This window comes from Bufo gargarizans, chromosome 2, assembly GCF_014858855.1.
Source record: "Bufo gargarizans isolate SCDJY-AF-19 chromosome 2, ASM1485885v1, whole genome shotgun sequence".
Lineage (NCBI taxonomy): Eukaryota > Metazoa > Chordata > Amphibia > Anura > Bufonidae > Bufo > Bufo gargarizans.
In genome coordinates, this window is record NC_058081.1 from 209,534,021 (window position 1) to 209,606,109 (window position 72,089).

The 72,089-nt window shown below is 44.6% G+C and overlaps 1 protein-coding gene across 1 annotated transcript; it reads right to left on the reverse strand.

Moving 5' to 3' along the window:
* Nucleotides 1-219: 219 nt before the first annotated feature.
* LOC122929751 lies at nt 220-30,544 on the reverse strand. Its single transcript, XM_044283423.1, has 4 exons — nt 30,478-30,544; nt 17,623-17,785; nt 9,249-9,780; nt 220-903 (listed from the first exon to the last, which is right to left on the reverse strand). The coding sequence occupies exons 3-4, from the start codon at nt 9,730-9,732 to the stop codon at nt 539-541; spliced, it is 849 nt and encodes a 282-aa protein (XP_044139358.1). The 5' UTR covers nt 9,733-9,780; nt 17,623-17,785; nt 30,478-30,544; the 3' UTR covers nt 220-538.
* Between the last annotated feature and the right edge of the window lie 41,545 nt (nt 30,545-72,089).

Genomic DNA, 72,089 nt, shown 5'->3' on the forward strand with positions numbered 1-72,089 from the left:
CCCACGGTCGGAGTCCGTGCATTGCGGATCGCAATTTGCGGTCCACAGCACGGGCACGAAGCCCTTACATTCGTAGGCAAGAGGCCTTAAAGGGGCGGACTGCTGTGAAGGTCAAAGTTAAGGGGATGGGCTGCTGTGTGTGTCGTTAAAAGAAAGACAGTATCCCCCATAACAGTGAACTCCACAGTCCCCCACCCCTTAACACTGCCCCCCCCCACAGTGCCCCGCCACTTTAAATGAAATATGAAACATAAATAGATGAAACATACCCGTGCGAAGCCGGGTCCTTCTGCTAGTGTATAATAAAAGGATGTATTTGTGAGCTCGGTTTGCATGTGGAATGGATTTTTTGGCCTCCTATGGTTTTTCTGAATACATGGCCGTTGCTTTTATTAAGCTTTTAGCTTATGGCTCTGCTCTTGCAATTGCAGGGTACACAATGTGACGCGTTGTAAAAGGAGCCCGAGAAGCATCCTGAAAACCATGTGTCATACTTTAGTCTTACACCCACTTTTTTCGAGCCTGCTCTTCACTCCAGTTACAGTTTGCTTTTTGGCACATCGGCCTGGAGACCATTAATGAAATTGTTCAGGATATCGGTGTACTCCTGTGTGTGCCTTCGGAGATGCCCTGCGTGTACCGATTTCTCCCATTTCTTGCCCTGCACCTCGATTCCTTTCTCCTTCCAGTACTGCAGGAGCTTATCCACTGTAATATGATCACTCAGTGGGTCATTTATACAGTAGAAGAACAAGGCAGGACAGGTGACTGGGTTTTCCCAAAAGGCTTCAATTCCTTTCTCATAGTAATCTGCAGTATGGGATTTTAGGAGTGAGAAGTAAAGTAGCGTTACACGCACGATCAAGGACTGGAAAAGAGGAACACTGACCATGCGTGCCACACCTGCAAGAACACAAGAGGATAGGTAAGTTTTACACATTACTGATAATATACAAAAACTGTACGCTCAAAGAACAAGATCTCAAAAGCAACACAAGCAGATGGTGGCCACAGCTGTGTGTTTCTTTAGGGTATGTTCAAATGGCATGACAAATATTTTGTGCCTGAATCCACTTTCCATTGTTTTCAATGGGAAATCAGTGCCATACTTTATACAATACGGCTAAATCTGCAGGTGGATCCAAGGAATGCAAAACTGCAGTCAGGCTCAAATTTCCTCTGCAGGCCCTGTGCCGAATACATGTCAGATTATTCGAGCTTGTATTTTTACCGTCTAAACATACTGCAATAATTGAATTCTATTTTGGCCAAATCATGGAAGACAACAAGTAATAATGTTCACACTGAGTTTTTTTTTGTGTGGATTTTCATGCAGATTCCGCTTGTAAAATGCACACAGAAAATGCATGCGATCCACCTCCTGCTGAGTTCAATGGGAAAACCACATGGTAATGCACATGTTTTTTTGTTTTTTTTTCAAGCTCGCCGTTTAACCTCTTCCGGACACAGGCGTACCGGTACGCCCTGATGTCCCGGTTCTTAAGGACACAGGGCGTACTGGTACGTCCAGTGTATTTCCAATCACTGATTTCTGATCGGAACAAAGCACCTTGGCTAAATGCGCGGGAGGGTCCAGTGACCCCCCCCCCCCCGTGTCAGCAGTCGCCGCAAACCGCAGGTCAATTCAGACCTGCGGTTTGCGGCTTTTACTTGGTGCGGCGTCATTGGGTTCCCACCATGCGGCTGTAGGGGGAACCCGATGGCATGGAAGGCATCGGTGCTGCCTTCCTGTGACGAGCCGGTGAGATCCAGCCTCCTGGATCTCACAGGCCGGAAGCTGTATGAGTAATACTCACTGTATTACTCATACAGCCAATGCATTCCGATACAGAAGTATTGGAATGCATTGTAAAAGGGATTAGACCCCCAAAAGTTAAAGTCCCAAAGTGGAAAAAAAAAAAAAATGTTTAAAAAATGAAGTCCTACCCCCCCCCCCAAAAAATAAGTAAAAATAAACAAAAACTGCATTTTCCCCAAATAAAGTTAAAAAGAAATTGGTAAAAAAAAAAAAAAAGTAGACATTAGGTATCGCTGCCTCCATATCGACCAGCTCTATAAACATATCACATGAACACCGTAAAAAAAAAAAAAATGTGCTAAATAAAATTTTTGGGGTCATCTTACATCACAAAAAGTACAACAGCAAGCGATCAAAAAGGCGTATGCCCACCAAAATAGTAACAATCTAACCGTTACTTCATCCTGCAAAAAATGAGCCCCTACCTGAGACAATCGCCCCAAAAAAAAAAAAAAAAAAAACTATGGCTCAGAATATGGAGACACTAAACATATTTTTTTTGTTTTAAAAAACCTGTTATTGTGTAAAACTTACATTAAAAAAAAGAAAGTATACATATTAGGTATTGCCGCGTCCGTATCGACCGCCTCTATAAAAATATCACATGACCTAACCCCTCAGGTGAACACCGTAAAAAATAAAAACTGTGCTAAATATGTCACCTTACATCACAAAAAGTGTAATAGCAAGCGATCAAAAAGTCATATGCACCCCAAAATAGTGCCAAACTGTCATCTCATCCCGCAAAAATCATACCCTACCCAAGATAATTGCCCAAAAACTGAAAAAACTATGGCTCTCAGACTATGGAAACACTAAAACATGATTTCTTTTTTTTTTCAAACATGAAATCATTGTGTAAAACTTACATAAATAAAAAATAAATAATGTATACATATTAGGTATCGCCGCATCCGTGACAACCTGGTCTATAAAAATACCACATGATCTAACCCGTCAGATGAATGTTGTAAGTAATAAAAACTGTGCCAAAACAGCCATTTCTTGTTACCTTGCCTCACAAAAAGTGTAATATAGAGCAACCAAAAATCATATGTACCCAAAAATAGTACCAACAAAACTGCCACCCTATCCCGTAGTTTCTAAAATGGGGTCACTTTTTCTGAGTTTCTACTCTAGGGGGGCTTCAAATGGAACATGGTGTCAAAAAAACAGTCCAGCAAAATCTGCCTTCCAAAAACCATATGGCATTCCTTTCCTTCTGCGCCCTGCTGTGTGCCCGTACAGCGGTTTACGACCACATATGGGGTGTTTCTGTAAACTACAGAATCAGAGCCATAAATATTGAGTTTGGTTTGGCCGTTAACCCTTGCTTTGTAACTGGAAAAAATTTGTTAAAATAGAAAATCTGCCAAAAAAGTGAAATTTTGAAATGGTATCTCTATTTTCCATTAATTCTTGTGCAACACCTAAAGGGTTAAAGTTTGTAAAATCAGTTTTGAATACCTTAAAGGGTGTAGTTTCTAGAATGGGGTCATTTTTGGGTGGTTTCTATTATGTAAGCCTCACAAAGTAACTTCAGATCTGAACTGGTTTTTGAAAATGTCTGAAAAATTTCAAGATTTGCTTCTAAACTTCTAAACCTTGTAACATCCCCAAAAAATAAAATGTCATTCCCAAAATGATCCAAACATGAAGTAGACATATGGGGAATGTAAAGTAATAACTATTTTTGTAGGTATTTCTATGTATTATAGAAGTAGAGAAATTGAAACTTGGAAATTAGCAAATTTTTCAAACTTTTTGGCAAATTTGGTATTTTTTTATAAATAAAAATTAATTTTTTGGACTCCATTTTGCCAGTGTCATGAAGTACAATATGTGATGAAAAAAATCTCAATGGCCTGGATAAGTCAAAGTGTTTTAAAGTTATCACCACATAAAGTGACACTGGTCAGATTTGCAAAAAAAAAAAAAAAAAGAAAGACACTACCAGGAAAAAATAAGTGGCATGTTCATTCTTTGTGCGTGTTCTGCGTTGAATCCACTTCCAAACTTTCTATTGAAATAGGTAGGATAAAAAGAAAAGTGGAATTTTAAAGCGTATTCCGCATCTTTTTCTTTAGTGAACAAAATAAACTCAGTGTGAACATACCCTAAGCAATCAAGACCCAAGTGGTACAGCTTTTTATGGACTGTAAGACGCACTTTTTAGCAAGAAAAAAAAAATCTTATAGTCCACTCGCCATCTGGGCCATTTGCCCCCTTCCTGACCAGGCCTAATTTTGCAAAACTGACATATCTCACTTTATGTGGTAATAACTTTGGAACGCCTTTACTTATCCAAGTCATTCAGAGATTGTTTTCTCGTGACACATTGTACTTCATGATAGTCATAAATTTGAGTCAATATATTTCACCTTTATTTATGAAAAAATCCTAAATTTACCAAAAAAATTCGCAATTTTCTAAATTTCAATTTCTCTGCTTTGAAAACAGAAAGTGATACCTCAAAATATTTATTACTGAACATTCCCCATATGTCTACTTTATGTTGGCATCATTTTGGAAATGTCATTTTATTTTTTTAGGACGTTAGAAGGCTTAGAAGTTTAGAAGCAATTCTTAAAATTTTTAAGAAAATTGTCAAAACCCACTTTTTAAGGACCAGTTCAGGTCTGAAGTCACTTTGTGGGGCCTACATAGTGGATACCCCCATAAATGACCCCATTGGAGAAACTACACCCCTCAAGTTACTTAAAACCGATTTTACAAACTTTGTTAATCCATAAGAATTAAAGGAAAATGGAGATCACATTTTTTTATTTCACTTTTTTGGCAGATTTTCCATTTTAATCCAATTTTTTCTTTAAAACATTGATGGTTAACAGCCAAACAAAGCTCTATATTTATTACCTAGATTCTGCGGTTTACAGAAACACCCCACATGTGGTCATAAACTGCTGTATGGGCACACGGCAGGGCGCATAAAAAAAGGAACTCCACGTGTTTTTTAGATGCCATGTCCCATTTGAAGCCCCCTGATGCACCCTTACAGTAGAAACTCCCAAGAAGTGATTCTATTTTGGAAACTAGGGGATAAGGTGCCAGTTTAATTGCTACTATTTTTGGGTACATATGATGTGTTGATCATTCATTATAACACTTTATGGGGCAACGTGACCAAAAAAATGGGTTATTTTAGCACAGTTTCTATTTATTTATTTTTACAGCGTTCACCTGAAGGGTTCAGTCAAGTGACATTTTTATAGAGCAGATTGTTACGGACGTGGCGATACCTAATATGCATACTTTTTCTTATTTATTAAAGTTTTATGGGATGAGGTGACGGTTTTATTGGTACCATTTAGTGGGACATATGCATTTTTGATCACTTGGTGTTGCACTTTTTGTGATGTAAGGTGACAAAAATTGCTTGTTTTGACACTTTTTTTTTTTTTTTTACGGTGTTCACCCGAGGGGTTAGGTCATGTGATATTTTTATAGAGCTGGTTTTTACGGACGCGGCAACACCTAATATGTATACTTTTTTTTTATTTGTTTCACTTTAACACAATAATAGCATTTTTGAAACCAAAAAAAATGATGTTTTAGTGTCTCCATGTTCTAAGAGCTATATTTATTTTTATTTTTTGAGAGATTTTCTTATGTAGGGGCTCATTTTTTGCAGGATGAGGTGACGGTTTTATTGGTACCATTTTGTGGGACATATGCGTTTTTGATCACTTGGAGTTGCACTTTTTGTGATGTAAGGTAACAAAAATTGCTCGTTTTGACACTGTTTTTTTTTTTTTTTTTTTTTTTTTTTTTGTTACGGTGTTCACCCGAGGGGTTAGATCATGTGATATTTTTATAGAGCTGGTTTTTACGGACGCGGCAATACCAAATATGTCTATTTTATTTTTTCTATTTTTAACACTTTTTTTTTTTATTCCTTACTTGGGGAATTTTTATTTTTTTTATTTTACACTTTTCGTCCCCCATAAGGTCATACAAGACCTCTGGGGGACATTTACTTCACTTTTTCATTTATTTATTTTTTCACTGTTGATTTCTCCTGTAACTGGGGCTGACATAGTAGCCCCAGTTACAGGAGAAATGCACCCCCCCAGAGAGGCTGTACAGCGCAATACAGCGCTATACAGCCTCAGTGCAGGGCTGATCGAGGTTACTGAAAGACCTCACACAGCTCCTGCACTATCCGATCCCGGCGATCACATGACCGCCGGGCCGGAACAGGAAGCGCTGTGTATGCAGCGATCTAGAAGGCAGGGACACCTGGGCACTGTCCCTGCCTTCTCTTAGGGTTGCCCTGCTGTCACTGACAGCGGGCAACCCGATCAGCAGCTGCACGATTAGCGTGCAGCTGCAGTTTCTGAACGGACGTTTTAAAACGTCCATTCAGAAATAGAGATCCACCTCCCGGACGTTTATATCCTATGGGCGGACAGGAGGTGGTTAAATGATGCAGCAGAGTGCTCATACAGCGCTTTGCCTGATCAGTCAGAGGTGTGTGTCTGCAAGCGTCTCTCCCTGCCCAACACTGATCCAGTGCAGGCAGAACAGGAAGCTGAACCATCAATTCCACACATGGAGAGGAAGGTCCTAAGCTGTTATAAAAGGAGATGAAAACTCAGATAAATTGCAGCTAAATGACCTTAGATGGCGGAGCCAAATCAGGAAGAAGAGAAAGTAGTGGTGAAAAGTAGCATTTACGTAAGGGTTGTGTCTAAACTTGTGTCACAGGGTCATGTGGGGTGCGGCTTGTAGCCAGGTGCATCTTATAGTCCAAAAATATGGTAAACTAAAAACAGGGACATTTATCAAGAATGGCATTCCCATGCGCCGGTCTTCATCTCTGTGCGCTGGAGTGATAGGAGCCTAATTTATTAAAAGGTGGATGCCTCACAATAAATTAGGCGCATCTCTGGCAATCCATGTACCAGAAACCGAAGTCTACACCAGCTAAAGGCTGGCATAGACTTCAGCTATAACGTAAGCCAGTTTCTGGCGCAAGTTATAGAAAACTCGGAGAGCTGTGCAACGCTCCACACCATTTTCTCACCACTTTGGAAAAGTGGCAAGAAGCTAAAACAGTTGCAAATTATAACACACATATGGTGTGCCCCATAATTTGCAACTTATGCCAAAATAATGATGTAAATAGGTTGATAAATGTCCCTCACTGTATTTTTAGATGATAGGCTTGGACTGATGGGAACTTGTTCCAATGGTCAGAAAAGATCAACATTACTGATGGTAGAAAACACATAAAGTCGCCAGCACATAAGTGCGGATGAAAGCACATAAGATCCACACAAATTTACTGTTTTACAAGTGGATTAGATGTGGTTTTGCTACAGACCTCACCCTTCATTGGAAAAGGGTGTAATCCGCAGCTATAATAGAAATGCTGCAGGTTTGGAAATCCGCACGGCAGGTCAATTTCTGCACAGAAAAAAAATCTGCAAAGTGTGCACGAGATTTGTGTAATCTCATACAATTACTGGTACTGTAATACGCTGCAGTTTTTCTCCAAGGGAATCTGCGCAGAAAAACCACATGTATTCTGCAATGTGTGCAGGTAGTCTTAGTGAAGATTTTACGCATTTCCAGGTACTAGTCAAGGGGCACTTTATCAAGACCTTTGTTACTTACGTGGTGGCATGAGAGGCACTCGCCTGTTTAGGCAGGTCCAACACAAACTGAAATCTACGCCTGCTCTGAGCTTTCTGTGTACCTCTTAGGCCTAGTTCACACGAACGTTTTTTTTGCGGGTGTACGGGCCGTTTTTTTGTGTTCCGTATACGGTCCGTATACGGAACCATTCATTTCAATGGTTCCGCAAAAAAAACGGAATGTGTTCCATATGCCTTCCGTTTTTCCGTTCCGTTGAAAGATAGAGCTTGTCCTATATTTGGCCGTAAATCACGGGTCGTGGCTCCATTCAAGCCAATGGGTCCGCAAAAAAAACGGAACACATACGGAAATGCATCCGTATGTCTTCCGTTTCCGTTCCGTTTTTTCTGAATCATCTATTGAAAATGTTATGCCCAGCCCAATTTTTTCTATGTAATTACTGTATACTGTATATGCCATACGGAAAAACGGAACGGAAAAACGGAAAGGAAACGGAAACACAACGGAACTTAAAAACGGAACAACTGATCCGTGAAAAACGGACCGCAAAAAACAATAAAAGCCATACGGTCGTGTGAACTAGGCCTTAATTAGGGTTCGTTCACACAACCGTATGTCTTTCAGTGTTTTGCGGGCCGTTTTTCCATAGTTTTTTTTTTTTTCAGTAGTGTTTCTGGTTCCATTCCGTTTTTCCGTATGGCATATACAGTAATTATATAGAAAAAATTGGGCTGGGCATAACATTTTCAATAGATAGTTCCGCAAAAACAGAACGGATACGCGGTATATTCCGTTACGGTCCCAATGACTTGAATAGAGCCATGGAACGTGATTTGCGGGCAATAATAAGACATGTTCTATCTTTCAATGGAACGGAAAAACAGAAATATGGAAACATAATGCGTACGGAGTACATTCCACCTTTTTTTTGCGGAACCCTTGAAATGAATGATACCGTATACGGAACGCAAAAAACTTTCGTGTGAACAAGCCCTGTGTATCCACTGCCACCACAAACTAAATCATGACAGGTGGGAGAAATGTCAGCCTTGATAGATTCTCACCCTTGCCTTGTAAATGCACAAAATCTTCACCAAAATATGCCGTACTGAACGCAAGGGTTATTCAGTCTTATTTCTAAATGTCTTAGGTCACGTAGGCCCTGTCCCCTCCTGACTTTTATTTATTAATTTTTTTAAAGGGAATCTGTCACTAGCAATTTATCAAATTTTTTTTTTCATGAATCCATGTTTTATAAAGTACCTTTTTTCCATATGTCTTGTTCTTTTTATTGTGAGTCTTGTCATTTCTTTCAAAAAAACGATTCTTATTATATGCAAATGAAGCTGTAAGGAGCCCAGGGGGAGACCGTGGTTGAGCACTTAGCCGCGCCTCTGGGAGGCGATTTAGCTGAACTTGGAGGAGTTCTTAATTTTCATTTGCATATCATAAGAATCGTTTTTTTGAAGAAATGACGAGACTCACAATCAAAAGAACAAGACATATGGAAAAAAGGTACTTTATAAAACACGGATACGTGAAAAAAAATGTTTTTGCTAAATTGCTAGTGACAGATTCCCTTTAAGCATGGCATAAAACATTTTGGCACCATTATTTTGACATGGAGGCTTAATAAATCTTCTCCCAACGTCAGCAAACAATCATCTGGATCTTCTTTTCCCATTTTACACAGCACACTGACAGCCATATTGAAGAAGAAAATCAAAGTAGTATTGTGATAAAAGCACCCATTTTTGCACAGAAACACTAGTTACAAACAGATTCACTTAATTTTAGGCTTATTCACCTGTTGCCATTCTTTCCAGGCTGCCAACCACAAGGCTATCAAACACTTGACCATGAATCCGGTCCAGCATTTGCCGCTTCTCCTTGGAAGAGCCCACCAACATCTGTGCAAATGTGTAGCCTCCTATGGACATTGCATGAAGGTAAAGTTTACGGGAGCAAAGATCCTTCTCGGCCATCAGGAGATCTAGCAGACGTCCTGCATGTTCCAGACCTATCTTGGGCCACAAAAAGTGTGATAGTGAGCTCTCTGCCACTAACACATCAAAGCCCAGTTTAAAGTACAGCTGGATATATTTTTCAAAGGATTGAGCATTTGAGCCCAGCCAAGGAAGGAACAGTAACAGTGGACGAGGAGATTGAAAGTTTTCAGATGCTGCTGGGTTGGAGTACAAGGAGACAGAGTTGGAATACTTTTTCACATGTTGAGGCGATGAGGTGGCCACAGCTTGTTTCTGAAGGACAGATCCAGAGGTTTCTTTCATAGTAAGGTCACCAGGTAACGTGCTTGCTTGATATTGGAGAAAACGACCCTGTAAAAAAAAAAGTACAACTGCCAACATTAAGAGTTGTCAAGCCTTGTGGACTTTTTGGGCATGTAACCGAGTAGTGATGTGCTTCTTGGGGACATGTCACTGCTGAGGCCATTCATTGGCTGCAGTTTAAAAATATATATATGAACATCTGTCCAGAAAGTTACAGGACAGGGACCCAAGGGGAAGTGAGGAACAGGTGAGTATGATTTCTTTTCAATAGGTACAACAAGCTTGAAAGTTAAAGAGGACCTGTCACCACTCCTGACATGTCTGGTTTAATAGCTTCATGCATCGCCATGTAATAAAAATTCTGGAGCCTCTATTCTTATGGCTTTATGTTGTGCCATTCCTTTATTATTTCTACTAGAAGTTATGCAGCAAGTCTCACTCTATCCAGTCAGACTGTGCAGGTACACCCCCAACTGGTTACCTCCCCTCTGTACCCTTACTGCAGACTGCTGGCAATGAATTCATAACTTCTAGTAGAAATAATAAAGGATTTTTCTACAGTCATATAGATAGCTATGAAAGCAGGACCTATTCCTCAGTACACAAGCCCTTTCACCTGTCCAGCTGTGTGTGTAAATCAGACACAATATAGAATTAGGGACGGCCACACAGTCAGCTTTCCTGAGGCAGTTTTCAAAGCCAAAATCAGGAGTGAATCATGAAAGGAGAGAAAGTATAGAGGACAGATAGGACTTCTCCGTTTTGAATTCTCTCCTAGTCATGGCTTCTAAACCTGACCGTGTGCCCATCCCCTTAGGCCGGATTCAGACCAGAGTAGTATTTTACATAACGTACAGCACACAGACCTACTACTGTCAATGGTTCAAATCATTGTTTTCAGCACAGACCACTGGTCTCGCAACATGCACTATTGAAAGTCGCACCATGCAACTGAGTACAGTAAAACAGATAGGAACTGACTATCATGGATCTCAATGATGCAGTCAGTTCAAGTCAGGGGAGCTGCGGTCGGTCCGGGAGATGTGGCCACCACACGGCCTGTGTTTCCCAGATTGAGCACGGAATCAGCACTTACTGTATAACCAAGTTATGTATGTATCAGAGGTAACATGGTGGCTTAGCACTGGGGTCCAGGATTCAAATCTGTCCCAGGACCATTCCTGTGGTTTTCCTCCAAGTATTATCGTTAAAGGGGATGTGTCACTTCAGCAAATGGCATTTATCATGTAGAGAAAGTTAACCCCTTCACGACTGCTATACGGCTATTTACGTTGCCGATCGGGACTTTAAAGATATCGCCCGCTCCTGAGCAGAGTCAATGCCATAGCCGCCAGGTGCCTGCTGCTAATACCGATCACGGAAATGTAAATCCTCAGATGCATCTAAATGTTGAAAACCCAGAAGTGCGCGCTTCCAGGTGTGCTCCGGCTCCCCCTGGCGGGGATCGGGTGAGCCAGAGTGTGTTAGCAGCAGCTCCTGTCCTCCCGTGTGACAGGAGGCTGCTGCTTAGTAATGTCTATGGAGCCCAGCCTGTAGCAGGGCTTCATAGAAATACTGTAAAATCCTCACAAAATCATCATAGACTTCAATGCTAATGCGTTGGAGTCTATGAGAAAAGCAATCCAATAATTGCTTGTTATAGCTTCCTAATTAACCCCCTAACGATCAGCGCCATATATGTATGGCGCAACCGGATGTGATTTAACGCCCAGCGCCGTACATGTAAGGTGCACTGATCCTGCACCAGCCCGATCAGGGCAGGGGCCCAGCAGTCACTGATAGCCGGACCCCTGCGGTATGCGCCAGCATCGGTGAAATCGCTGATGCAGCGCATTAACCCTTGCACTGCCGCGGTCAGCGCTGACCCCGCGGCACGTGCGGGCTTCAGACTTGTGCGGGGTGTCCATCATGTCCCCGCGCTTCTTTGACGGGGACCCAATGGCAGCCCGATGCCTTCCTTAGGCATTGTGGCTGCCTTCCGAGAGAGCCTGTGAGATCCAGCCCCCTGTAGGCCGCTTTTACACGGGCGAAAATTCCATGCGGGTGCAATGCGCGAGATGAACTCATTGCACCCGCACTGAATCCGGACCCATTCATTTCAGTGGGGCTGTTCAGATGAGCGATGATTTTCACGCATCACTTGTGCGTTGTGGGAAAAATCGCAGCATGTTCTATATTCTGTGTTTGCAACGCAGGCCACATAGAAATGAATGGGGATGCATGAAAATCGCAAGCATCCACAAGCAAGTGTGGATGCGGTGCGATTTTCACACATGGTTGCTAGGAGATGATAGGGATGAGCAAGTCAATTTACTGTATTATTTTCCCTTATAACATGGTTATTTTGCATTTTTAATACAGAATGCTTACTAAAATGTGGATTGAGGGGTTAAAAAAAAAGAATAATAATTTAACTTGCCTCATTCGCTTGTTCGCGCAACCGGTATCTTTATTTTTTTTTCTTCTTTCAGGACCTTCCAAAGGACGTTTGATTAAATCATCAAAAGGTCCTTTAGCAGGTCCTGAAAGAAGAAAAAATAAGATACCGGTTTAACGAACAAGCAGGATGAGGTGAGTTAATATTTATTTATTTTTTTAACCCCTCATGCCACATTGTAGTAAGCATTCTGTATTAAGAATGCTATTATTTTCCCTTATAACCACGTTATAAGGGAAAATAATAAAATCTACAGAACACCTAACCCAAACCCGAACTTCAGTGAAGAAGTCCGGGTTCGGGTCTGGGTACCACAATCAGTTTTTTCTCACACGCGTACAAAACGCATTGCACTCGCGCGGACAAAAATGATCATCGCAATTAAAACTGACTGAAAGAAGAAAATAAGTTTAAAAAAAAAGTTTTACAGAAATATTCAAAGTTTCAAGAAAAAAAATAAAGCATCCTTTTCACCAAAATAAAAGATATATAATTTTTTAAATAGGTAAAAAAAGAAAAGTAGACATATTAGGTATCACCGCGTCCGTATCGACCAGCTCTATAAAAATATCACATGACCTAATCCCTTAGGTAAACACCGTCAAAAAAATAAAATTAAAACTGTGCTACATCACTAAAAGTGCAACACCAAGCGATCAAAAAGGCGTATGCCCCCAAAATAGTACCAATCTAACAGTCACCTCATCCCGCAGAAAATTAGCCCCTACCTAAGACAATCGCCCAAAAAAACTTTAGCTCTCAGACTATGGAGACAATAAAACATGATTTTAATATTTTTGTTGTTTCAAAAATGCATTTATTGTGTTAAATGTAAAAAAAAATAAAAATATTTGACATATTAGGTATCGCCACATCCGTAACAACCTGCTCCATACAAATACCACATGACCTAACCCCTCAGGTGAACACTGTAAAAAAAAAAAACTGTGTCAAAAAGCCATTTTTTGGTCACCTTACATCACAAAGTGTAATAGCAAGAGATCAAAAAGTCATATGCACCCCAAAATACTGCCAATCAAACAGTCATCTCATCCCACAAAAATGAAATTACCTAAGACAATCGACAAAAAAAACATGATTTTTTGGGGTTTAAAAAATTATATAATTGTGTAAAACTTACATAAATAAAAAAAATTATACATATTATTAGGTATCGCCGCGTCCGTAAGAACCTGCTGTATAAAAATATCACATGACCTAACCCCTCATGTGAACACTGTAAAAAATAAAAATAGGCTTTATTTGTCACCTTAAATCAAAAAACGTGTAATACCAAGCAATCAAAAAGTCATATACACCCTAAAATAGTACCAATCAAATCGTCATCACATACCGCAAAAAATTAGCCAAATTAGCCCCTACATAAGACAAAACAAAACACAAAAACTAAAAAAACGATGGCTTTAAGAATATGGAGATACTAAAAAAATTATTTTTTTCAAAAATGCTTTATTATGTAAAACTGAAACAAACAGCCAAAAAAGTAGTCATATTTGATATTGTAGCGTCCGTAACAACCTGCTCTATAAAAATAGCACATTAGCTAACCTGTCAGATGAACAATGTAAATAACAAAAAAATAAAAACGATGCCAAAACATGTAAAGCAACCAAAAATCGTATGCACCCTAAAATAGTACCAACAAAACTGCCACCTTATCCCGTAGTTTTCAAAATGGGGTCACTATTTTGGAGTTTCTACCCTAGGGGTGCATCAGGGGGTCTTCAAATATGATATGGCAACTTAAAATTATCCCAGTGAAATCTGCCTTCCAAAAATCATATGGCGTTCCTTTCCTTCTGCGCCATGCCATGTGCCCGTACAGCAATTTACGACCACATATTTTCTGTAAACTACACAATCAGGGCAAGAAATATTGAGTTTTGTTTGGCTGTTAACCCTTGCTTTGTTAGCGGGGAAAAATTGATTAAAATGGAAAATCTGCCAAAAAAAGTGAAATTCTCAAATTTCATCTTCATTTTCCATTAATTCTTGTGGAACACCTAAAGGGTTCACAAAGTTTGTAAAATTGGTTTTGAATACTTTCAGGGGTGTAGTTTCTAAAATGGGGCCATTTTTTGGGTGATTTCTATTATGCAAGCCTCAAAGTGACTTCAGACCTGAACTGGTCCTTGAAAAGTGGGATTTGGAAATTTTCTGAAGAATTTCAAGATTTGCTTCTAAACTTCTAAGCCTTCTAACGTCCCCAAAAAATAAAATAGCATTCACAAAATTATCCACACATGAAGTAGACATATGAAGAATGTAAATTAATAACTATTTTTGGAGTTATTACTATTATAAAATAGAGAAATTAAAATTTGTAAATTGTTTAATTTTTTTTTGTAAATTTGGAATTTTTTTATAAATAAAAATGGCATTTTTTGACTCAGTTTTACCACTGTCATGAAGTACAATATGTGACGAGAAAACAATCTCAGAATTGCCTGGTTAAGTAAAAGTGTTTTAAAGTTATTGCCACATAAAGTGACATGTCAGATTTGCTAAAAACGGCCTGGTCCTGGTGAAAAATGGCTTGGTCCTGAAATGGTTAAATAAAAAGTGATCAAAAAGTCGTACACACCACAAAATGGTATCACTGAAAAGTACAGATCGCCCTGTAAAAAATGAGTCTTCACACAAATACAAAAAAGTTACAGGGATCAGATTATGGAGACTGAAAAAAATAATTTGTTTCTTAAGGGCCATAAAGATTGAGTTTTGCTTGGCTGTTAGCCCTTGCTTTGTAACAGGAAAAAAATTATTAAAATGGAAAATCTGCCAAAAAAGTGAAATTTTGAAATTGTATCTCTATTTTCCAAAAATTCTTGTGGAACACCTAAAGGGTTAACAAAGTTTGGCCGAATGCACACGCCCGTGTTTCACGGCCGTGAGCGGTCCGTGGTAACACTGCCTGGATTCCGACTGCGAGCAGGAACGCACGGCTTCACTGGTTGCTATGACGCCGTGCGCTTCATGCCGCCGCTGTACTACAGTAATACACTCATACGAAAAAGTGTACGAGTGTATTACTGTAGTACAGCAGCGGCATGAAGCCCACGGCGTCATAGCAACAAGTGACGCAGTGCGCTCCTGCTCGCAGCCGGAATCCAGGCAGTGCTACCACGGACAGCTCACGGTCGTGTGCATTCGGCCTTTGTAAAATCAGTTTTGAATACCTTGAGGGGTGTAGTTTATAGAATGGGGTCATTTTTGGGTGGCTTCTATTATGTAAGCCTCGCAAAAAGACTTCAGACCTGAACTGGTCCCTAAAAATTGCTTCTAAACTTCTAAGGCTACTTTCACACTAGCGTTCGATCGGATCCGTTCTGAACGGATCCGATCATAATAATGCAGACGGAGGCTCCGTTCAGAACGGATCCGTCTGCATTATTTTTAGCATATAACAGCTAAGTGTGAAAATAGCCTCGTACGGATCCGTCCAGACTTTCAATGTAAAGTCAATGGGGGACGGATCCGCCTGAAGATTGAGCCATATTGTGGCATCTTCAAACGGATCCGTCCCCATTGACTTACATTGTAAGTCTGGACGGATCCGCACGGCCAGGCGGACACCCGAACGCTGCAAGCAGCGTTCAGCTGTCCGCCTGTCCGTGCGGAGGCGAGCGGAGCGGAGGCTGAACGCCGCCAGACTGATGCAGTCTGAGCGGATCCGCTCCATTCAGACTGCATCAGGGCTGGACGGCTGCGTTCGGGTCCGCTTGTGAGCCCCTTCAAACGGAGCTCACGAGCGGACCGACGAACGCTAGTGTGAAAGTAGCCTAAGCCTTGTAACATCCCCAAAAAATAAAATATCATTCCCAAAATGATCCAAACATGAAGTAGACATATGGGGAATGTAAAGTAATAACTATTTTTGGAGGTATTACTATGTATTATAGAAGTAGAGAAATTGAAACTTGGAAATTTGCAATTTTTTAAAATGTTTGGGTAAATTTGGTATTTTTTTATAAATAAAAATGAATTTTTTTTTACTTCATTTTACCAGTGTCTACACTATGTGACGAAAAAACAATCTCAGAATGGCCTGGATAAGTCAAAGCGTTTTAAAGTTATCAGCACTTAAAGTGACACTGGTCAGATTTGCAAAAAATGGCCAAGTCCTTAAGGTGAAATAGGGCTGAGTCCTTAAGGGATTAAAGTCCTGTTGATTTTTCTGGAATTAATGGACTGAATATTCCCCCCCTTATCTGACTTCCCTCTATTTTTGCAGGGAAGACAAAAACCGCACCAGGAGAACTTATTTGTCTTTTGCTTATCTATTGATTTGCATTTGGCACTATGTACCAGGGGTTGCCGTAGGTTAGGGGCTTTTTTTTTAAATAACCAGAGGGTCTTCAGGGAGAACTTCCCCTAGAACGGGATCATTTTTCAGAATACCACAATTTTTGCGGATCGCATATATTTATTTTTTGCTGCATTAGTATTGAACTGGGTAATAAAACTGAATCTATAGTCTATGGTCCTATCTTTTTTCGCACCACTCTTTTCCTTCCACTTCCCTTGATCTTTTTTATACACCTAGCTTTGTCCGCATATTCCTTCTCCAAAAACCCTTCTAATATTGGTATTCTGTTCTTGAAACACTTTTTCATCGGTACAGTTCCGATAGATTCTCTTGAACTGCCCTTTAGGGATATTTCTAAGCCAGGGGTTATGATGGCAAGCATTTCCATCGGTGACTTTAAAAAAAGTATTCGTTTTTAGCCTGCCCTCCTCCACAAAAATAGTCAGGTCAAGAAAATCTACTGTACTGGCACTAATAGTACTGGTAAAGTGAAGGTTCCATTCATTGATATTTAGTTTGGCAAAAAAAACTCCAGACCTTGCCTCTCTCCTCTCAAGACTAATAGGCAGTCATCGATATATCTGCGACAGGTACCGTACTTCCTTTTCTACCTTTACAATATTTGACTGGCATTTCCCAGACAAGACCATATACTCAGACTGCTCTTTGTAAGGCTTCAGAACTTCATGCAGACGTTGAGTATTGGCATTTATTTTCTTCAACTTCTCTTTCCGTCTCTCAGACCACAGTCATCCATCAATTTCTCCCATTCTCTCAGATCCTCCTCCTCCTCCTCCTCAGAGTTAAGTGGCAGCTGCCATCTCAAACCTTCAGGAATTTTCCTTTCAGCAAGGTATCTTTCGAGGGACCCTGAGTGGTGACACAAGGAAAGGTTGTGCCTTTTAATGGTATTTAAGATTGGTTTCTGATGCTAAGATGTTAGCTCCTGACGAAGCGTGACAGCTAAACCCGGGTCGGGCGATACCGAAGTGTGCATACCATTGTTTTATACGGTTTATCAGAGATACTGTTGTACAATAAATCTTTGCACGTGACGGTGGCAGTCTGGGCTTCACCATTGTTGCAACCTTTAATTACCCACAGGAGTGTTGGAGAGAGGAGGGATCCTCGGGTATACCCCTTGCAGATACTTCCCCGTTCCTTTTGTAGCCTGTACCAAGAAGGGAGGAGGTGTATCAAGCAGCGCGGTTTTCCACTTTCTTGATTTACTTGCTTCTGGGATCTTACCACATCGCACTGAAAACCTGCAGAGCAAGATTACAGATATGTATACTAGTGACTTTTTTACTGTGAGCTGCTGGATGGCAGGGTCATTGTAACCCCTGGCAATGAGCAGTGTATAATGTGAAGGAAAAACGAATAAAGCCAGCAAAGGAGACAATATGGACAATCACAATACATTAGTGCCTTGTAGTAACTTTAACTACATGCTAAATGTCATTTGCTGAAGTGAGAGACCTCTTTAACTCCCCCAAAACACTCTAAAGCAGGGATGGCCAACCTGCGGCTCTCCAGCTGTTGCAAAACTACAACTCCTAGCATGCCCAGACAGCTATCCGCCTACAGCAGGACATGCTGGGAATTGTAGTTTTACAAGAGCTGGAGAGCCGCAGGTTGGCCAGCCCTGCTCCTAACCTCTTAAGAACAAATGACATACCGGTACGTCATGATGTCCTGGTACTTAAGGACAAATGACGTACCGGTACGTCATCTATGGTTCCGATCACTGCCGCCGGGTGGGCGGTGATCGGAACCCGATGCCTTCTCAAATCATTGAGCAGGCACCTAGGCTAAATGCGCCGGGGGGGGGGGGTCCTGTGACCCCCCCATGTAGGCGATCGCAGAAAACCGCAGGTCAATTCAGAATAGCGGTTTTCTGCATTTCCGGGTTATTCGGGTATCTGAAGACCCGATAACCCGGAACAGGATGGTGATGGTGGTGTGATTTCACCCCACCAATCACCATCCAGTGATCCTGAGTGGTGATGGTGACATCACCACTCAGGATCGCCTCTGATTGGTCTGTGGGCGGTCCGGCGGCAGATTCCGCCATTGCTGCCAGCGCCCCGATCTGTGCCCCCAGGACCCAATCTGTCCCCCCAGCACCCCCCATCAGGTACATAGGGACAGCATAGGGAAAGTTTGGGTTAGGCAGGGGAAAAAAAAGGGAAAATTAGGCCTAGTTCACACAAACTTTTTTTTTTGCGGGTGTACGGGCCGTTTTTTTGTGTTCCGTATACGGTCCGTATACGGAACCATTCATTTCAATGGTTCCGCAAAAAAAACGGAATGTGTTCCGTATGCATTCCGTTTCCGTATTTCCGTTTTTCCGTTCCGTTGAAAGATAGAGCTTGTCCTATATTTGGCCGTAAATCACGGGTCGTGGCTCCATTCAAGTCAATGGGTCCGCAAAAAAAACGGAACACATACGGAAATGCATCCGTATGTCTTCCGTTTACGTTCCGTTTTTTCTGAACCATCTATTGAAAATGTTATGCCCAGCCCAATATTTTCAATGTAATTACTGTATACTGTATATGCCATACGGAAAAACGGAACAGAAACGGAAACACAACGGAACTCAAAAACGGAACAACGGATCCGTGAAAAACGGACCGCAAAAAACTATAAAAGCCATACGTTCGTGTGAACTAGGCCTTAGTTTGTGAAGTTTTATTGCATCACCCTAAGGCCTCTTTCACACTACAGTATGTTGAATTCAGTGTTTTGCGTTCCGTTTTTCGCGGATCCGTTGTTCCGTTTTTTGCTTCCGTTGTGGTTCCGTTTCCGTTCCGTTTTTCCGTATGGCAAATACAGTATACAGTAATTTCATATAAAAAATTGGGCTGGGCATAACATTTTCAATAGATGCTTCCGCAAAAAACGGAACGGATACGGAAGACATACGGATGCATTTCCGTATGTGTTCCGTTTTTTTTGCGGACCCATTGACTTGAATGGAGCCACGGACTGTGATTTGCGGCCAAATATAGGACATGTTCTATCTTTTCAACGGAACGGAAAAACGGAAATACGGAAAAGGAATGCATACGGAACACATTCCGTTTTTTTGCGGAACCATTGAAATGAATGGTTCCGTATACGGGAAGCAAAAAACGGACCGTATACGGAACGCAAAATACTGTAGTGTGAAAGAGGCCTAAGTTAGGGTGTCTGGGGTCCACAGCACAGCTGTGTGACCCTAGACCCCCCAGGGGTGCTGCCGCCTACCCCCCCCTCACTTTTTTGGGGTGTAGGATTTTTTATTTTTTTTGTGTACGCTGACTGGCCGGCACTCCTAGCGTCCGGCCACTGTTAGCGCATCGCACACCCCACCGCTGATCAACTTCGGACGGTTGATCAGCGTTTTTGTTTTTCCACATTTTTGGGCCTTTTTTTTAGTTTTTTTTCCTTTCTGTTAGTTTTAGGGTTACATCCGCGAACACCAGTGCCCCCACACACACGCACACAAAATAAAGATTTCCACACACGCAGACACACACTCCCCTATGGCCCGCCGGACGTTTTCGGCCGAAGAGGCATACGCCCAGCTTGCCTCTGACTCCGAGAGTCCCAATGAGGACGAGTATGACCCCACATTCCTGTTATCATCCGCGTCCTCCTCATCATCCAGCGATGATGATGATGAGCCCCCAAGGTGGCGGAGACGCCGCCAAGCGGAGCAAGGGCACCACCATGTTAGGGACCCTGTGGCCCACATTAGTACGAGCAGCTCTGGGGCTCGTACTGGTTTCCCGGCCCACCAGTTAAATCCACCGGAGCACCCTGCTGGTGAACTTGTCTGGTGTAGCCCAGAGCGATACAAGCCCGTGATTCCCGATTGGCCAATCAGGAATCCAGATTTCCACAGTGGGCTACACTGAATATGACTTTTTTTGTCTTTTTCAGTGACCCACTGGTAAATCTAATGGTGGAGCAGACGAATCTGTACGCCCAACAGTTAGTCACTCAACACCCAGGCTCCTTTTTGGCCAGGCCCGGTGGCTGGACGCCGGTCAGTGCAGCCGAAATGAGGACATTTTGGGGCCTCGTGCTGCATATGGGCCTGGTCCAGAAACCCAGTTTCAGGCTGTACTGGAGTGGGGACGTCCTATACCAGACCCCACTTTACAGTACGGCCATGACACGCTCCCGGTTTGAGGCCATCCGCAAATGTCTGCATTATTCCGATAATGCAGCATGTTCCCCTCGAGGTGATCTTGCCCATGACAGTCTGTATAAGATACGGCCGGTCATCGATCACTTTGGGGTCAAATTCATGGAGGCCTATGTACCTGGAAGGGAGGTCGCGGTTGATGAGTCTCTCATTGCGTTCAAGGGGAGACTCATTTTCCGCCAGTATGTGCTCTCCAAGCGGGCGAGGTATGGTGTGAAGCTATCCAAAATTTGTGAGAGTACCACAGGGTACACTTACAAATTTCGTATATACGAGGGGCGAGATTCCCGGATTTAACCCCCAGAATGTCCCCCCCCTCTGGGTGTTACCGGGAAACTTGTGTGGGACCTTATGTACCCACTGCTGGATAAGGGTTACCACCTGTACGTGGATAACTTTTATACCAGTATCCCCTTGTTCCAGTCCCTTGCCGCCAGATCCACGTTCGCTTGTGGGACCGTGCGGAAAAATCAACGCGGCCTCCCTGGCCACCCCCTCCAGGTACCTATCCCCAGGGGTGAGACCCATGCCCGTACCACTGGAAACCTGTTGCTGATCAGGTATAAGGACAAGAGGGATGTCCTTATGCTGTCCACAATTCACTGTAACGGCATCACCCCTGTCCCTGTGCGAGGTACCGTGGCAACGGTCCTCAAGCCCGATTGTATTGTCGCCTACAATCGGTATATAGGAAGAGTTGATCTCTCTGATCAAGTCCTCAAGCCATATAACGCCATGCGCAAAACCCGGGCATGGTACAAAAAAGTTGTGGTCTACTTGGTACAGGTTGTCATGTACAACTCTTTTGTACTATCCCGAAGCACTGGCAGCACAGGGACATTCCTCCAGTTCTATGAGGCAGTCCTCAGGCCCTGATCTTTTCAGACTGGGAAAGAGCAGGCCGGAGTACCTCGGGAACTGTAGGCGCCCGGATCGTCCCTGGCCAACACTTTCCAGGTGTGGTCCCCCATACTGGAAAGAAGGGACGAACCCAAAAAAGGTGCAGAGTGTGTCACAGGAGGGGGATACGGAAGGACATCACAACTCAATGTGACACGTGCCCCGATCATCCGGGCCTCTGCGTTATTGGTTGCTTCAGGGAGTATCACACTTCCATGGAGTACTAAATTTATATCCCAATTTAGAACTGACATCGGATAAAAAAACTGGTTCTCAGACTTGAGACACCCAAAAAAAAAAAAATTTTTTTATTAAAAGTAGACATATTAGGTATTGCCACGTCGGTAATAATCTCCTCTATAAAAATACCCCATGACCCAACCCCCCAGATTAACACGGTAAAAAAAAAAAAAAAAAAAAAAAAAAGATTTTTGGGGTCACCAAACATAACAAAAAGTTTAATAGCAAGTCATATAGCCCCCAAAATAGTGCCAATAAAACCGTCCGCTCGTCCCGCAAAAAATGAGCCCCCACATAAGATAATCGGATAAAAAAAAATTAAAAAATGACACTTAGACTTTAGAGATACAAAAAATGTTTTTTTGTATCAAAAAGGATAATATAGTCAAAAACCTAAATAATTGTAAACAAAAAGTAGCCTTATTAGGTATCGCCGCGTCCGTAAGACTCTCCTCTATAAAAATATCCCATGACCTAACCCCCCAGATTAACACGGTTAAAAAAAATTAAAAAAAATAAACGGTGCCAAAAACGCAATTTTTGGCACTTTTCCATTTCAATCCGTTTTTTCCAGTAACAAAACAAGGGTTAACAACCAAACAAAAGTTAATATTTATTACCCTGATACTGCAGTTTACAGAAATGCCACATTTGTGGTCGAAAACTGCTGTATTAGTAAAAGGGAGGCCGCAAAAGGAAAGGACCGACAATTTCTGGAAGGCCAATTTTGATGGCCTTTTTTATTGACACCATGTCCCTTTTGAAGCCCCCCTGATGCCCCCCTAGAGTAAAAACTCCCTAAGGCTGGGTTCACACGGGCGTGTCCAGATTAGGTCCGGATGCGTCCTGGTGTATTGCGGCAAACCCGCGCGATTAGGTACGCAATTGCAGTCAGTTTTGACTGTGATTGCGTTCCGATGTTCAGTTTTTATCGCGCGGGTGCAATGTGTTTTGCACTCGCGTGATAAAAAACCAACTGTGGTACCCAGACCCGAACTTCTTCACAGAAGTTCAGGTTTGGGTAAGTTGTAGTGTAGATTGTATTATTTTCCCTTATAACATGGTTATAAGGGAAAATAATAGCATTCTGAATACAGAATGCTTAGTAGGTGATCAATTAACTCACCTTCTCCTCTTGATCGCGTAGTTCCCGGTCTCTTCTTTAATGATGAACTACCGGCTAGGACCTGTGGTGACGTCAGATCACATGCTCCAATCACATGGTCCATCACCACGGTGATGGACCATGTGATTGGAGCATGTGATCTGACGTCACCAAAGGTCCTTTAGCCGACAGCTCATCAGAAGAGACCGGGAACTACGCGATTAAGAGGAGAAGGTGAGTTAATTTTATTTTATTTTTTTAACCCTCAATTGACCACCTACTAAGCATTCTGTGATGCGTGAAAATCGCAGCTCATGTGCACAGCCCCATAGAAATGAATGGGTCCAGATTCAGTGCGGGTGCAATACGTTCACCTACTGCATTGCACCCGCGCGGAAATCTTGCCCGTGTGAACTCAGCCTAAAAGTGACCCCATCTAAGAAACAACACCCCTCAAGGTATTCAAAACTGATTATACAAACTGTATTAACCCTTTAGGTGTTCCTCAACAGTTAATGGCAAATGGAGATGAAATTTCAAAATTTCAATTTTTGGTAACCTTGCCTCACAAAAATGTAATATAGAGCAACCCAAAAAATACCCTAAAAATAGTCCCCCAAAAAATGCCACCTTATCCCGTAGTTTCCAAAATGGGGTCACTTTTAGGGAGTTTCTACTCCAGGGGTGCATCAGGGGGGTTGAAACAGGACATGGTGTAAATAAACCGGTCCATAAAAATCAGCCCTCCAAAAACCAAACGGCGCACCTTTCACTCTACGCCCCGCTGTGTGGTCGTACAGTAGTTTACAGCCACATATTGGGTGTTTCTGTAAACGGCAGAGTCAGTGCAATAAAGATACAGTCTTGTTTGGTTGTTTACCCTTGCTTTGTTAGTGGAAAAAATACGTTAAAATGGAAAATTAGACAAAAAAATGAAATTCTCAAATATCATCCCCATTTGCCAATAACTCTTGTGCAACACCTAAAGGGTTAACAACGTATGTAAAATCAGTTTTGAATACCTTGAGGGGTGTAGTTTCTTAGATGGGGTCATTTTTGGGTGGTTTCTATTATGTAGGCCTCCAAGTGACTTCAGACCTGAATTGGTCCCGAAAAATTGTTTTTTTGTAAATTTTGTATTATTTTGTGCAAAAAAAAAAAAAAACATTCATTTTACCAGTGTCATGAAGTACAATATGTGACGAAATAACAATCTCAGAATGGCCTGGATAAGTCAAAGCGTTTTACAGTTATCAGCACTTAGGGTCCATTCACACGTCCGTTTTTTCTTTCCTGATCTGTTCCGTTTTTTCAGGAACAGATCAGGACCAGATCTGGACCCATTCATTTTCAATGGGTCCTGGAAAAAATCGGACAGCACAATGTGTGCTGTCCGTTTCCGTTGTTCCGTTCCGCATGTCCGTTTAAATATAAAACATGTCCTATTCTTGTCCTGAAAAATCGGATCCTGGTACAATACAAAGTCAATGGATCCGCAAAAAACGGATGACATTCGGATGTCATTCCGTATGTCATCCGTTTTTTGCGGATTCCGTTCCTGGAAACACATAACAAATTTTTTTTTTTTTTTTTTTTTTTTTTTTTCAATTTTTTTTCAAAGAAATCCAAACAACTTTATTTGATTATTGAAATGTATACATGTTCCCGTTTTTTGCGGATCCGCAAAAAACGGATGACATACGGATGACATACGGAAACATTTTCAGGAACAACGGATCCGCAAAAAACGGACCGTTTTTCAGGATGAAAAAAAACAGGACGTGTGAATGGACCCTTAAAGTGACAGTGGTCAGATTTGCAAAAAATGGCCAAGTCCTTAAGGTGAAATAAGGCTGTGTCCCTATGGGGTTAAGGCCTCATGCACACGACCGTTGTGTGCATCCGTGGCCGTTGTGCCGTTTTCCGTTTTTTTTCGCGGACCCATTGACTTTCAATGGGTCCGTGGAAAAATCGGAAAATGCACCGTTTTGCAGCCGAGGCCGTGATCCGTGTATCCTGTCCGTCAAAAAAATATGACCTGTCCTATTTTTTTGACGGACAACGGTTCACGGACCCATTCAAGTCAATGGGTCCGTGAAAGAACACGGATGCACACAAGATTGGCATCCGTGTCCCGTGGCCGTAGGTTGCTTTCATACAGACGGATCCGAAGATCCGTCTGCATAAAAGCTTTTTCAGAGGTGAGTTTTCACTTCGCGAAAACTCAGATCCGACAGTATATTCTAACACAGAGGCGTTCCCATGGTGATGGGGACGCTTCAGGTTAGAATATACTGAAAAACTGTGTACATGACTGCCCCCTGCTGCCTGGCAGGTGCTGCCAGGCAGCAGGGGGCAGACCCCCCCCCCCCTGTTTTTAACTCATTTGTGGCCAGTGCGGCCGCCCCCCCCCCCCCCCTCCCTCCCCTGTAGTTAACTTCTTGGTAGCCAGCCCCCCCTCCCTCCCCTGTAGTTAACTAATTGGTGTCCAGTGGGCCCCCCCTCCGTCCGCTATAGATAACTCATTGGTGGCCAGTGGGCCCTCTCCCCTCCCACCCCCTCCTAATTAAAATCGCCCCCCTATCATTGGTGGCAGTGGTGAGTACCGATCGGAGTCCCAGTGTAATCGCTGGGGCTCCGATCGGTAACCATGGCAACCGGGACGCTACTGCAGTCCCGGTTGCCATGGTAGCTTAGCAATTTGTAGAAGCTTTATACTTACCTGAAGAGCAGCGATGTCTGTGACCGGCCGGGAGCTCCTCCTACTGGTAAGTGACAGGTCTGTGCTATAAGCAATGCGCCGCACAGACCTTTCACTTACCAGTAGGAGGAGCTCCCGGCCGGTCACAGACATCGCAGCTCTTCAGGTAAGTATGAAGCTTCTACAAATTGCTAAGCTACCATGGCAACCGGGACTGCAGTAGCGTCCCGGTTGCCATGGTTACCGATCGGAGCCCCAGCGATTACACTGGGACTCCGATCGGTACTCACCACTGCCACCAATGATAGGGGGGCGATTTTAATTAGGAGGGGGAGGGAGGGGAGAGGGCCCACTGGCCACCAACGAGTTATCTACAGCGGAGGGAGGGGGGGGGGGGGGGGAGGGGGGGGGGCGGCCGCACTGGCCACCAATGAGTTAACTACAGGGGAGGGAGGGGGGGCGGCCGCACTGGCCACCAATGAGTTAAAAACAGGGGGGGGGGGGGGGTCTGCCCCCTGCTGCCTGGCAGCACCTGCCAGGCAGCAGGGGGCAGTCATGTACACAGTTTTTCAGTATATTCTAACCTGAAGCGTCCCCATCACCATGGGAACGCCTCTGTGTTAGAATATACTGTCGGATCTGATTTTCACGATGTAGCTCATATCCGACAGTATATTCTAACATAGAGGCGTTCCCATGGTGATGGGGACGCTTCAAGTTAAAATATACCATCGGATTGGAGAAAACTCCAATCCGATGGTATAAAAGAACTCCAGACTTTACATTGAAAGTCAATGGGGACGGATCCGTTTGAAATGGCACCATATTGTGTCAACTTCAAACGGATCCGTCCCTATTGACTTGCATTGTAATTCAGGACGGATCCGTTTGGCTCCGCACGGCCAGGCGGACGCCAAAACGACTTTTTTTTCATGTCCGTGGATCCTCCAAAAATCAAGGAAGACCCACGGACGAAAAAACGGTCACGGATCACGGACCCCGTTTTTTCGGACCGTGAAAAAAAACTGTCGTGTGCATGAGGCCTTAGGGTGAGTTAGGGTAACTAGATTGTGAGCAGGGAACAAGGAGCGATGGCAATCTGTTCCACACTATGGATTATGATGGTGTTATATGAGATAAGTGGATGGGAGTGTTCATGTTATATCCACTATCTTCAGACCAGAAGCCTTTCCCTACAAAACACACATTTCTGTCACCGGTTGACGTTCGGCAAAGCCAGTCTTTCTGTTACACAGTTTTAATACATGGCACCTAGTAGTAAGAAAAGTAAAAATATTACTCCACACTTTATGTAGTCTCTATGTATGGGACGCTCAAATACTGCTTCCTACTCCTGTTACTCTCCTCCATTATTAGGAAGGGCGTATTTTAGGGTCAGTATTACAGCCCCAGCGCCGATCTCATGACATGAACATCACAGGCATAAGCTGCACGCGTGGCCCTCAAAACCTGCAGTTGTATGGGGAACTGCAGCCAATACGCCCTCGGTCACAGATGGTCTTACCTGGCCAGTTACATTTGAGGACATTTTGGAGTTGTCACAGCTGTTTGATACCTCAGGTATGTCCTCCACTCCAGCGCTCCTGTAATGATCTCACCTGGAGTCACCCCCCCACCCCATGGTTTACTGTGGGTCAAAGGTATGAGCCTGCGCTACCTGTCCTCAGTACACAAGAAAAGTTCCTAGAAAGTTTAATCTGCTCTGCAAGTCTGAGGGCAGATAAGAAGAAGGAACTGCTTACTCTGCATACTTCACTTACCCTGACCATTTGAAATGTAGTCATTTGGCCAAAGCTGGCCAGCCCGGTTTCACAAAGTTTTTTGCTGTTATTTTTTTCCAGAGGTTATCTTGAGGCCACTTTCCCACGGTCAGTATTTTCCAGTGGTATATGTAAGCTAAAATCAGGAGTTGGAACCTACACAGAGGAGACACACATCTCTCAGGGATACTTCTTCTCTGTAGGTTCTCCTCCAGGTTTTGGGTTACAGATACTGATGAAAAAAACCTAGACCAAATGCTGACCGAAATTCCCCACAAAGAGTTTTTATCACTGCATTTTTTCACATTTAGGCTATATGCACACTGGTCCCGTAACTGCCATCGCAGCCAGGATTTCTTGCGACGAGAGAGGCGATTTGATTCGTTTCTATGGGATCACCACTACTCAGCGTACCTGGCAGCGACTGCTGTTGCTCGACCAATGTTATTGTGAAGCCGTACTCTAAGGCCTCTTGCACACGACCGTATGGCTTTTTTATTATTTTGCGATCCACAAAAAATACGGATGACGTCCGTGTGCATTCCGCGGAACGGAACAGCTGGCCCCTGATAGAACAGTACTAGCCTTGTCTGTTATGCGGACAATAATACGACATGTTCTATCTTTGAACGGAACGGAAAAAAAGGATTGAAATGAATGGTTCATATACGGTATGGAAAAAATGGAACAGAAAAAAAAAGAAAAGTGTGCAAGATTCCTAAGTCACAGTGAAATATGTAAATGATTGAAGGGGCAGGCCAAGTTTTAAAGTTAAAGGTGTTTTCCAAGATTTTACTACTGATGACCTATCCTCAGGATAGCAATAGAAGACAGTTGCAGAGCAGCACACATGGACCTCACGACCAATCCGGAATGCACCAGCCGTGATAGGACCACCGATCCACAGCAGTCCCATAAGCAATGGTAGAAAGTAAAAAGGTTCACAGCAGCATGTCCGGTGTGATTGTTTATTGGGAACCAAGAGTGCACACACAAAAAGATACGACGTTTCGGCTATGCAATAGCCTTTATCCTCAGGATAGGTCATCAGTATCTGATCGGTGGGGGTCCTACACCCGGGACCCCCGCCGATCAGCTGTTTGAGAAGGCAGTGTAATACAGTGCCAGGTCATACCCCGTTCTAGCGCAGTGTAATACAGTTCCAGGTTCCACCTCGTTCTATCGCAGTGCAATACAGTGCCAGGTCCCACCTTGTTCTATCGCAGTGTAATACAGTAAGAGATCCCCTCCCCGTTCTATCGCAGTGTAATACAGTGCCAGGTCACACCCCGTTCTAGCGCAGTATAATACAGTGCCAGATCCCACGCCGTTCTATCGCAGTGTAATACAGTGCCAGATCCCACGCCGTTCTATCGCAGTGTAATACAGTGCCAGATCCCACGCCGTTCTATTGCAGTGTAATACAGTGCCAGATCCCACGCCGTTCTTTTGCAGTGTAATACAGTGCCAGATCCCACGCCGTTCTTTCGCAGTGTAATACAGTGCCAGATCCCACGCCGTTCTTTCGCAGTGTAATACAGTGCCAGATCCCACGCCGCTCTATCGCAGTATAATACAGTGCCAGATCCCACGCCGTTCTATCGCAGTGTAATACAGTGCCAGATCCCACGCCGTTCTATTGCAGTGTAATACAGTGCCAGATCCCAGGCCGTTCTATCGCAGTGTAATACAGTGCCAGATCCCACGCCGTTCTTTCGCAGTGTAATACAGTGCCAGATCCCACGCCGTTCTTTCGCAGTGTAATACAGTGCCAGATCCCACGCCGCTCTATCGCAGTGTAATACAGTGCCAGATCCCACGCTGCTCTAGCGCAGTGTAATACAGTGCCAGATCACACAAATGTCATGTACTCGTTGCTATTTTTTCTGCGCAATTTATTCAGTGCAAACAGTGAGATCTGCATAAAAACCTGCAACCATGGCGGCTCAGTGGTTAGCAGTAAGCACTGGTACCTCGCAGCGCTGGGTCCTAGGTTCGAATATGACCAAGGACAACATCTGCATGGAGTTTGTGTGGGTTTCCTCCCACACTCCACGGAGTGATGCTAATGTCTGTAAACCGCTGCAGAATATAGTGCCGCTATATAAGTGCATGAAATAAATAATACAATTGCTGCGCCCTTTCACATGAAAACCATAGCAAATAAAAATAACTGTTAGGCAGGAGGTGCCAAGACTCGGACCAGGGGCGTAGCTATAGGGGGTGCAGAGGTAGCCCTGGGGGGCCCAAAGACCACATAAGAAGACACCAGTATTTTAGAAAGTGCATGCTGGTCAAGTTACACCTCTGGCTGGAGGGAAGGGGTTAGGTCAAGAATGTGACATGGGAGGAGTGCGGTTTCAATTTTTGCCTCAGGCAGCATGAAGGCTATGTGCTCCCCTGCTCCTGAGGGAAGGGGGCCCAAGCTGAACTCTCGCAGCTACCCCCCTGACGCTGATGTGATAATGATGAGCTATGTGGAGGATAAACCATCAGTATCTCTACCTGGATAACCCCCTTTAACCGCGATACCATCTTCTGACATGTCTCCATGCGAGTTTTGCGCACACTAGTGGAGAGTCAGGAAACTGTCTCAGGGAGAATTCACACATAGCAGATTTGCAGCAAAAATGTCAGCTAATTAGTTATTTCTGCAGCAAACACACGGTGTTCTTCATCCGGTATTTAGATCAATCCGCCACAGACTACTGCACCCAATTATAGTGCAGCTCTCATTTCTTATATAGCGCTTGAAAATAAAAGCTGTTCTGTGATTGGCTGCTACGGGAAACTGCATACACCGGAGGCACGATGCTCCCTACCAGCCTGTGTGGAACTTGCCTCCTCAGAGCAAAGGCGGCAGCGCACTCTCCCTCCGACCATAGCCCACTCACCGTCCAGAAGTAGGATGTGGTGAAGTGAATAGTACGGCGCAGCGCACACATCATACTGCCCAGTATCGTCGTCATCGTCACCGCAACCCGGTCACTAATGGCAAGCAGATCTTCAGTAAGAGAGCGTCTGCAAATTACCTTCCTCCTACAACTGGGGCGACAGCTGCCCTGTCAGGCGTGATTGAAGGAGGAGGACGAGAGCTAGTACAAGTGTTCGTCACCATACTGCTTATAGTCACATGACTGTACCTAATGCATGGCTGCGCTCTGCCCATTACTGAGGGGAGCCGTGACAATACAGCAGCTGTACCCGGGGTCTTAGTACTGGCTGCAGTGCACCATTAGGACTCATTGTTGGCAGACGCTCCCTTGTGATTTGAGGCTATGCGCTATGCTTTGTGAGACGTTTAACCTTTGCAGTGCCGTGTGCCTGCAACGAGGGGGGGGGGGGGGGTAAAAAATAAAATAAAAAAGATAATATAAGAAATAGTAATTGGGAATAATGAAATGAAAAAGATTTGACCTCCACAACACTTTCATAAGTCACCTCCACAGCACACAGCGCCCTCATAACTGACCCACACAGCGCCCTCATAAGTGACCTCCACAGCACACAGCGCCCTCATAACTGACCCACACAGCACCCTCATAAGTGACCTCCACAGCACCCTCATAAGTGACCTCCACAGCACACAGCGCCCTCATAACTGGCCTTAAAGGCGCACAGCGCCCTTATAACTGACCCCCATAGCACACAGCGCTTTCATAACTGACCCTCACAGGCGCACAGCGCCCTCATAAGTGTCCTCCACAGCACAGCACCCTCATAAGTGACCTCCACAGGACACAGCGCCCTCATAACTGACCCCCACAGCGCAGAGAGCCCTCATAACTGACCCTCACAGGTGCACAGCGCCCTTATAAGTGACCTCCACAGCACAGCGCTTTTATAACTGGCCCTCACAGGCGCACAGCGCCCTCATAAGTGACCTCCACAGGACACAGCACCCCCATAACTGACCCTCACAGGTGCACAGCGCCCTCATAAGTGACCTTGACAACACAGCACCCGCATAAGTGACCCTCACAGTGTACAGCGCTCTCATAACTGACCTTCACAGGCACACAGCACCCTCATAAGTAACCTCCACAACACAGCACCCTCATAAGTGACCTCCACAGCAAACAGCGCTCTAACTGACCTTAACATGCGCACAGCGCCCTTATAAGTGACCTCCACAGCACAGCGCTCTCATAAGTGACCTCCACAACACAGTGCCCTCATAACTGTCTGACCCCCACAGCAAACAGCGCCCCTTCGTCTGTGACTGACAGCCGGCTGTTCGGCAAAGGCAGACGAACTGTCGTGCATAAGCGCTGTCAGTCACAGCAAAGGGGCAGGCAAGGGGGCGTGGTTACCGTGACTTGAAGCAAGGAGGCCGCCGCCTCTGTGACTTCAATCCTGACTAGAGAAGAGCGCCGGCAGGGCATAAAAGAACGTTTTCTGAGCTTTTGCTTCATCTGCCTTCAGGAAGAAAACGATCATCGGAAACACGCTGCTGGCTACTCTCAGGTACTGCTGCCGGCTCGGGATGGTTTTTGGAGGTGACAGGTTCCCTTTAAGTAAGAAAACCTCCATACGTACCGTACATAAGGGGGGAGATTTATCATACTGGAGTAGGATTGAGCGATATCAAAAATATTCCCACGATAACGATATTAAGAAATGTATCGCGATAACGATATATATCGCGATAAATACTCATTTAGAAGAAAAAAAACACTTGGGGCACAAGGAGACGTTATACTGTATGGGGCAACCACAAGGAGACATTATACTGTATGGGGCAGCCTCAAGGAGACATTATACTGTATGGGGCAGCCACAAGGAGACGTTATACTGCATGGCGGCAGCCACAAGGAGACATTATACTGTATGGGGGCAGCCACAAGGAGACGTTATACTGTATGGGGCAACCACAAGGAGACATTATACTGTATGGGGGCAGCCACAAGGAGACGTTATACTGCATGGGGGCAGCCACAAGGAGACATTATACTGTATGGGGGCAGCCACAAGGAGACATTATACTGTATGGGGGCAGCCACAAGGAGACGTTATACTGCATGGGGCAGCCACAAGGAGACGTTATACTGTATGGGGGCAGCCACAAGGAGACGTTATACTGCATGGGGGCAGCCACAAGGAGACATTATACTGTATGGGGGCAGCCACAAGGAGACATTATACTGTATGGGGGCATCCACAAGGAGACATTATACTGTATGGGGGCAGCCACAAGGAGAGGTTATACTGTATGGGGCAGCCACAAGGAGACATTATACTGTATGGGGGCAGCCACAAGGAGACGTTATACTGCATGGGGGCAGCCACAAGGAGACGTTATACTGCATGGGGCAGCCACAAGGAGACGTTATACTGTATGGGGGCAGCCACAAGGAGACGTTATACTGCATGGGGGCAGCCACAAGGAGACATTATACTGTATGGGGGCAGCCACAAGGAGACATTATACTGTATGGGGGCATCCACAAGGAGACATTATACTGTATGGGGGCAGCCACAAGGAGACGTTATACTGTATGGGGACAGCCACAAGGAGACGTTATACTGTATGGGGACAGCCACAAGGAGAGGTTATACTGTATGGGGCAGCCACAAGGAGACGTTATACTGGATGGGGGCAGCCACAAGGAGACATTATACTGTATGGGGCAGCCACAAGGAGACATTATACTGTATGGGGCAGCTACAAGGAGACATTATACTGGATGGGGGCAGCCACAAGGAGACGTCATACTGTATGGGGCAGCTACAAGGAGACGTTATACTGTATGGGGCAGCTACAAGGAGACATACTGTATGGGGGCAGCCACAAGGAGACGTTATACTGTATGGGGCAGCTACAAGGAGACGTTATACTGTATGGGGCAGCTACAAGGAGACATTATACTGTATGGGGGCAGCCACAAGGAGACGTTATACTGTATGGGGCAGCCACAAGGAGAGGTTATACTGTATGGGGCAGCCACAAGGAGACGTTATACTGGATGGGGGCAGCCACAAGGAGACATTATACTGTATGGGGCAGCTACAAGGAGACATTATACTGGATGGGGGCAGCCACAAGGAGACGTCATACTGTATGGGGCAGCTACAAGGAGACGTTATACTGTATGGGGGCAGCCACAAGGAAACATTAAAATGTATGGGGGCAGCCACAAGGAGACGTTATGCTGTATGCCGCAGCCACAAGGAGACGTTATACTGTACGGTGGGCCACAAGGAGAAATTATACTGTATGGTAGTGTAATATGGTAGCGTACGGACGCCTCTTACGATCCATGTAACTGGGGTAAGATCCTGTTAGGGTTATTCGTGGAGGAAGTCTTTGGGAGATTTTAAAGAAGAGGACATGGCTCCACATGGGCTATAAGTGACAACTGGTATGGGGGGGAGGGGTCATTCTGTGGTGCTGTCACTCTCCTCCCCCAAAATAGCAGTACATAAGGGAGGCTGACTTCAAATATGAAGTTCTCCTACCCCTATAAATCACCCCCATGGACAGTGACTGCAGTAATTACCTGAAGGAGTAGTGAAATAGCCAGGGGTTATGTTAGCAGTCAGCAGTGGGCTGTCGGCCACAAAGTGCAACGCAGCTGAAAACACCATCAATGTAAACCATCAGTCTACCGGAGCCCATTACACACGATATATACAGATATACACGTCATGTATGTACACAGTGACGTCTCTATTTATATGCGTATCACATCTCAGGTGGACAACCTGTGACACTGGAATAAAGACACGTGTTGGTGACACATATTAATGTTTGTACAAAGTCTTGGTAATGTTGCAGCAGATGGCAGCAAGATCACTTACTGCTTTATATTTTAGCTGCCCCATGGGTCAGAGAAAAGTCTATTTGTTAGGTCCCACCGAGTTCTAGTCATATGTCACTCAAACTACTGCACTGACAAAAGGCGGAGGAGCAGAGCAAGACGCAAGGCGGAAGAGGAGCAGAGCGAGGCGGCTTCGGAGGAGGAGCAGAGCAAGACGAGAGGCGGCAGAGATGGAGCTGAGCAAGATAAGAGGCGGCGGCGGTGAGGCACCAGACTTGTGCGGCAGTTTATGACAGGTTTATATAAAGTGGAAAAAAAAAGAAGCCTGCTCACCCCCTCCCTCTAGTGCACTTGAAGCCATGTCCAGCCCTCCACTTGCTAGTAGTAATGCAGGAGGCAGAGGCCAGTGACCGGGGAACGTAAGCAGGTGTCAGGAAGCAGACATTTTAGAAGCGGTCAGCACACATGCGACCGCTCCTATTATGTCATTAAATACTGCGGTTATTAGGAAACAGTGATATTGCCATATCACCGTTTTATAATATTGTGGTATATCGTGTATGCCGGTATATCGCTCAACCCTATACTGGACTAAAGGAAAACTGGCCTAGTTGCCATTTCCACCATTCCACTTTTTGCAGCTCATTTGGAAAATGAAAGGTGGAATCTGATTTGTTGCTAGGGGCAACTAAGCCAGTTTTACTTTACACCAGTTTGATCAATCTGCCTCATTGTGTTGCTGCAGTTATTAGTTATAAGGCGACCAAATGCATTAGATGTTGATTGATGGTTAAATAGCAGTTGAACGGGGCATGGCCTGACTGGGGATGTGAGAGGATGTGCAGAGCTGAGCTCCCGGCTGAACATCCTGTAATCCATGGGTGGCAGAGGACACATTTCTTGAAACCGTAAAAACTTAACTAGTAGATAATTAAAACACGAGACAATTCATTGTGGAATAAATAGGCCGTGTTGCTTTATTTGGGGTTTTACCAAGTTATCATACCAATTAATCAAAATACTGAATTAATAAATATCAATAAATAATCCAACCATAAAATATGAATAATTGAATAAATACTTAAATCTCATTAACTTATGGACCATTAAGTCCACCCAGCACGAGCTGGGTGACCGATCACCCCCAAACATGCAACACGACATAAAAAAATGGGAGGGAGGGCGGGGCGCTGCTCCTTGAAGGGTGCTCCACTGGAACTGACAGCTGGATACCTGTGCGCTGTCACCTTTATTCACCTGGATTCCCGCTCAAAATGACAGCTGCCAATCAGCTGTCCAGCATTTCCCGCTTTTAGAAACAGCTGGCCAATCCTGACAGCTGTTCAAAGCGTCCCGTTACCAGGCAGATCACTAGGGGAACCGCCAAAACCGGATTCCTGTCAGCAAAAAACCTAGAATTGAAATAGAAGAAAAAAGGGGGGGGGGGGGGGAGAGAGGGAGAGAAATCCTACAAAACAACCTCATTAACCAAAAACCCATATAATTGCCTCAAAATAAAACCAGTGCCCCTGCCACCATGTGTCCCCCAAGCTATACGCTCTGGGGGGGGCCCCTTCATTCTTCTCCCCGTCCATCTGGAGCTGTAACAGCTCACGGATACAACGAAGTGCTTCCCCAGGGGTCCTGCTACCGTACCGCTCCGCCATGCGCTGTCAAAAGGCCAAAGAGAAGGAGTGAGAGGACGGTGAAAGTGCCACCCCAGCAAGGCAAGATGGCGCCGCACAGTCAGTGAAGTTGCTGGATGTGGCAGCGCGACCGGAAAAGTTTGCTCACACCACTGAATCTGTTCATCCTGCGCCAGCACTGAACGCATACACTGCCGCTGTTAAGAGGAATCCTCCAGTGCCTCCATCGCAAGATGATAACATTTCAGAGGACTCTGAGGTCAGTGATCTTAATAGCAGGATGGCCGCCTCAGCGCTTGAGCCTACTATCAAGGATGTCTTTTCAGCGGTGTTACAATGCAATAATGCAATCACTGCGTTTACTACCAATGTGGGTGGCCTGAAAGAGGATATAGGGCTACTAAGGCAAGACATGAGGCAAGTCAAAGAGCGTATGAGTGAAATGGAGGGCCGCTTAAGTGATTTGGAAGACCAAATGCCGTCAGTTAAAAGGGACATGCAGCGGGTGATTCACAATGTCACCATGCTTATCTGCAAAACTGACGACCTGGACAACAGGCTGCGGCGAAATAATGTGCGCATGATTGGTGTGCCAGAACGTACCGAAGGAACAGATGCTGTTACATTTGTGGAAAAGTGGCTAAAAGAAAAAATAGGAAAATAAAAGCTGTCTCCTCTGTTTGCTGTGGAACGGGCACACAGGGTGCCGTTTCTGTCACAGATGGTCTAACAGAAAACAAGAAGTTACAAATAAGGATCCGACTGGCTTGATCCGAAACTAAGGAACAAAAGGGTGACCCCTATTTAAGCCCTGAAACTCTCCCTGTCTTCTCAGCCCATGCAAAGATCTCTATGATAGATAATTGCATGCTCTCGTGCCTCGAATGTATGACACCTGAACACCCTATAATAGTGAGGGGACACGACCACCAGCTCCCTACACTTAATACGGAGGGAGTCAGGGTCACCTAGGATCAAGCAAACAGGAAAACACAAATAAATGAACAGACTTATCTGTAGAAGCATCAGTTGTAGCATCCAGCATGTACACATTCCAGGAAGTTGTATAAACCGCAAAGTGATGCAGTATGGGAAGTTCTCAAAAAAGTATTATCCTTCACTTCAAAATTTCCAGATCTGACAGTTCTCATAATTGGTGATTTTAACATGTTCTTGGACAAATCCCTAGATACATTCCAATATGATAGTGGGGCCTCTGGAGGTGCTGGCCTGGCCAAGACGCTCGCTGAAATAGACTTGTATGATTTGTGGAGGTCCAGAAATCCCGGTGTGAAGCAATACTCCTGCTACTCGTCATCACATAGTTCTCTTTTTAGGATAGATCTCTCTGTGGGATCTAAGGGAGTGTTAGATAAGGTCCAAGATGTTAGGTACTTACCCCGTAGTATTTCTGAACACTCCCCGTTATTGGTAGTACTGGATTTAGGGAGAGAGCTATTGGGTCCGAGACAATCATGGCGACTAAACCCTTTTTGGATCCAGTTGGTTGATACTAGTACTGTGATATCTGCTGCACTTTTTTTTGTTACCAATAATGAAGGTCCAGCTAGTCACTCCATTATCTGGGATACAATGAAAGCTTATATTAGAGGGATATACATTAAACAAATTAGTTCCCATAAAACTAAAAGCAGGGCACTTACGACAGAACTGCTGGATAGAGTTCAGACTACGGAAGCTAAATACATCTCTGACCCCTCCCTAGAAAATTCCTCGCACTGGACGGAGGCGCAAGATCTACTAAAGGAATATTTGATTAGTAGGGCTGGGGACAATTTTTTTTTAAGACTCAACATTATTTTATGGAATGGGAATGTACGGGCCACCTACTAGCTACTATTATTAAGACCCAATCGGGCCCATCTTGTGCATTAGGAATCACTAATAAAATTGGCGTACAGGTATCAGGAGATGATAACATAATGAACATATTCCATGAGCACTATGCAGATGTCTATAAGTCCAGACTAGGGATTGACTGTAGTGACAGAGAGCAATTCCTGCATAATATCCAGATGCCCAGCCTGTCTGATGATCAGAGGTTATTACTTGATGGGGACATTCGATTGGAAGAGATGGTATTGGCGGTGCAGTCGCTTCCTAACGGAAAAGCACCTGGGGGAGATCGTCTGCCTGGGGAATTGTACAAAAAACATCAAGAAGTTTTGCTCCCGCATCTCCTACAGGTGTTTAATGAATCTTATAGGACAGGTATTTTACCTAGCTCTATGAGAGAAGCATTGGTGGTAGTGATCCCTAAACCAGATAAGGATCCCAATATGGTAGATTCATATAGACCCATCTCACTCTTAACAGTAGATATAAAAGTGTTGGCCAAGGTACTTGCTAATAGGCTCCTGAATGTTATCTCCCACATTATGCATGAAGATCAGTGCGGGTTTATACCAGGAAAATCCACGTCATTAAATCGTAAGCGTCTGTTCCTCAATATTCAGATGAGGGGAACAGAATGGGATGTGGGATGCCCTGCAGTGGTCTCTTTAGACGCTGCAAAGGCCTTTGATAGCGTTGAATGGGCGGTTATAGAAAAACTAGGATTCGGCCCTGGATACATTAATTGGGTAAAATTGCTCTCTAGTCAACCGAGAGCTAGGCTGCGAATAAATGGTAAGCTATCCCCAATGATGACACTGGAGAGAGGCACCAGGCAGGGATGCCCTTTGTCACCCCTCCTGTTTGCCATTGCTATAGAGCCCCTGGCTTGTATTTTGTGTTCTACGCCACTGATTTGAGGTCTGGAGAGGGGGACGGTGGAGGAAAGAGACTTGCTATATGCGGACGATATGTTATCATATGTGGGTGATCTGACATCATCAATAGATCCCATTATATTGTTAATCTCAGACTTTGGAAAACAGTCTGGTTTATTAATCAATTGGAATAAGTCAGTTATTCTTCCGCTGTCCCCTCTTCCGGAATCTCTTTGCTTAGATCATGTTAACCTGAAAGTGGTCTCCTCCTTTAAATATCTTGGAGTCACTATTTCAGTACAGCTGCGATCTTATGTAGCGAATAACCTAGTACCACTAATGGATAGATTTAAACAGAAAGCAGTCACCTGGCATAAGCTTCCATTGATATGGATGCCGTAATTGCTCTACATATTGCATAACTCACCAGTATGGATTCCCATGCATTATTATTATAAGTTACAGAGAATATTTAGATCCTTATGGAAAAATAAAAATAGAATCCTATATGAAACATTACAGCGTGGTAAAGAAGCGGGGGGACTGGCGTTACCTAACCCCTTTATATATTTCTTAGCAGCTCAGTTGCATCACTTTAAGGGCCGGGGGTCTCTGAGAGAGATGGGAAGATGTGGAGAATTGGTGAAGTGGGCATCTGGGGTCTGCCAGCCTATTTCGATTATGGAGAAAGATTTACCTGACTCTTTTAAACCCCTGCCAGTAGTAGGATTAATGAGGAAGGTCTGGGGAAAGGTTAAGGAAATTCTGGGTGTTCAGGAACTATTGGACCTGTCTCCTGTTTGGAATAACCCTCATTTAATAGAATTGTCCAAACTACAGGGATTTTCTGATTGGGAATGTAAAGAACTATAGAATTTAGGTCAACTATATTCACAAGGTATCCTAAAACAATTTGCACAACTTTTCACTGAATATGGCCTAGTGTCTACCCATTTCTATAAATACCTTCAGTTAAGGCACGTTATCAGTTCGCAGGATAAAGTGCAATTTGTATCACATCTCATGCTTAAAAAACTGATAGAACTAGGTCCTGTAAAAGGAGCTATTTCGGATGCTTAGAATACTTTGCTATATGAGCAGCTGAAAAAATATCCGTTCAAAGTTAAGTTGAAGTGGGAGAGGGATGTGGGCCCCATCTCAGACAGCCAATGGTAAGAAGTCCTTGCACAGATTCCTACTCTAACCTCTAGCGAAGCGGCTAGACTGTCTCAACTCTATATGATACACAGGGTATATAGAACTCCAATCTTCTTATGGAAGGTGGGATATAGATCTGACTCCAAGTGTCCGAAATGTGGGGAAGAAGGGGCCGGATTGCTCCATATGCTGTGGAATTGCAGTGCGCTACAGGGCTATTGGACAGATATAATCAATTTATTAAATAGGACCTTTCACCTGGAAAAACATTGTGAACTAAGTATCATGACATATACAGCGGCGCCCAGGGATCTCACTGCACATCCCTGGGTGCCGCTCTGTTCTCCCGTTATGTCCTCTGATATCTTCGCTCAGTAAGTTATAGTAGGCGGAGTCTGCCCTTGTTCTGCTGGGCGTCTCCTCCTCCTAGGCTGTAGCGCTGGCCAATCGCAGAGCTCACAGCCTGGGAGTTTTTTTTCTCCCAGGCTGTGAGCTCTGCGCTGTGATTGGCCAGCGCTACAGCCTAGGAGGAGGAGACGCCCAGCAGAACAAGGGCAGTCTCCTCCTACTATAACCAAGTCCCCAAACATACCGGAGGACATAACTGGAGAACGGAGCGGCGCCCAGGGATAATAGTAAGTGCAGTGAGATCCCTGGGCGCCGCTGTATATGTCATGCTACTTAGTTCACAATGTTTTTTCAGGTGAAAGGTCCTCTTTAAACAAAATTTATAGCGCAAATTATAAACTGGATCCTCGGTTTTGCTTGCTTGGTATGTTAGATTTGGATAACTTGCCACCAAATGTTACAATCAAAATCAACAGAATCTTATATCAGGCACGCAAAACCCTAGCTGCTAAATGGATACAGCCGCTTCCCCCAAGCATATCGGAATTCATTGCTAGAATGAATACAGTCATAAGATTGGAAAGAGGAGTATACATGAAGCGTAATAGCATGTCGAAATTGGATTTGTTTGTGGCCCCTGAATTGACAGATCTGGAGTTTGTAGTACATGGCTATCTAGTCTGAGGATCTTTTCGGGCTAGCCCGGGAGGGGAGAGATGGGGCTGATTGTGTTTGTTTAAGCCTAGTGTGCTGAAGCTTTATAGTGCATAGGTGATGTCATGGTCTGTTACTAAAACAAATAGGTCTTACACATGTTTATGCTTATCTACTCACTACAAGGTCTCACAATGGGTGGGGGGGAGGGGGAGGGGAGTTTGGTTGTTGGATCTTTATATTAAGGATCCTGTTTATTGACTATCCTGTTTTGTACAATGAGTATTTTTGCACTGTATTGAACATAATATATGACACAAGAATTTTGTAAAATGATATTGTTTATTTTTACAAAATAAAAAAAAAATTATCTGATAAAAAAAAATATCAGTTGAACAATTATCTGGTGAACGTTCATTTCACACAGTCATACACACTTTAGTCTGTATTGGCCCATACAATTTCATTGAAACCGGGCAATGGAGGAAAGATCGTTCATGAATCATCTTTCTTTGAATAAACAATCTTTCGACTATCATAGGAAAATATTGAACGTGGCCGTCTTCTTTTTAAACGATAATGATCTGTCATTGGTTGTTTAAAACAATTGTTCACTGTTAAATTTCAGTCAACATTAATTTTGGTTGAAATCATCCATTTTGATGAAATTTAGACTAATGCATATGGCCACCTTTATGTTGCTGCATGTACATTGGCACTTAAAGGGTTATGCCATGATTAATGAAAAAAATGAAAATCAGACATCACATAATACATGACAATCTCTTTCTAACAAAGCTAGAACCAGTTCTGTACCTCACATGGATCCAGAGATCTCCACATTGATCATTCCAATTGTTCTGATAGATTGTTTTCAGGCTGGCAGCTCAGGGGACGTGTCCTTTCTGCTGCAGCTCTCTCCCTATAACTGCCACAGCTTCATAGAGAACATATGACTGAAGGCAGTTGAAGATTTAAACTGAGCATGTGCGGCCAGCTCAGTGAGCAGGTCAAAGAAATAAGAAAAAAACAGGGGGCGTGGTCTGAGCATGCAAGTGTGAACAGCCTGAGTTCTGAGCTCCTGGGCCCAATTATCTACCTCAAACAATTATCTACCTCAAACAGACTGACTTTGGACCTCTTCCCTCCGTGGGACCCGATTTCCACCGGCGGAACCGCAAATATTGCGGTACTTTTCGCAGCAGCAGTCCCCTGCTTCTTCCTACGGCGTTTCCAAGATGGCGCCGATGAAGGGGACGGGACCAAATGCGGCAGAACAGATGCTGCTCCCACAGGTACGAGCACCAGAGTACCTGCTCCCTGGAGCTCCTGCCTCCCCAGGCTTGTGCTTTGGTGGGGGCACAGCAGCGCCCACATCTGCCCCGTTCACATTTACTCCGGGCACATGGGCCACGCAACACCCGGCCCCCTCTCCAGCTGCAGCGGTTCATGTGAGCGTGGGGACAGGGGTGAGATTGACCCAGAACTCTCCCAGCCTTTCGGCGCAACAAGCCCTGACGCCCTCATCGCCTTCTTCCGCAACAGTTATGTTGGGGGGTAGCCCCCATCAGGCGCCTATCACTGCCGCAGAGAGCCCCCTAAAGCCGATTCTACAGACTGGCCCCCAGGCATCGCTCCCGGTGGCCCTAGGGGAAGCCTCGCCACCCTCAGACATGGAGGGAGTAACTACTCCAGCAGAGGACACCGCTCTGGGGCTGCAGTTGGCCCAGGATATTCCAGCCACCCCTGCCATTTTCCGTACTCAGACTGCTGCGGAGGCTTCAGATTCATCATCCTCAGCCTCCTCTTCTCCTAGCAACCGCTCTAAGAGGCCTAAATTGAGGGACATCTGGTCGCTGCTCAGCTCTCTTCCTACTAAAACGGACTTAGAGTCAATGCTATTGAAGCTTGAATCTAAACAGGACAAAGCCATTGCGTCCATTAAAGCTGATATTGCCACAATCTCCACTAAAGTGACCTCCCAGGAAAATGTTACTAGCTCTCTGGACTTATTCTTAAGCAGGTTGAGGCGAGCATGTCCTCCCAGCAAGCCCTAAACAGACACCTATTGCTTCAACTTAACGACCAGGAGAATAGAGGGCGCCAAAACAATATTAAGCTGCGGGGGATTCCAGAAGACATCCAACCGTCCGGATTGCATACAGCAGTGATGGCAATTTTTAACACCCTCCTCGACAGACCGGATGAGTTGGAGATTGAATTAGATAGGGTTCACCGAGTCCTGGGACCCCATCAAGTAGGTGCCTCCAACCCGCGGGATGTGCTCTGCCGCGTTCATTTCTTCAGAGAAAAAGAGGACCTGATACAGAGAGCCTGGAGACGAGGCCCAGTGCCTTTTGCAAACTCTCAAATCCAAGTTTTACCGGACATGTCCAGGAAGACCTTGTTGATGAGGCGCACCCTGAAGCCGATCCTCCAAATTATCACTGAGGCTGGGGCCTCGTACAGATGGGGACATCCTTTCCACTTGATTATTCTCAGGAACGGAACCACGTTCGCTCTTCACATGATGGACCAGGCAGAGGACCTGTCCTGCTTTTTGAAAGTGCCTGTTCAGTTGCTGCCGAATTGGTTGGACGTCCCAATTCTAACATTCTCAGCTATGGCCTCGTCTAGTACCCAGAGACAGGGTGACGGTCGGGCACCGCCTTGTGGGGGACCAGCAAGGAGGCAGGAACGTTCTCCCCGGTCTGCTCCGGATTAATGGGCAGGTGGCGAGCCTTGAGGGCCCTCTTTGTCGCTGCTACCAATAGGCTCTCCTGGAGCCTCTGGGTGGGTTTGTCTTGCACCCACTATCTCTCGCACTCCTATAGCGAGGGCATGTCGCTTTAGTTTTAGAATGTTTTTGATGCATCTGGTGGCCAAGTGAATTTTTGAGACCAGGTCCAGGGTCGGGGACGCATCTCCTGATTGCTCTCTCTCTCTCCAACTAGGTCAGCGAGTCTTGGTCGACTCAATTCGGGTCTCCCAAAAATCGCATAGTGGGGGTTTTCTCCACCTTTTCCTGTGGAGGGTTACTCCGCAGGTTTTGTTTTACCTTCACTGAAGTAGCCGGTTTGGGTCTGACTGCCAAGACTTTTTTTGTCTGTCTTGTTTTTTTTACCCTCCCCCTCTTGTCTCTTCTGCTTGTTGGTTTGTGTCTCTCTTCATCTCTTTTCCTTACAGATTGAATCCATGTCATCTATAAAGTTCTCATCTATCAGTTATCAACTCCAATGGGCTGAACACCCCTGAGAAGCGCTCCTCCATCCTCCGGCTCCTATGGAGTAAAAAGGTACAGGTAGATTTTATTCAAGAGACCCACTTCCGTAGGCATGCTATGCCTTCGTTTAAATCCCCTAGATTTCCTGATAACTATCGCAGCTGCTTTTCAGGGTCCAAGTGAAGGGGAGTGAGCATACTCATAGCCAGGTCGGTTCCTTGGGAATTCATAGATGCTCATACTGACGACAATGGTCGTTTTCTGTTTCTTAAGAGACGGCTAGCTGGACAGTTGTACACCCTAGCAAATGTATACCTACCAAATACCAATCAACTCAAGGATTTGACTGGGATTTTGTCTCGCTTGGATGACTTTGCAGAGGGCACATTGTTGGTTGGGGGAGATCTTAATGTGGCGTTAGATCCTGTCGTTGATGTATCGAGCGGGTCCTCTCATCTTGCACACTCATATCTCCGGGGCATCAAAAAACTTCTCCACACCCATCAGTTAATAGACGTATGGCGGATACTTAATCCGGAGGTCAAAGACTTCACGTTTTATTCGGCAGCGAGGGACACATACTCTAGAATAGACTACTTCTTACTGAGACATTCAGCGCTGTCTCTCTTGAACTCATCCGCAATAGACCCGCTGACCTTTTCAGACCATGCGATGCTCCATGTTTCCTTGAAGTCCCCTCTCTGCACTCCGAAATCATGGCAGTGGAGATTGAATGAGTCCTTACTGTAGCTCAGGGAGTTCACACGGCGATCTCTCAGTACTTTGAAATCAATCAGAGTGATGATATGTCGCCTATCACGGTGTGGGAAGCTCACAAATGTGTAATCTGTGGGGAATTCATCAAACATGGAGCAAGACATAGAAAAGAAAGGGCGGCTAAAATCTCTCAGCTCCTAGAGGAAATTGTTAACCTTGAGCAGACCCATAAAAAATCCCATGCGACGGCTGCGTGCACTTCCCTCCTCCTGGACAGAAGCAAACTCAAAGAGAAATTGGATGTACGTACGAAAACAATTTTAGCGAAGGGCCGTAGACATTTCTTTGAGTTTGGAAACAAAAGTGGTAAACTGTTAGCCAGATTACTCAGAGATCAAATAGCAAGGAATTATGTTCCTCGCATAGCCAATGCCCGTGGTTCCCTCCTGAATGACCCCACTGCTATCGCAGAAGCCTTTGCTCGATATTACCAATCTCTATATAACCTTCCACAACCCAGCGCCTCCAATGGGTCAATGTGCTTAGCGATGGATAGGTATCTTACGAACTCAGGTATGCCGAAGATTCCTGCAGATACCCTCCAAGATTTAGACAGGCCAATCTCAGTCGAGGAATTAGCGGGGGCGCTTAAAACCTCCCGGCCTCCTACTACAAAAGATTTTTATCTCTTCTCCAGACCCTGCTAACAAAAGCATTAAATGTTCTCAGTATTGGACACTCACTCCCTGCAGATATGTCTAACGCACACATAACGGCCATACACAAGGAAGGAAAAGACCCCACCCTCTGCGGTAACTACCGTCCGATTTCCCTTCTAAACGTGGACCTCTAATTGTTCGCTAAAATTGGCCACACGTCTGGTCCCGCTGCTATGCGAGCTCATACACAATGACCAGGTAGGTTTCGTTCAGTTGCGGGAGGCGAGAAATAACACCACCAAGGTACTTAATCTGATTCATCACGCTGGGCCACGAAGCACCCCGCTCTGTCTTTTATCTCCGGTTGCTGAAAAAGCTTTTGACAGGGAGGGGTGGCCTTGGTTGTTTGCGGTAATGCGCTATGTAGGCATTACTGGCCCTATGGCGACATGGATTCGAGCTCTATATGAGTCTCCATCCGCGGCCACGAAGGTAAATGGTGTGCTCTCTTTGTCTTTCGCGATCCAGAATGGGACCCGCCAAGGATGCCCCCTCTCCCGACTTATCTTCGTGCTTACTCTGGAACTTCTCTTGAGGACTATATGACAGAACCCGAATATTTCGGGACTTCCGGTTGAGGGCAGGGAATTTAAGATTGCGGCATATGCGGATGATTTAATGTTCACACTCACTAACCCCAGGATTTCCTTCCTGAACCTGATGTCGGAATTCCGCACATTTCATGGTCTCTCTAACCTGAAGATCAACCTTAAGAAATCAGAGGCCTTGAATGTATCGTTACCGGCTGCTCTCTTGTCCGATCTGGTCGCATCTTTCCCATTCAAGTGGGCAACCGGAGCAGTAAAATATCTGGGCACTTATATCCCCTCAGATCTGAAGGAGGTATACCAGAGGAATTATATCCCTCTCCGGGATCGGATAAGAGAAGACCTTAAGAAATGGTCGAAGGGACTGCACACGTGGTTTGGAAGATGTGCTATTTTTAAAAAGGAACATCCTTCCGCGTGTGTTGTACCTCTTTCAGACCCTTACCATTAGACTCCCCGCTAGCTTTTTCGATAGGATTCACAGGGACCTATTCAGATTCATTTGGACAAGGGGCAGTCTAAGATTAGCTAGATCTCTTTTACAAATCCCGAGGGACAAAGGAGGGCTGGGCGTTCCGGACTTACGAAAATATTACTCTGCCTCCCTGCTCCAAAGGATTATAGGCTGGTGTCGACACACTCAATACAAACAGTGGGTCTCTATTGAACAATTGTACTCGAGCTCTCCTCTGGCCTCCTTGCCATGGGTGGATCTGAAACTCCCTCCGCCTCTCTCTACTCATCCAACAATCGGTCCCACCATTACACAATTCCATAAGGTTAAAGAAAATCCTTTAATCTCACCCTCTCCCTCCCCGATGTTCCTAATTCTAGGAAACCCCAGTTTCCCGGCGAGTTGTCGGGGTGGACCATTTTTGCAAGTGCTCCCTTTTTAAGAACCTCGGGCAGATGGCGTACGTATAACAAACTGCTGACATTGACGGATCCCTGCTCCATGGGATCTTGGAGATCCAGACAGCTGACACATTTCCTATCCTCGATTCCGGCTTCCACAGGGTATGACAGATCACTTACCTTCTTTGAGAAGGCATGTGTGGGGTCGGGTACATACAGAGATTCACTGAGTGTTATCAGTCATTGGTGGCTCCACGACAGGACTATCTGCCCCCATATGTGACGAAATGGTCGCAGGACCTGGGAGTGGATGTCCTCCCTGACCAGTGGCCTAAACTATTCTGCCTGCTCTACAAGTCATCCATTGCGAGTAGGTTTCAGGAAGCGGGCTATAAGATAATGTCCAGATGGTATTATGTCCCGGTCAGATTACAGAAAATGTTCCCATCTGCGTCCCCAATGTGCTGGCGTTGTGAAACAGCCATGGGTTCAATGCTTCATATTTTTTGGGGTTGCCCCAGACTCAGTCCCTTCTGGCAGTCGATCCACGCAGCGCTGTCTTCAATTTTTCAGTTCTCAATCCCGAATACGCCTGTCTTTTTCCTATTATTTTTATCGGATTTACCAATGAGCGTGCTTTGGAAGTCTTGTCTGTGCTCTCTGGTGGTAGCGGCGAGGGCATGGATGCCTGCGAGGTGGAAGTCCTCTTCGCCTCCGACGACTGGCTGCTGGATTCAAAAGGTCGAGGAGATCCGGAGAATGGAGGAGCTCACTTCGCAGTTACGTTCTGAACATAAAGCCTTTCTGGATGCCTGGGCCCCGTGGTTTTCCTTCCAGGACTCCCAGGGTTTTCAGAGCTTACTGGCGTGAGAAACTAGACGATTCATTCTTAGTACTCTTATATGTTCCCCCCTCCCCCTGTGCTCCTTGTTAGTCATGGTCATGTTGTTGTCTAAAGTCTTGCAGATGAGATCTGATATGTTTGCTTGTTTCTGCGCCTTCAACTTTTATGGATGACATTTTCCAGTCTCCATAGGTACCTGTTATTTGCACCTTTTCATTTGGGTACGGGTGTGAAAATATGTTCTTCCTGGTCACTCTCGTTAAGAGTTCCGGATCTGCCTCTTTATCAGGGTTTTTCTTTTTTGTGTTAGATACATGTTTAGTTGATATGTTGTGTTTTAAAGATACATATTACCCTTTGCTGCAAGCGCCATTACACTATGTACGTGCAATCTATTAAATATGAGATGTACACTGTTTAACCGCTTGCCGCCACGCTAACGCCGAAAGGCGTCATCGCGGCGGCTCTCCCAGGTCACACTAACGCCAATAGGCGTCATCTCGCGTGAGCCGAGATTTCCTGTGAACGCGCGCACGCAGGCGCGCGCGCTCACAGGAACGGAAGGTAAGCGAGTGGATCTCCAGCCTGCCAGCAGCGATTGCTCGCTGGCAGGCTGGAGATGTGATTTTTTTAACCCCTAACAGGTATATTAGACGCTGTTTTGATAACAGCGTCTAATATACCTGCTACCTGGTCCTCTGGTGGTCCCTTTTGTTAGGATCGACCACCAGAGGACTCAGGCAGCTCACTAAAGTAGCACCAAACACCACTACACTACACTACACCCCCCCTGTCACTTATTAACCCTTTATAAACCACTGATCAGCCCATATAGACTTCCTGATCACCCCCCTGTCATTGATCACCCCCCTGTCATTGATCACCCCCCTGTAAGGCTCCATTCAGAGGTCCGTATGATTTTTACGGATCCACGGATACATGGATCGGATCCGCAAAACGCATACGGACGTCTGAATGGAGCCTTACAGGGGGGTGATCAATGACAAGGGGGTGATCACGCATATAGACTTCCTGATCACTTCCCTGTCATTGATCACCCCCCTGTAAGGCTCCATTCAGACGTCCATATGATTTTTACGGATCCACTGATACATGGATCGGATCCGCAAAACACATGCGGACGTCTGAATGGAGCCTTACAGGGGGGTGATCAATGACAGAGGAGTGATCACCCATATAGACTCCCTGATCACCTCTGTCATTGATCACCCCCCTGTAAGGCTCCATTCAGACGTCCGTATGATTTTTACGGATCCACGGATACATGGATCGGATCCGCAAAACGCATACAGACGTCTGAATGGAGCCTTACAGGGGGGTGATCAGTGACAGGGGGGTGATCACCCCATATACACTCCCTGATCACCCCCTGTCATTGATCACCCCCCTGTCATTGATCACCCCCCTGTAAGGCTCCATTCAGACGTCCGTATGATTTTTTACGGATCCACGGATACATGGATCGGATCCGCAAAACACATGCGGACGTCTGAATGGAGTCTTACAGGGGGGTGATCAATGACAGAGGGGTGATCACCCATATAGACTCCCTGATCACCTCCGTCATTGATCACCCCCCTGTAAGGCTCCATTCAGACGTCCGCATGTGTTTTGCGGATCCGATCCATGTATCCGTGGATCCGTAAAAAATCATACGGACGTCTGAATGGAGCCTTACAGGGGGGTGATCAATGACGGAGGTGATCAGGGAGTCTATATGGGTGATCACCCCTCTGTCATTGATCACCCCCCTGTAAGGCTCCATTCAGACGTCCGCATGTGTTTTGCGGATCCGATCCATGTATCCGTGGATCCGTAAAAAATCATACGGACGTCTGAATGGAGCCTTACAGGGGGGTGATCAATGACGGAGGTGATCAGGGAGTCTATATGGATGATCACCCCTCTGTCATTGATCACCCCCCTGCAAGGCTCCATTCAGACGTCCACATGTGTTTTGCGGATCCGATCCATGTATCCGTGGATCCGTAAAAAATCATACGGACGTCTGAATGGAGCCTTACAGGGGGGTGATCAATGACGAAGGTGATCAGGGAGTCTATATGGGTGATCACCCCTCTGTCATTGATCACCCCCCTGTAAGGCTCCATTCAGACGTCCGCATGTGTTTTGCGGATCCGATCCATGTATCCGTGGATCCGTAAAAAATCATACGGACGTCTGAATGGAGCCTTACAGGGGGGTGATCAATGACAGGGGTGTGATCAATGACAGGGGGGTGATCACCCCATATAGATTCCCTGATCACCCCCCTGTCATTGATCACCCCCTGTAAGGCACCATTTAGAAATTTTTTTGGGCCCAAGTTAGCGGAAAGTTTTTGTTTGTTTTTGTTTTTTTCTTACTAAGTCTCATATTCCACTAACTTGTGTCAAAAAATAAAATCTCACATGAACTCACCATACCCCTCACGGAATCCAAATGCGTAAATTTTTTTAGATATTTATATTCCAGACTTCTTCTGACGCTGTAGGGCCGCTAAAATGCCAGGGCAGTATAAGTACCCCACATGTGACCCCATTCCGGAAAGAAGACACCCCAAGGTATTCGCTGAGGGGCATATTGAGTCCATGAAAGATTGAAATTTTTGTCCCAAGTTAGCGGAAAGGGAGACTTTGTGAGAAAATACAAAAAAAATCAATTTCCGCTAACTTGTGCCAAAAAAAAAAAAATTCTATGAACTCGCCAGGCCCCTCATTGAATACCTTAGGGTGTCTTCTTTCCAAAGTGGGGTCACATGTGGGGTATTTATACTGCCCTGGCATGTTAGGGGCCCGAAAGCGTGAGAAGAAGTCTGGGATCCAAATGTCTAAAAATGCCCTCCTGAAAGGAATTTGGGCCGCTTTGCGCATCTAGGCTGCAAAAAAGTGTCACACATGTGGTATCGCCGTACTCAGGAGACGTTGGGGAATGTGTTTTGGGGTGTCATTTTACATATACCCATGCTGGGTGAGAGAAATATCTTGGTCAAATGCCAACTTTGTATAAAAAAATGGGAAAAATTGTCTTTTGCAGAGATATTTCTCTCACCCAGCATGGGTATATGTAAAATGACACCCCAAAACACATTCCCCAACTTCTCCTGAGTACGGCGATACCAGATGTGTGTCACTTTTTTGCCGCCTAGGTGGGCAAAGGGGCACATATTCCAAAGAGCACCTTTCAGATTTCACAGGTCCTTTTTTACACATTTTGATTTCAAACTACTTACCACACATTAGGGCCCCTAGAATGCCAGGGCAGTATAACTACCCCACAAATGACCCCATTTTGGAAAGAAGACACCCCAAGGTATTCCGTGAGGGGCACGGCGAGTTCCTAGAATTTTTTATTTTTTGTCACAAGTTAGCGGAAAATGATGATTTTTTTTATTTTATTTTTTTCCTTACAAAGTCTCATATTCCACTAACTTGTGACAAAAAATAAAAAATTCCAGAAACTCGCCATGCCCCTCACGGAATACCTTGGGGTGTCTTCTTTCCAAAATGGGGTCACTTGTGGGGTAGTTATACTGCCCTGGCAATTTAGGGCCCCTAATGTGTGGTTAGTAGTTTGAAATCAAAATCTGTAAAAAATGGCCGGTGAAATCCTAAAGGTGCTCTTTGGAATGTGGGCCCCTTTGCCCACCTTGGCTGCAAAAAAGTGTCACACATCTGGTATCGCCGTACTCAGGAGAAGTTGGGCAATGTGTTTTGGGGTGTCATTTTACATATACCCATGCTGGGTGATATAAATATCTTGGTCAAATGCCAACTGTGTATAAAAAAATGGGAAAAGTTGTCTTTTGCCAAGATATTTCTCTCACCCAGCATGGGTATATGTAAAATGACACCCCAAAACACATTCCCCAACTTCTCCTGAGTACGGCGATACCAGATGTGTGTCACTTTTTTGCCGCCTAGGTGGGCAAAGAGGCACACATTCCAAAGAGCACCTTTCGGATTTCACAGGCCATTTTTTACACATTTTGATTTCAAACTACTAACCACACATTAGGGCCCCTAGAATGCCAGGGAAGTATAACTACCCCACAAGTGACCCCATTTTGGAAAGAAGACACCCCAAGGTATTTCGTGATGGGCATAGTGAGTTCATGGAAGTTTTTATTTTTTGTCACAAGTTAGTGGAATATGAGACTTTGTAAGAAAAAAAAAATAGTAATAATAAATCATCATTTTCTGCTAACTTTTGACAAAAAATAAAAAGTTCTATGAACTCACTATGCCCATCAGCGAATACCTTAGGGTGTCTACTTTCCGAAATGGGGTCATTTGTGGGGTTTTTCTACTGTTTGGGCATTGTAGAACCTCAGGAAACATGACAGGTGCTCAGAAAGTCAGAGCTGCTTCAAAAAGCGGAAATTCACATTTTTGTACCATAGTTTGTAAACGCTATAACTTTTACCCAAACCATTTTTTTTTACCCAAACATTTTTTTTTAATCAAAGACATGTAGAACAATAAATTTAGCGCAAAATTTATATATGGATGTCGTTTTTTTTGCTAAATTTTACAACTGAAAGTGAAAAATGTCATTTTTTTGCAAAAAAAATCATTAAATTTCGATTAATAACAAAAAAAGTAAAAATGTCAGCAGCAATGAAATACCACCAAATGAAAGCTCTATTAGTGAGAAGAAAAGGAGGTAAAATTAATTTGGGTGGTAAGTTGCATGACCGAGCAATAAACCGCTAAAGTTGTGGAGTGCCGATTTGTAAAAAAGGGCCTGGTCACTAGGGGGGTATAAGCCTGTGGTCCTTAAGTGGTTAATATACTGTTGCACTTTATGGTATTTGTATACATCTAAATAAAGAATAAAAAAATAAAATAAACTAACAGCAGGTGGCGCTATACAGATATGTTTTATTGAATAACTCAGTTATAATACATTTTTAATTACATGCAATTACAATAGTATTCAGGTGATTGTTAGAAAACTGTAGAATATTTTATGACACAGCCCATTTAAGTGCCGCTTTAATGCATGCAAAATCGTATTGAGTTGTTTCTCTTTATACAGTCACAAACCTGATAAACAGGTTTGTTTAAATTGTCTGCTAAGAGCAAGTATGCAAAGTTAGGCCTAATGCACACGACCGTATGTACTTTGCGGTCCGCAAAAAATACGGATGACATCCGTGTGCATTCCATATTTTGCAGAACGGAACGGCTGGCCCCTAATAGAACAGTACTATCCTTGTCTGTAATGCGGACAATAATAGGACATGTTCTATTTTTTTGCACAATGGAAATACAGACATATGGAAACGGAATGCACACGGAGTACCTTCTTTTTTTTTATGCGGACCCCTTGAAATGAATAGTTCCACATACGGTCCGCAAAAATAACAGAACAGAGACGGAAAGAAAATACGTTCTTGTGCATGAGCCCTTATAGATATTTGCAGGTTTGTGGAAAATACACATGGAAGGAACACATGCTGCTCGGATCCACAATACACGGGCACCGTTCAATGGGTCCGCAAATCCGGAGATCCAGAATGGTGCGGAACGGAACCCTACGGAAGCACTACGGAGTGATTCTGTGGGGTTTTGTCCTGTACTTCCGTTCCACAAAATCATAGAACATGTCCTATCTTTTTGCGGAACGGCTGGATCGCGGACCCGTTAAAGTGAACGGGTCCGCGATCTGCTGCGGATGCCCCGCGGTCGGTGTTCGTGCAAAATGCGGTCCGCAGCATGGCCACAGGGCGCACACGTTCGTGTGCAGGAGGCCTTAACTGAACCCACGTAACCCTTTGAAGACCCTGGGATTTTCTACAGTCGTGGCCAAAAGTTTTGAGAATGACACAAATATTAGTTTTCACAAAGTTTGCTGCTAAACTGCTTTTAGATCTTTGTTTCAGTTGCTTCTGTGATGTAGTGAAATATAATTACACGCACTTTATACGTTTCAAAGGCTTTTATCGACAATTACATGACATTTATGCAAAGAGTCAGTATTTTCAGTGTTGGCCCTTCTTTTTCAGGACCCCTGCAATTCGACTGGGCATGCTCTCAATCAATCTTCTGAGCCAATTCCTGACAGCAACCCATTCTTTCATAATCACTTCTTGGAGTTTGTCAGAATGAGTTTGTTTTTGTTTGTCCACCCGCCTCTTGAGGATTGACCACAAGTTCTCAATGGGATTAAGATCTGGGGAGTTTCCAGGCCATGGACCCAAAATGTCAACGTTTTGGTCCCCGAGCCACTTAGTTATCACTTTTGCCTTATGGCACGGTGCTCCATCATGCTGGAAAATGCATTGTTCTTCACCAAACTGTTGTTGGATTGTTGGAAGAAGTTGCTGTTGGAGGGTGTTTTGGTACCATTCTTTATTCATGGCTGTGTTTTTGGGCAAAATTGTGAGTGAGCCCACTCCCTTGGATGAGAAGCAACCCCACACATGAATGCTCTCAGGATGCTTTACTGTTGGCATGACACAGGACTGATGGTAGCGCTCACCTTTTCTTCTCCAGACAAGCCTTTTTCCTGATGCCCCAAACAATCGGAAAGAGGCTTCATCGGAGAATATGACTTTGCCCCAGTCCTCAGCAGTCCATTCACCATATTTTCTGCAGAAGATCAATCTGTCCCTGATTTTTTTTTGGGAGAGAAGTGGCTTCTTTGCTGCCATTCTTGACACCAGGCCATCTTCCAAAAGTCTTCACCTCACTGTGCGTGCAGATGCGCTCATACCTGCCTGCTGCCATTCCTGAGCAAGCTCTGCACTGGTGGCACTCTGATCCCGCAGCTGAATCCTCTTTAGGAGACGATCCTGGCGCTTGCTGGACTTTCTTGGACGCCCTGAAGTCTTCTTAACAAGAATTGAACCTCTTTTCTTGAAGTTCTTGATGATCCTATAAATTGTTGATTGAGGTGCAATCTTAGTAGCCACAATATCCTTGCCTGTGAAGCCATTTTTATGCAACGCAATGATGGCTGCACGCGTTTCTTTGCAGGTCACCATGGTTAACAATGGAAGAACAATGATTTCAAGCATCACCCTCCTTTTAACAGGTCAAGTCTGCCATTTTAACCCAATTAGCCTGACATAATGATCTCCAGCCTTGTGCTGAGTTAACAAGACGATTACTGAAATGATCTCAGCAGGTCCTTTAATGACAGCAATAAAATGCAGTGGAAAGTTTTTTGGGGGATTAAGTTAATGTTCATGGCAAAGAAGGAGTATGCAATTCATCTGATCACTCTTCATAACATTCTGGAGTATATGCAAATTTCTATTATAAAAACTTAAGCAGCAACTTTTCCAATTTCCAATATTTATGTAATTCTCAAAACTTTTTGCCACGACTGTACTTTAGTGGTTTTGTTTTTTACTCCCTGCCTTCCTGGAGCCCTATTTATTTTATTTTTTTCCATTCACATAGCCATATGAGGGCTTGTTTTTTTTGCAGGACAAGTTGTATTTTCTATTAGAACCATTTAATAGTGCATACAATGTAGTGAGAAGCTGGAAAAAAAATTCCAAATGGGGTCAAACTGGAAAAAAAAAGTAATTTGTAGGTTTTTGGATTTCTTTTTTACGGTGTTCCCTATGTGGTAAAACTGACCTGTTCTCTTCAATCTCTGGTACAATATGATGACAACAATACCACATGTGTATAGTTTTTCTTACATACTGATTTTTTGCTTTGCACAGCAATATTCTGACCCCCATAATTTTTTTATATTTATGTCTGCGGAGTTGTGTGGGGGCTCATTTATTGCGGGACAATCTGCAGTTTTCAGTTATACCATGTGTGCGTGTAGATGCCTTTTTGGTGACTTTTTACTAAATTTTTGGGGAGGTGAAACAATGAAAAAAACTGTGAATCAGTCATTTTGATTTCTTTTCCATTACGGAGTTCACCATATGGGATTAATGCATTTTATATATTAATATGTTATATTAATATATATTATATTTAAATAGTTTGGCCATATTGGGATGTGGCAGAAATGATCTGTATTTTTTTATTTGATTAGAATTTTGTATTTTTTACATTTTTAAAAACTTTTTTCCTTTTTTTATTACTTTTGATTGCTAGATCACTTGCCCCATAGACTGCAATGAATTACCATTGCAGCCTATCAGACATTCAATACTTTCCTATGAAGCTTCTTAGGAACTATCTCTGCAGTAGCCTCGGATCCTTGAGAGAGACTGAGGCTGGTGGTGGACAAACATCGGCCGGGACGTTTCGCGAACCGCGCGTTCGCGCAGGGCCCCATTAACTTTCATGGCAGGTGAACCTGAAAAACCTTCAGGTCATATTTGCAGCCACCAAATACTTACTAGAAGTGCACAAATAGTCCCACAACATGGACAGTGACATACCAGAGGGGGATCATTGGCAAACATTCCCACAAAAAATATGTATTTTAATCAGGGGCCATTTTTATGCGTCATAAAGGGAAAATCTCAAAAATGTGCCCTGCTGGAGCCTAGAATTTTTTTATTTTAGGCCACAGGAGTACAGGCAAATCCTGAAAAAAAAAGGGGATACAAAACATCCTGCACGATGTGATACTAAATATGCGGATGTGCATGGCTACATTTATAAAGTCACAGAGAATAATGCACTATAGTAGCAGATGCAAACATAACATATGGACTAAGGGTACTTAGGGGCTCAATACTGGAAAAGAACTGATCAGTTTTAGGCCTCATGCACACAACAGTATTTTTTCACGGTCCACAAAATGGGGTTCCGTTGTTCCGTGATCCATTTCCGTTTTTGTTTCCGTGTGTCTTCCTTGATTTTTGGAGGATCACCAGACATGAAGGAAAGTGAAAAAAAATCTAAGTCAAGTTTGCCTTGCAAATGATAGGAAAAAAACGAACACGGATCACGGACGCGGATGACAATCTTGTGTGCATCCGTGTTTTTTCACGGACCCATTGACTTAAAGTCAATGGGTCCACAGAAAATCACGGAAAACGGAACAACGGACACGGAACACAACAACGGTCGTGTACATGAGACCTTATCCTAATGCATTCCGAATGGAGAGCAATCCATTCAGGATGCATCAGAATGTCACTCTCTGCCGCAAGTACCCTAAGCCCTCACTCTAGTAATAAAATCTGAGACACTTAGACAATACATTTTGATCAAAATAAATGTTTTTATCAAAATGTATTGGCTAAGTGTCTCAGATTTTATTACTAGAGTGAGGGCTTAGTCCATATGTTTTGTTTCCATCTATTACTATAGTGCATTATTCTCTTTGACTTCACGGGAGTACAGGCCCCAAAAATTAGGCATTCACCTGACAGAAAATAACTTGTGATGATGTGGCTGGAGGTACATTAGGCGTTCACTGGATACAAATTTTACTGTAGGCCAGTACAGGCCCCAAAAACTAGGCCTTCATCTGACAGAAAAGAACTTGTGATTATGTGGCTGGAGGTACATTAGGCGGTCACTGGATACAAATTTTACTGTAGTTGCAGAGGATGAAGGGGGGACCAGAAGTATTTGAAATTATGGACGCCGTGGCTTCTTTTTAAGGGGTCTCAAGCGTTTCATGATTGGTTGGAGCGGGCCAGTAACTCTCCAGTTGCTCTAGGACAGTGATGGTGAACCTTTTAAAGGCCGAGTGCCCAAACTGCAACCCAAAACCCACTTATTTATTGCAAAGTGCCAACAAAGCAATTTAACCTGAATACTATAGTCCAATATAGTATATCCTCTATGTACTTTATTATTTAGCTATAATAGACTGCCTACATTCAGTGCGCGGCCTGTGCTGTTCATAGTGCGCCTGCGCTGATGAATGGCAGGAAAAGTCTAAGGCATATTGTACACCATAGACTTTTTCCAGAGTGCAGGTGCCCACAGAGAGGGCTCTGAGTGCCGCCTCTGGCACCTGTGCCATAGGTTCACCATCACTGCTCTAGGATGACTAAGTATGGTTTCATGTTGGGATACCCTCCTTGTCTGTCTTCCCCCTTGTGTGTATTGTCTTGGTCTGTCTTGTCTGTGTATGTCTTGTCTTGTTATGTCTGTATGTGTACTATGGGTCAATTATTCCTGTAATGGCGGGATACTACTTTGAATAGGTCTTAATAACCGTGTTCAGTAGCCAAACTGTCAATATTTTGATGTGCATTCCGCAATATAATTGTACATGATGTTTTATCTATTTGTGCGTTCATCCTTAATAAAATTGATTGAACAACAAATTTTACTGTAGGCCACTACAGGCCCCAAAAATTAAGCATTCATCTGACAGAAAATAACTTGTGATGATGTGGCTGGAGGTACATTAGGCGGTCACCGGATAAAATTTTTACTGTAGGCCACTGGACTACAGGCCTAAAAAATTTGGCATTCACCTGACAGAAAAGAACTTGTGATTATGTGGTTGGAGGTACATTAGGCGTTCATTGGATAAAAGTTTTACTGTAGGCCACTGGAGTAGAGGCCCCTGACAGAAAAGGCCTTTTATGCTGCTGTATATACATAAGACAAGGACCATTCTTTGTTCTGGGTGGTGGCGGATATGTGTGTACTGGCATGAGGAAATCCAATTACACGTGGTCGTCACAGGTGTTGAATTCCTCAGATCCATGCCTCATGCATTTTTAGAAATGTGAGGTAGTCCAGATTGTCGTGAGCTAGGCGAGTTCACTTATCAGTTACGATCCCCCCTGCTGTGCTGAACGTCCTTTCGGACAGGACAGTCGACGAGGGGCAAGCCAAGAGTTCCATGGTAACTTGTGCCAGCTCTGGCCACAGGTCAAGCCTGCACACCCAGTAGTCCAGGGGTTCCTCGCTTCTCAGAGCGTCCACATCGGTCGTTAACACAATGTAGTCGGACACCTGTCAGTCTAGGCATTCCCTGAGGCTGGATCCGTAGGGCGGCTGTCGATGGGTTGGCTGCAAGAATGATCTGATATCCGAAGTGACCAACACATTTTCAAACCGCCCTTTTCTTGCAGGCGCGGTAGGATTGGTACCCGCACCTGTTTCGATAAGGGTGGAAATTCTTCTGCCAGAGCCTGCAACAGCAGAATGCAGCATGTCTCGCTGCAAGGCCTGGAAATGCATTCTGCCAGCCCTGTGATGCTGGTAACATGTCTGCCATCTTGTGTTTGTACCGGAGGTCTAAGTACGTTGCCACCAAGTACTGGTCCTTGCCCTTGCAGCGTACCACTACGTGTGTGTGGGCACTGCTTAAAAGCACTCAGGCCTAGTGAGGTAGATCAGAGTTGAGATGATAGTGGAGTAAAAATGTAGTTCAGAAGAGAGCAGATCTGAGGGAGTCAGATCAGATTAGTGGGGAGAAAATGTAGAGTGAAGACTCCATAACACAGATTAGTGAGTGGAGCCAACTTCGCTAGGAGGTGATACTAAGATGTGAGGCGCAGAAGAGCATTTTCCTTCTGTGGCCGGACTATAGACTTGCATCCCTGACCAGTAGGAGAAGAGTTTGCCTCCCTGGAAAAGAAAAAAGCTTTCCTAAGGAATCATCGGTGGTAAGAGCCATTATTGAGGGCCACAGACACCTTTGCATGGTGGGGGATTTATAGCTTCTGGCAGCCACACCATACTTCTGAGAGACAGTTGAGTTTTCCTGTCTAAATGTTCAGCTTGTAGGGAAAGGACAAGAAAAAGGATCCAGCACATCAATAGGAACAAGGTACACCTAACCCACAGCTCCAAACTAAAACCTGAAACGCCTAGAAACAGTGGATTTGCAGAATCAACTCTGTACCATCAATAGACTGCATTTTTGTACTGCTGCAACCAAAGTCACCAAAAGTAAAAGTTGTGAGTTGCATCTTACCACTGTCTACCTCCTTATTACTACTAATGGTTGTACCACCATTAACGGTACTAGCGTCACGACAAAAAACATCAAGGGACTTAGCCGCAACAAGCACCCTAAGCACCCCTAACATCAAGGGCACCTCACCCACCATCTTGGCTGATGCTTCCTACCACAGAGCGTGCCCCGGAGAATTTCGTGCTGTCCACCTCAACACTGTGCTGCCAGCCCAGGGAGGCTTTCTGCTAACCGTGAGAAAACTGATGAACTGTGTGTTATATTTTGGCCCCTCATCGGTCCACCGTACACCTCACGTGTCGTCCCTGCACTACTGGCTGGCTGCACCCTTTATGGTTTTTATACCGGGGTCCCTCTTCAAACACTGGAGCATGAAGGCCGCCATTTGCACTAAATTGGAAGCGGTGGAACACCCTGGCTCCTGCTCATAGCCCAAGAGAATGTCATCCTTGGTCTCCTCCCCCAGCCACGGACAACACCAAGGATCCCTGAAAAGTTGAAAGTCCCCCTCAAAGCCTTCTCTTCTTGCTCCTCCTCCTCCTCCCCCCAGCCACCATCCTCCTCTGACTCCTCTTCAGACTCCTGCTGACTTGTCTCAGATTGAGTAGCCCCCCCGGGAATTCATTCAGCATTGCGACTTCCTCATCTTCCAGCTCCTGCTCTTCGACGGCTTGATCAATGACACGACGCAATGCACGCTCTAGAAAGAAGGCGTAAGGTACGATGTCACTGATTGCGCCCTGGCTGCGACTGACCAGTTTGGTGGTCTCATCAAATGGCCGCAGAAGTCTGCATGCGTCGCGGATGAGCAGCCACTGGTGCGGTGAAATGAAACCAAGCTCCCCAGAACCTCTCCTGCTGCAGAGTTCATACAGGTAGTCGTTAACGGCACGTTGCTGCTGGCGCAGCGTATCAAGCATATACAAGGTGGAGTTCCAGTGCGTTGGGCTGGTGGTGTTGCCGCTGAACGTCAGCAAGGTGAGCCATGGCCATGTAAGATCTTCTAAAATGTCCAGAGATGTTCCTGGACCCTGGGGTATTTGGAAACGAATCACTGCATGACTAAGTTCAGGACGTGTGCCATGCACGGCACGTGTGTCATTTTGCCCTGTTTCAGTGTACTCAGCAGGTTGGCACCATTGACGCACACTACTTTACCAACTGTGAAATTGAGCGGGGTTAGCCACTGATTGGCCTGTGACCGCAAAGCTAAAAGCAGTGCAGGACCGGCTTCCAGGCACAACAGCCTCAGCATAGCATGGCAACGTCTCACCTGGCACGTCGAATAGGTTCTGGGGAGCTTAGAGGGTGCAGCGGAAGAGGCGGTAGCAGTGGAAAAGGAGGAGTCAGCTGAGGAGGAGATGGAGAAGAAGAGGCAGGCCTGCATGCAATCCGTGGCGTTAACACCAAATCCACATGGGAGCCACGGGTTACATGCTTGACGGCCATCAGAAGGTTCACCCAGTGGGCAGTAAAAGTTATGTACCTTCCCTGCCTGTGTTTGCTAGACCACGTGTCTGATGTATCTTGGCACCGACACTGTGTGCCAGAGATATATTCACTTGCCGCTGAACGTGGCCATATAGCTCTGGGATGCCCTTCTGGGAGAAATATTTCCTTCCGGGGACCTTCCATTGTGGTGTGCCACAAATTTTCTAAAGGCCTCCGAGTTCACCAGTTCATATGGCAGTAGTTGGCAGGCTAGCAGTTCCGACAAGCCAGCGGTCAGCCGTTGGGCAAGAGGGTTTTTCCGGCATCATCAACTTTTTATGCTCGAACATTTGGGCCACGGAAGCCTGCCTTCTGCCAGATGAACGCGACGACGGCACGGTGGAAGGTGGAGGACAAATGGGAGAAGGAGAAGAGGCAGGACGTGGAGCGCCGGGAGTGTGGCTTTGTGGGTTCTGGCGGCGTTGCTCCCACTGGGCTCGATGATGGGAGGCCAGGTGCCTTCTTAAGGCAGTCGTCCCTAGGTGAGTGTTGGGCTTACCGCGACTTATGCGTTGACATCACAGGCTGCAGATGGCAACACTATTGTCAGCAGTTGACACGTAAAAAAAAAAGCCCACACTGCAGAGCCATGTGTCGGCGTCCTGGGAGCACCAGAACTAACCGTGCATGGTGGATGGCTCACTTCAAATACATTTGCATTCTGCTTTTTGCCTCCTGTGCCCTGCGAGCTCTGCCTGCTTCTCCTCCTTATCTGCTGCTCCATCTCTCCCTTTGAACTCCCCTCTTCCTCTTTTGTGGGCACCTACTGTCACGACCGCTATCCCAGCAGCAGTCGTGTCGCACCAGACGGAGGGGAAGGGGGACCCTTATCTACGGATGGGAAGTAGAATGGTCACCCCTGACTAACCCTAAGCTGGCACCTGTCTGCCCTGATACCCTAGACGGGGTGTGAACCCGTGCGGCGAGCAGGATGCCTAAACCCTCAGTCACCCTAACAAGACTAGACTGGGGAAAGGCAGATGGGAGCACTAGTCACCATCACTCACGTCTAGGAGAACAACAGGGGAAGACAGCAACAAACAAACAAACAATCTATAACATAGACTTATCCAGTCACGAGCAGAGAAGGTGATCCCAACAACGACAGTCCACGCCAGACCAGAGCTCCACAGCAATACCGTCAAACGATCTCCTCCAAAGGTCAGAATAGCACTGGAAGTAAGGACTATATCTGGCAATGACTGCAAGTGAAACTGAAACTAATATAGTAGCTGGGAGTGGCAGACAGGACTCACCTGAGAAGGATGCCTACAAACTCCCAGTCAGGACAAAAAGGTTCACAAGGCAAAACCCGGATGACATACCCTGAACCACGGAGCAAACTCACAAGCTATCAGCGAGTAGCAAGTCGCTGCGACCTTCTCCTCCCAGACCTGTCTGGATCAGTCACAGTCGTGACACCTACGTGACGTCCATCGACACGTCATCATCGTCACCTTCACCACCACCGACATTTGAGATCTTGGGGTAGGCAGCAACAGCGGGGACCTCCCTCCTTGGGCTGATCTGGGTACTGTCGTCAGACCGCTGGGTGGTGGCCGTTGCTACCTCATATTCCTCATCCGATGTCAAGAATGGCTGCACATCGGTAAGGTCTGGGAATGGATGGGAAAATAATTCCTCTGACTCGAGTAGAGCGGCTATGGTGGTGGTGTCATTGGGGGTGCACACAGCAGAGAGTGAGGAGGTTGCAGATACAGAGGATGAGGAGGGTGCAGAAGCGGAAGGCTGAATGAGCCACTCAACTAACTCTGGTGCATCCTTTGAAGTAATCGCACGCGCCTACTTCAACTTCCTACTTAGGCTCCAACCTGGTGCACCTGCCCGACCCCTACCACCCCTGCAGAACAGCCTGCCTCTTCCTCCGCCTGTCATTTTCAAAATGTCCCTGTGCCTAAGTTGCTAGAGAAGAGGAGTATTTGTGGAAGCAGGTATATCGCAGGCCTTAATCAATATATGGTGTAAACAGGTATTTCAAACCCCTTAATCAGTATTTTGTGGAAGCAGGTATATCACAGGCCTCAATCAATATTTTGTGGACACAGGTATATCAAACCCCTTAATCAGTATTTTGTGGAAGCAGGTATATCACACCCCTCAATTTTTTATTTTTTTTTGCCACAACAGTTATATAACACCACCCTGTTTATTTGGGGCAACAGGTATATCGCAGCCGTCAATCTATTTTGTTGAAGAAGGTATCACACACTGTGATATGGTGGGGGTGTGTCCATGTGCTGAAACATCTCAATTGGCTGTCCTGTCCCACCTGATGGATGTGTCATGGGTCAAAGTTCGGAGCAATGCAAAAGAATATGGCACCAGCGGACATCGCCATATGTTCGCATGTTCGGCGAATCGCCAAACGACCGCTGGGCGAACCGCAAGGCCATCTCTAACCGAGGCTCTCACAGGGAATTAGCAGCTCCCCGATCACCATGCAGGGGAGCCTTTTTTGAGCTTCCGGAAGTGCTGCGCTCCTTGACATTGCCGCCTCAGATGCATGTCAGTGATGAAAAGTCCATAAGCGTAATAATGTCCAATAATGAGAAAGGGGAATGCCCCCGAAACATTGCAGTAGCACGTTCAGCGCTTCACTCTGTCTCCATGTGTTCTGTCCTTGGTGGAACATGTAAACTTATGGACCTTTTGTCACTGACGTTTATATGTATTTATTGACTTTAAGTTTTTGTACTTCAATATTTATTTATAAACAAAGAAGTTTGAAACAAACTGGCCACCCCACGAAAGTAAGTGATTGGGGGAAAAGAGTCTTGGTAAGAGAGGTGACCAAGAAACCAGTGTTCACTCTGGCTGAGCACCAAAGATTCTGTGTGAAGATGGGAAAAACTTCAAGAAGATCCACCATCACTGCAGACAGGGCTGTCGTTAGAGGGGGCAAACCGGGCAATTGCCCGGGGCCCGCTCCTCTAAGGGGCCCCCTGTATCTCACAGATCTTTGAATTTCCCAGTTTAGGAGTCCCTGCTCTGACTCTATATATGGATGTGTCCATATATGGAGTCAGTGTTAGGCCTCATGCACACGACTGTATGTATTTTGCGGATGACGTCCGTGTGCATTCTGTATTTAGCAATTTTGCAGAATGGGAAAGCTGGCCCCAAATAGAACAGTACTATACTTGTCCGTAATTTTTCTGTAGAACAGAAATAGGGAAACGGAATGCACACGGAGTAACTTCTGTTTTTTTTTTGTGGACCGATTAAAATTAATGGTTCCACATACGGTCCGCAAAAAAATCGGAACGGAAAAAAAATACTTTTTTGTGCATGAGCCCTTATGAACATGAAATGGGTATTCCCAAGCATGGTCACACCCTGTGTATATAAGTCTAATTTAGACAGTATTTTTGAAATACCACTGGGTTATAGAGCTCAATGATAAATCATTACTGAAAAACCTCATAGACGTTTCTCTTGGATAATTATAGAATAATGTATAGTATTCTTTTGATTAATGAGTTATCGAATACTCTAATAACAAAAAACGAATTAAAAGAACGTTTTTCTTTATAAAAACTCATCAGCTTCCCCGTGCCATCAGCTGCCCCCTGCCATGCCATCAGGTTCCCGCCTAGTACCATCAGCTGCCCCCCCCCAGTGCCACCAGCTACCCCCCCAGTGTCACCAGCTACCTCTTCAGTACCACCAGCTGCCCCCCAGTACCATCAGGTTCACCCCTAGTGCCATCAGGTTCCCCTCCAGTGTTATCAGCTTGCCCCCCAGTTCCACCAGGTGCCCACCAGCTGCCCCCCAGTGCCACCAGCTCCCCCTACTAGCCATGTCCCCAGCGCCAGTGAAATAAAATACTTACCTCTCCTGTAGGGGCGCCGCTCCATAGCTCGTCCATCTTCTTCTCCGCGTGCTGCACTGTCGCCCTGACGTCAGACAGCATCAGGTCATAGTGCACGCTTACATGCACTATGTCCTAACGATGTGTCAGGAAGAAAATGCGGTGCGGGGCGGCGGGTGACCACGGAGCAATGAGTGATAGCAAGCGTATCACTCACGCTCCATGGTCACATGACACAAACAAATCCTTGATGCAAAAAATTTGCATCTGAGATTTTTGGGTGTCGAATTACTCGATTTAATCGAGTTTCATTTCAGCCCTAGAGCAAAACGTAAAAAATAATAAAATAACACTCATATATTAACCCACACCAACCTTTTTAACCAGTATTTTTTGCTGGGAAAGGTGGCAACCCTAACAGCACCCTCGCTCAGGACGTCTATAGGCCTGCTCAGTGCAGCAAACTAAGCTTCACCAAGGACTCACTTCTAATTGCAATATTCTGACCCTTATAACTTTTATTATAGTTTTTATAGTTATGTTTACGTAAATGTGTAGGGGCTAATTTTTTGCAGGACTATCTGTCGTTTTTGACAATACCATTGTGGGGTGTGTATTGCAATCACTTTTTATTCAATTTTCTTGGGAGATAAAGTGATGAAAAAACGCGAATCGGTCTTTTTAAAATTTTCTTTCTGTTACACCAATCACCATATGGGCTAACTTTTTACAAAATATTTTAATAGTATGGGCGTTTTCACATGCGGCGATGCCCATAATGCAATTTTTTGGTTCTTTTTATTTTGGGGAACAGGAATGATTAACATTTTTATTTTTTATTAACTTTTTGTTAAGTCCCCCAAGTGGACCATAAATTGCAGTCATCAGATGTAAATTGCTCCATTAGTGTCTATAGAAATCACTATATCACAGTTGCTGCCATCTAGTGGCCTAGACTGGAAATTACTAACAATGAGCCTGGAAGCCTAGTACAGGCTGCGGCTTATTTATAGAACATGGCGCTTTCTCTGATCTCTGCTGGAGGAAAGCGCGCCTGAAGAGAAATCCCACACTTCCGGTTTTTAACACTCTCAGATGCCGTGAGCGAGGGGAACTCATTGCTCTTAGGGAAAGGGGCATTTGGCATATTCTGGGGCCATAAGGGTGAAGAACTGTGTGAGGAACATTATGGAGTGTAAATCTGTGAGGGAGGGCTGGAATCGACTGAATTTAACTGTAGTACATTATTACAAGATTTGGGGCCCCGACTTTTGATTTTGCCCAGCGAAACATTTTGCCTAAAACCGACCCTGACTGCAAAACTCCACCAATCTGGGCTTTATGAAAAAGAAAGTATCCTCCCCTCAGACACATGAAAGTTTGCAAAAAAAGCACCTAATAGACTCTCAGACTGTGAGAAACAAGATTCTTTGGTCTGATGAACCCAAGATTAAACTTTTTGGCCTCAGTTTTAATCCTCATGTTTGGTAAAACCCAGGCACTGCCAAAAAGCATCTCGACAATAATGCATTGTGGTGGCAGCATCATACTGTGGGGGTGTTTTTCAGTGGCCTGGACAGGGAGACGGGTCAGAGTTGAGAGAAAGCTAAAGTACAGAGATATTTTTAATTAAAACCTAATGCAGAATGCCCTGCACCTCAGACTGGGCCGAAGGTTCACCTTTCAACAAGACAATGACCCTAGGTATACAGCCAAGACAACACAGGAGTTGCTGAGGGACAACCCTGTGAATGTCTTTGAGTGGCCCAGCCAGAGCCACGACTCAAACCTAATTGAACATCTCTGGAGAGATCTGAAAATGGCTGTCCACCAACGGTCTCCATCCAACCTGACAGAGCTTGGGATCTGCAGAGAAAAATTACAGAAAATTCACTGATATAGATGTGCAATCCTTGTGGCATCATCCCAAGAAGACTGGAGGCTGTAATCACTGCCAAATGTGCTTCAACTAAGTCCTGAGTAAAGAATCTGAATACTTATGTCAACTCAATACTTTCGTTTTTCCTCTTTAATAAATAAGCAAAGATTTTGAACATTCTTTTTTCACTTTGTCATTATGGCCTTATGCACACGACCGTTGTTGTGTTCCGAGTCCGTTGTTCCGTTTTCCGTGATTTTCTGCGGACCCATTGACTTTCAATGGGTCCGTGGAAAATTCGGGAAATGCACCGTTTGTCATCCGCGTCCGTGATCTGTGTTTCCAGTCCGTGAAAAAAATATGAACTGTCCTATTTTTTTCACGGACAGCGGTTCGCGGACCCATTTTTTTTCCTATCATTTGCAAGGCAAACTTGACTTAGATTCTTTTTCTATTTCCTTCATGTCTGGTGATCCTCCAAAAATCAAGGAAGACACACGGAAACAAAAACGGATCATGGAACAACGGAACCCCGTTTTGCAGACCGTGAAAAAATACTGTCGTATGCATGAGGCCTTTGGATGCTTGAGTGAGGAACAACCCCGGGCCTGTTTCCACCTTCTTGCCCAGGCCATTTTTTTGCAAATCTAAAATGTGTCACTTTATGTGGTAATACCTTTAAAACATTTTTACTTATACAGGCCATTCTGAGATTGTCTTCTCGTCACATATCATACTTCATGACAGTGGTAAAAATGAGTAAACAAAATCATTTTTATTCATAAAAAAATACCAAATTTACCAAAAACTTTGATTTTTTTTACATTTCCACATTTCTATTTCTCTACTTTTATAATATATAGTAATACATATACAGTAACCACCCAGAAATTACCCCATTATAACCCTTTAGGTGTGCCACAAGAATTAATGGAAAATGGAGATGAAATTTCAGATTTTCACTTTTTGGGCAGATTTTACATTTTAATCAAATTTTCCGGTAGCAAAGCAAGGGTTAACAGACAAAAGAACTCAATATTTATTACCCTGATTCTGCGGTTTAGAGAAACACCACACAGATGATCGTAAACTGCGTACGGGCACACGGCAGGGCGCAGTAGGAAAGGAAATCCATATGGTTTTTGGAAGGCAGATTTAGCTGAACTGGTTTTTAGATGCCATGTCCCATTTGAAGCCCCCCGTGATGCACCCCTACAGTAGAAACTCAAAAAAGTGACCACACTTTTAAAACTACGGGATAAGGTGCCAGTTTTATTGGTACTATTTTGGGGTACACATGATTTTTAATTGCTCTATATTAATTTTTTTGTAAAGCAAGGTAACCAAAAAATGAATGTTTTGGCACCATTTTTATTTTTACAGCGTTTACCTGAGGGGTTAGATGATGTGAATTTTTTATAGAGCAGATCGTTACGGACGTGGCAATACCTAATATGTCTACTTTTTCTTATTTATTTAAGTTTTACACAATAATAGCATTTTTTAAACTGAAATAATGATATTTTAGGGTATCCATAGCCTGGGAGACATAGCTTTTTTATTTCTTTACCGATTCTCTTAGGTAGGGTCTCATTTCTTGTGGGATGAGGTGACAGTCTGATTGGTACTATTTTGGGCGGTCATACGCCCTTTTGATTACTTGCTATTGCAATTTTTGTGATGTAATGTGTGTAATTTTTTTTATTTTTTTACTTTATTTTTTATTTTTTACGGTGCTCACCTGAGGGGTTAAGTCATGTAATATTTTTATAGAGCTTGTTGTTACGAACATGGCGATACCTAATATGTATATACAGTACAGACCAAAAGTTTGGACACACCTTCTCATTCAAAGAGTTTTCTTTATTTTCATGACTATGAAAATTGTAGATTCACACTGAAGGCATCAAAACAATGAATTAACACATGTGGAATTATATAAATAACAAAAAAGTGTGAAACAACTAAAAATATGTCATATTCTAGGTTCTTCAAAGTAGCCACCTTTTGCTTTGATTACTGCTTTGCACACTCTTGGCATTCTCTTGATGAGCTTCAAGAGGTAGTCACCTGAAATGGTTTTCACTTCACAGGTGTGACCTGTCAGGTTTAATAAGTGGGATTTCTTGCCTTATAAATGGGGTTGGGACCATAAGTTGCATTGTGGAGAAGTCAGGTGGATACACAGCTGATAGTCCTACTGAATAGACTGTTAGAATTTGTATTATGGCAAGAAAAAAGCAGCTAAGTAAAGAAAAACGAGTGGCCATCATTACTTTAAGAAATGAAGGTCAGTCAGTCCTAAAAATTGGGAAAACTTTGAAAGTGTCCCCAAGTGCAGTCACAAAAACCATCAAGCGCTACAAAGAAACTGGCTTACATGCGGACCGCCCCAGGAAAGGAAGACCAAGAGTCACCTCTGCTGCGGAGGATAAGTTCATCCGAGTCACCAGCCTCAGAAATCGCAGGTTAACAGCAGCTCAGATTAGAGACCAGGTCAATGCCACACAGAGTTCTAGCAGCAGACACATCTCTAGAACAACTGTTAAGAGGAGACTGTGTGAATCAGGCCTTCATGGTAGAATATCTGCTAGGAAACCACTGCTAAGGACAGGCAACAAGCAGAAGAGACTTGTTTGGGCTAAAGAACACAAGGAATGGACATTAGACCAGTGGAAATCTGTGCTTTGGTCTGATGAGTCCAAATTGGAGATCTTTGGTTCCAACCACCGTGTCTTTGTGCGACGCAGAAAAGGTGAACGGATGGACTCTACATGCCTGGTTCCCATCGTGAAGCATGGAGGAGGAGGTGTGATGGTGTGGGGGTGCCTTGCTGGTGACACTGTTGGGGATTTATTCAAAATTGAAGGCATACTGAACCAGCATGGCTACCACAGCATCTTGCAGCGGCATGCTATTCCATCCGATTTGCGTTTAGTTGGACCATCAATTATTTTTCAACAGGACAATGACCCCAAACACACCTCCAGGCTGTCTAAGGGCTATTTGACCATGAAGGAGAGTAATGGGGTGCTGCGCCAGATGACCTGGCCTCCACAGTCACCGGACCTGAACCCAATCGAGATGGTTTGGGGCGAGCTGGACCGCAGAGTGAAGGCAAAAGGGCCAACAAGTGCTAAGCATCTCTGGGAACTCCTTCAAGACTGTTGGAAGACCATTTCAGGTGACTACCTCTTGAAGCTCATCAAGAGAATGCCAAGAGTGTGCAAAGCAGTAATCAAAGCAAAAGGTGGCTACTTTGAAGAACCTAGAATATGACATATTTTCAGTTGTTTCACACTTTTTTGTTATGTATATAATTCCACATGTGTTAATTCATAGTTTTGATGCCTTCAGTGTGAATCTACAATTTTCATAGTCATGAAAATAAAGAAAACTCTTTCAATGAGAAGGTGTGTCCAAACTTTTTGTCTGTACTGTATATATTTTTTTTGTATTTTACTTTAGCACAATAATAGCAGTTTTGAAACAAAAATTGATGTTTTAGTGTCTCCATGTTCTGAAAGCTATATTTTTTTAATTTTTGGGGTGATTGTCTTAGGTAGGGGCTCATTTTTTGCAGGATGAGGTGACGGTTTTATTGATACCATTTTGTGGGACATACGCCTTTTTGATCGCTTGGTGCTGCACTTTTTGTGATGTAAAGTGACAAAAATTGAATTTTTTTACACCGTTTTAATTTTTTTATGGTATTTATCGGACAGGGTGGATCATGTGATATATTTATAGAGGTGGTCATTACTGATGCCGCGATACCTAATATGTGTGGGTTTTGTTATTTTTTTCAGTTTTTTATTATAAAATAAGGGGAAAGGGCGTTTTTTTCTTTTTTACTTTATTAATTTTATTACTTTATAAATTTTATTAAAGACACATTTTTTTACTTTTTTATTTAGTTTATTTATGATGTTCACTTTTTGGGGTCTATACATCTTGTATTGTAATGCATTGCCTGTTAGAGTCATACACTAACACAGGGTTCCTCAACTCCGGTCCTCGGGACCCACCTACCAGTCATGTTTTCAGGATTTCCTTAGTATTGAGTAGGTGATATAATGTTCATGCATCAGGACTTACCACAGGTATTCATTCTGTGGGATATTCTCAAATCCTGACCGGTAGGTGGGTCCCGAGGACCGGAGTTGAGAAACCCTGCACTAACAGGTTGCCTAGGAGACCGGGCCTGAGGCTGGATCTTCACGGCACCCATAGAAGGCAGTTCCAGAAAATTATGGGGAGTTTTAGACGCTGGTCTTAATAAAGCCCTGCACTGGCGGCACATGCAGCGCCACTTCTAAATGTAAGACAGCTTCCTAGCTGTCTTCCATTTAGACCATTTTCTGCGCCTAAACCAGGTGTAGAAAATGGTAAATGAGATGGGCCTACTAGCCCTTCCCTGCCCATGCCCACATCGTAACTTTGCGCCGTAATCTGTGCCAGAAATGCACCTAATATAGGAGTGTGTCTGTTTAATAAATGACCCCCTGTGTTTTAATATATGCATATAAGCCTCTAGGAGCAACGGGGTTGTTGCTGTTACACCTAGAAGCTCTGCATTCTTTGCAACCCCGCACCCTCTCCACTTTAATTGACTGGGCCAAGCAGTAAAAATGTCATCACTCCTGCCTGGTTCTGTCAATCAAAGTGGAGAGGATGCGGCAGCTGCAGAGAGAGCAGAGTCTCTAGGTGTAATGGCAACGTCCCAATGCTCTATGAGGTTAATTTGCATATTGTGACACGGTGAGGGGTTGTGTCTGGCAAGGCAGGTATTTTCCTAGCAGCATGTGCGGCTGGGCTGGTTTTCAGCCAGGTGAGGTCAAATACCGGACCAGAGTTTAAGTGCCGGTCCGGGTTTTTGGCAGCACCTGGCTGTCCTTAATTAGGCAGCTGGGCTCAGCAGAGATGTCTCTGTTTTTGGGGATCTGAGGCTTTGTGCCGTGCTGGAGGGCTGAGAGCCGCACACTGGGGAAACAGGCCCCCTAAAGCCTGCTGTGGAGGCAGAACTGCCAGCAAGGTGACTTATGTTATATGAACTTTCCATTGTGTGTGAATTAACACCAGGACTGCAAAGGTATGTGCTGTTTTGTGCAACTGCCTCAAGTGTGAATAAACACTGACGTTTTGAGTTAAGAACTTGTATTTTGCCTCTGTACTGCGCCCGCTTACCCTATCTACCAGAGCAAAACCCCACAATTGTGGCAGTGAGGCTGGTTGGTTTCTGCATTTTTCAGCCACGGTTGTATGTCGTACATTTAACTAGCTGTATTACAACCAGTGCCCCACGATAAAATGGAGGCTTTTGTGAAGGCCCTCATTGAGGCTAATCTGCAGCAGCAAGAGACCAACCTGTAGCAACACGAGGCTAATAAGCAGCA

Coding starts and splice junctions, on each gene's coding strand:
- LOC122929751 (XM_044283423.1), bottom strand. CDS start 9,732: ATGAAAGAAACCTCTGGATCTGTCCTTCAGAAACAAGCTGTGGCCACC. Junction 904..9,248: donor CCTGGAAAGAATGGCAACAG/GTGAATAAGCCT, acceptor GTGTTCTTGCAG/GTGTGGCACGCATGGTCAGT.